This window comes from Armigeres subalbatus, chromosome 1, assembly GCF_024139115.2.
Source record: "Armigeres subalbatus isolate Guangzhou_Male chromosome 1, GZ_Asu_2, whole genome shotgun sequence".
NCBI classification, from domain to species: domain Eukaryota; kingdom Metazoa; phylum Arthropoda; class Insecta; order Diptera; family Culicidae; genus Armigeres; species Armigeres subalbatus.
This window is the reverse complement of record NC_085139.1, coordinates 180586204-180641318: the sequence shown is the minus strand read 5'-3', so window position 1 is coordinate 180641318 and position 55115 is coordinate 180586204. Positions and strand designations below refer to the sequence as shown.

Genomic DNA, 55115 nt, shown 5'->3' with positions numbered 1-55115 from the left:
AGGCTAAAGTGAGGATCATCTGAGGTTGAATTTCTCCAAATTCCTGATTAATTTCTGGACAATGATCGTGATCCTGATCGTTTGGAGGGGTAAATCCCAAAAATTTCTTCCCAAGGAATTCTTGTAGGGTGACATTCCCCGATTTCCCAGACAGATAATTCTCCAAAAATTCCAAAGCAAGAATGTTTCACAATTTTTGTATAACCACTTTTTGGTTTCTAAGCTTCTTCCGAGCAAGTAAAATAATAAACTCATCGGATCGTTCTCCAGTTTTCACGAATTATTAGGAAAGACTCTTCCCTACCGATATAGAAAAATGGATATTCCTTCATCATTTATTGCAGCTAGCTCTTTTAAATCGTTGATGCTTATTGCGGTCCATAGAATTGAATTAGATGAGCGTTCAACATTTTTTCCATTTAGGATCATCCAAGAATTCCCTGGAGTTTAGGCCTGCGCGCGTATCCAAACGGCTGTATCTGTTTTTTAAAATGGATAATGCGCCTTGTAATCTATAGAACCAAATTCGTTTTGGTATAGGAAATTGTCACTGTCTGTACTCTCAGCGCCATTTAGTTGTTACTCGAAGTACTACTTCCACCTTTCGATCACCACACGTTCGTCAATCAAGACGCTCTCGTCAAAATTGAGTGAAATTTTATAATATTCCAATCAATTGAAATAAGCCAGCAGATTACATAGAAACAAAATTTCAAGAAAGTGTATACACTCCCGGCCAATACTTGGGTTCACCCTCGAAAAATATAGGTAAAAGATTTTGGTCGTATTTTCGCCGTCTTACATCCGATTTCGGGTATTGATAGCTCGATACAAAAAATATGAGTAGATCTTGCATCGTAGGTATTTTAAACTAACAATTTTCAGTTTTTTATGTACTTAAATATTACATTAAGATACTCATTTTTCTAATATTTATGTTGTAAAAATATGTTGATTTTTCTCAAAATTGAGCCCACAAAATTTCGAAATGAAAAGTGAAATGGAACCCAATTTTAATCATCTTTGATGGGCATTGATGATTTTTTGGCGGAAATTTTTTGGTTTATTTTAAAAAATCAATTTTTTTTACTCAACTGCATAGTTTGCATCGTTTGGGTTCACCCACTATATGATGAACCGGCCATAAATTTGGTTTCACTCTCCTGATAAGGAATTTTATTAAATTTTAGCCGAATATTGTGTGAAGTACAGTTCTTGATGTTTTGTTTGGAAACTCACTTTCTTCAATGTATATTTTGCCTGAATTTATACTGTAAAAAAGGGTGAACCCAAACTTTTGGCCAATGCATACTTTCGGGTTGGAAACATTCTCGACTCCCTGGGCATAGTGCATCCATTGTACTTGCCACACAAGATACATACTCATGCAATGGCGGGCATAGAAAAGCTTTCAATTAATAACTGTGGAAATGCTTATAGAATATTAAGTTGAAAAGCCGGCCAAGTTCCAGTTGGAATGTAGAGCCATTGAAGAAGTAGAAGATGTCTGAAAATACAATCGACTTTAGGTGTGTACCTGCTGGGTCGCTTAATAGATATTTTACTGAATAAACGCCGGGTGGCTCACTTGCCCCTAAGGCACACTTACTTCAAACTCCGCCACTATGTAACCATCCACGTGAGATTTCCCAGTCCAGAAATCATGGCGTCAGGAAGTCCTTGTGGCTGCGTCCACAACCTCGACTCAAAAACTATAAATGATAACAAACTGTCAATAGTTGAGTTGAGCGCCGCCCTCTAGATTGACTTCAGTGATCGTTTTCTCCACAAGACATCAAAGACAAGCATTTATTATTTATGATTATCCGCCTTTCTCAATAAATCTTTCTGCGCATCTCAAGGCGAATCAAGAAAATCGTGCGAATCGATCAATCCGTTCGTGAGTTATATTACCTCAAATAAAATGCTAACTAATTTTTAAATATAGAAACTAGTGTTGGATAACATGATTTATCAAGTATTTCACGTGCACTACAAAATTAAAACTGTGTATACTCAAATCCCGCAAATTACTCATATTTCGGCACGTTCTTTTTTAAACACTAATCCTAAAAATTGTAGTTGGAGTGACAAAAATTGACTTCTAACAAGATTTTGTTAAGGCTGCATACCGCAGTTTTCCGGAACGGGATTTGAAAACTGGAAGTTTCACGTGGAAAAGTTTTTGAAGTCTGTTGGTTTATTGCAGCGGTTCTCAACCATTTTCTGGAGAGGTACCCCTTCGAGCTTTTACATTCATTGAGGTACCCCCATCCTACGGGATATATTGTACTCCAAAAAGTTGTTTTTGCTGTTCCGTGAAGCTTTCCAATTCAAATTAGGTTTATACATACTTTGAGGACTTTTGGAAGCTTCCGAGGCTCTTAAAAGGAGGCCTCCGAGCCTTTTGAAAGTAGGCTTCGGATGCTCTTGACATAATGCTTCTCTTGAAGGGAGGCTTCCGAGTCTTTTGAAAGAAGGTTTCCGAGGCTCTTGGAAAGAGGTTTCCGAACCTTTTGGAAGGAGGCTTCTGACTATTTTGCAAGGACGCTTCTCAGCCTCTTAAAAGGAGGCTTTCAAGCCTATTGAAAGAAGGCTTGCGAGCCTTTCAAAAGAGGTTCGGAGCCACTTGGAAGGAGGCTTCCGAGTTTCTTGAAAGGAGAGTTCTGACTCTTGTCCCTTGAAAGGATACTTGTGACTCTTGAAAGGAGGCTTCCAAATCTCTTGAAAGGAGACTTCCGAACCTCATGAAAGGAGACTTACGAACCTAATGAAAAGAGGCTTCCAAGCCTCTACCAATTCCCTTGAAAGTAGGCTTCCGATTCAGAGTCTCTTGGAAGAAGGTTTCCGAACCTCTTGGAAGGGGGTTTCCGAGCCTCTTGGAAGGAGGCTTCCGAGCCTCTTGGAAGGAGGCTTCCGAGCCTCTTGGAAGGAGGCTTCCGAGCCTCTTGGAAGGAGGCTTCCGAACCTCTTGGAAGGAGGCTTCCGAGCCTCTTGGAAGGAGGCTTCCGAGCCTCTTGGAAGGAGGCTTCCGAGCCTCTTGGAAGGAGGCTTCCGAGCCTCTTGGAAGGAGGCTTCCGAGCCTCTTGGAAGGAGGCTTCCGACCCTCTTGGAAGGAGGCTTCCGAGCCTCTTGGAAGGAGGCTTCCGAGCCTCTTGAAAGGAGGCTTCCGAGCCTCTTGGAAAGAGGCTTCCGAGGCTATGGAAGGAGGCTTCCGAGCCTCTGGAAGGAGGCTTCCGAGCCTCTTGGAAGGAGGCTTCCGAGCCTCTTGGAAGGAGGCTTCCGAGCCTTTTGGAAGGAGGCTTCCAAGCCTCTTAGAAGAAGACATCCAAGTTTTTTGAAAGGAGGTCTTCGAGTTTCTTGAAATGAGGTTTACGAGCCTCTTGAAAGGAAGCTTCCGCTTTTTTTTTAAAAGAGGCTTCCAAGCCTCTTAGAAGGAGACATCCAATTTTTTTGAAAGGAGGTTTTCGAGTTTCTTGAAATGAGGTTTACGAGCCTCTTGAAAGGAAGCTTCCGCTTTAGCTTTTTGAAAAAAGTCGTCATGCCTCTTAAATTAAAAACCAACAATCAATACCGACAAAAGGCCTCTTAAATTATGGAATATGTTTACATGTATACCATTTACACAAAATATGATAATTGATGAATGGGTATTGGCATTGAAAGTTGTCCGGCGTAGGAGGATCCTCCCTAATAGGTTTTCGTTTACTAATCGCCATTCATATCATGTACAATCCAAAGTTTTGGAATGAAAACCATTGGAGAGCTTTTAACGAACTGATCCGGCAGTTGAAATCGGCTGGCGCCAAACTGGAAGAGTCGGACTTGGTATCGCAATTGTTTGTCACTGTACCTGAATCCTTTGGTGACTGCCTTAGAGAACCTTGAAGAAGATAAGCTGACCCTGTATAAAGATGACTAGAAGCTTCTTGCCATCTTTGCCCTGTATGTAGTGCGTGAGCGTCTATTGGCTGAAGAGCTGGAAAAAATGATAGATTGCAGACACTAGTGAAGAAATACATGCAGCAGCATATGTTGGATCGAAGAAGAAGCACGGGCATTTCAACGGCAAGCGCAATAGATGTATGAAGCAAGGACATATGGCGCAAGACTGTAGGGAGACAGAAGACGACGTAGAATCAGAAATAACGGGCGGAGAACAAGTTGTGTTTTTGACCAATTGTGAAGCTTACAGCAACTGTGAAAAAGCGATTACGTTCAAGCTATATTCTGGAGCAACAGACCATCTTGTGAACACGATGGATTGTTTTGCAAGCTTGAGGAAAATAACGAAGCCGGTCAAAATTTGTGTTGCCAAAAATTAACAGTCAGTTGTTGTTTGGCACAGAGAATCAATTATTGGAAAACATCGGCATGGAACCAGAATAATCATAGATAATGTATTATTTGTACCAGACATCAGAGAGAACCTCTTGTCAGTTAGGCGAATTTTTGTTGTTACCTTCAAGAAATCATCAGCAGAAATGCGTTTCCGAAGCAAGGTGGATTGTCCTTTGCGGAAAGATTTCTATTAATTGGAGGTAAGGTTTCAAGTATATTCACAGATAATGTAAGCCATAAGGAGTCTGAGGCGGAATTTAATGCGAAGGAAGAAAAGACAGTGAATTATGTTGAAGTTTAAGAAGGTGAGAACGTACTGAGAGAAGATATGGTTGGATGGAAGCATGACAGGCATAAGCGTGAGGGATCTAGACTGGCAAGCATAAGTGCGACGGATAGCAATATGGAAAGGTGTGACTCAAAGTAATCGACGTAATCGTATTCAAAGTAATCGACGTCTCAAATTTATTCCTGACAGAAATACGTAGCAACCAACTTTGTTACCGATGTGCTGAAACAGTCGTATGTTTTTCACTCCTGTACTAGCCACGAATCAATCAAGACGTTATTTAATAAATTCTCGCGCTTAGTTTCATAGGAGCGTAACTGTATTGATCGATTTCTATTAATCGATTTTATATTTTGTTTCAATTGTTTCAAAAGCTACAACCGTGATTATTGATTCTGGTGAAAGATACAATCATCCTTTATCACACCAAACCATGAAATCGTCGACAAACTAGCGCAATTCGGTTTCTTAGCCGTGCGGTAAGACGCGTGGCTACAAAGCAAGACCATGCTGAGGGTGGCTGGGTTCGATTCCCGGTGCCGGTCTAGACAGTTTTCGGATTGGAAATTGTCTCGACTTCCCTGGGCATAAAAGTATCATCGTGTTAGCCTCATGATATACGAATGCAAAAATGGTAACTTGGCTTAGAAACGTCGCAGTTAATAACTGTGGAAGTGCTTAATGAACACTAAGCTGTGAGGCGGCTCTGTCCCAGAGTGGGGATGTAATGCCAATAAGAAGAAAAATAAAAAGAAAACATCGACGAAGAGAAATCGGTCAATACAGTTACGTCCCTATGAAACTAAGCGCGAGAATTAGTTCCTTTTCGTTAAACTTGAGGCCATTCCGTTTTTCAATTACCTAGCTAAAGAGGTCGTACACTCCGTGTTGTCCGGAGCAAAACCGAATGTAATGTCTTGTTCCAGGTCACTCGTTCTCGGGCCGCCAGTCAGTCGCCAGTGTCCCTGCATGTCAGCCGCAAGTGCATCTTCCTCGATTGCCGGAGCCGACGTCCTCTTCCTGGTTCTCTGCTAAACATGGCTTTTACTGGTCTCTTTTCCAGCATACGCTCTACATGTCCAGCACACTGTAATCTGCACTTGAAGAACTTGTTTAGGATTTTAAAATGCCTAATTCATTCCTAGTTCAATAATCGAATTACAAAGCTGTGAATAATATTCAAAATGATCAGAATATTCAAAAAATCACGACGTTTCTTATAAGAATCTCCAAAGTTTATGTACTTTCTAATGTCCAGATTACTATCAAAATACCGTGGGCCGCCGATAGAACTCTACCTCATTCATATTAGCGGGGTTCATTTTTTTTAACTTCTGGTTACTCTATAAGCATAAGAAAAATTACTGCTGTCTCTCTGATCCTGCGGTTCGATTATTCCGGGGTCTACGGTATAATTTGGAAAATTCTCAAGTTTTCATCGAATCGGATGTCGGGAGGCCATTCATTTTCTTATGGTCCTTACTATAGGGACACACATTCGCCGCATTCACGCAGTGTTGAATAACGCTATATAGCGTACATACGTAGTCATCTAGCTTGAAGTGGCTATGACATGAGCGACGCCGCTGATAGGTTGTTAGAATGTATTTTATTTACTCTTATAAAATCCATATAAGATTGTAAGAATATCTATAATAATTGTATTTTTTTTAAATGAAATTATCAAAACTCTAACGGATTCTTATTCGTTTGTAAGCATAAACAATCAACAGTTTGCATAATTTGTTTAGAATTCATCTAACTTTTACGGTATAATCTCCAAGAAAATACTGTTTCCGGAAAACTTATAACGTGATAGATACGAATTAGAAAAAAGTATTGAATATTATTATCCATAATAATTTCGCTTGTTTATACCAATTTGGGAACACGACAAAAGCAAAAATAGAACACTGAAGCGCAAACTACCAGATCGACATCAGTAGCTATGGTTAATAACGAAAAATAAATCAGAATATTTAACAAATATGACAACAAATTGTGATTAGTTTTCTAGTTAGTAGTCAACAAATACAAATAATGGCATAATGGAACCTATTGTTTGGATCGCATCGCGTATCAATTAGCAAAAAAACAGTCTAATTGATGTCTTTCACTTCATTTAATATGTTTGAGATAAAGAAAAAATGAATGATAAAAATACAGAAAAAAAATCTTTGAATGATAATGCATTTTTAGTAACAAAGTTGAAAATTGCTTTGACGAAAAAATCAACGCTAAAACGAAAATAGGAATGATCCAAGATACAAACAGTATGGCAAGTAATGAAAAGGAAAATGTACGGTACAAACTTTGCAGAATAAAATTAGATAATACGGTGAAACGCAGATATTTTAGACATTTATATGCGAATGGGTTACAATCATGGACACGTCGACGTCGTGTTAGAGAAGCGCAGTAACAACAACTCAGTGAAAAAGCTAAATGTGACAAAGGAAATGCAACAACGTAATAATCTGTATTTGCTTATTACATTAATTTATAATTATTGTAACTCTTGGATAATAAAAAAGCAAAAACAAATCGTATATATTAATAAAAACATAAACCAATTAATACACGCTGAGTTTTGTTTGATGTTAGTTCTATATATCGCAGCCCTGTCGCGTTGCTTAGCAACGTTGAAGCTAACAAAACATGTGCGTGGTCGTGTTCAAACAACCCGAATGAGCACATGGTCCACGAAGATCGGTTCATGAGCACCGCAAGGGTGGAGCTCGGACCAATAATAGATTCATTTGGTTCATCTCTCTTTAAATCTAAATTGTATTATGGAAGTTCTTTAATGCTTTTTTCCTTTAAATATTGTTATAATACCTACCTCGCACTTCATAAAGTGGTATTTGAACAACTATGCTCAGTCCACAGTCTGATCGACTCAATCTGTGCTATACTACAGGCTATTCTGATGTCAATATATTTTATTTTTCAGAGAGTAACATATATACCAAACGGCTGTATTCCTACTGATAAAGAACCATTATAAACATAATTCCGTTCCGTAAAGTGGTCCTGAGACATGAATGAACATTCAGTTTGTTGCAGATCGCGGGTTGAAGAACATCTTCGAGAAAGCAGTCGAGTGAAGCGAGAACAGTGCGTACGCTTACTAGTGGAAGCTTGCTTAGCCAGCGATAGTAGATAGCCATTCAAGTGATCTCACATAGTGGAACGACCGGAAACGAACACAGGTTCTTATCAGTGAGCCTGGTTAGCATTGCAATTAATTCGTAGTATTTATTGTATAGCTTCTCAGTTTTGTAACCTTTTTTTGGTTTTCTCAATAGAAATTGGTGATGATATGGAAATGCTAATATCATCTTCCAAACGTCGCAACGTACATGTTCATGATAGCATTAGAGGCAAAGGTATAGAATTGATAGTTCCGTTAGGATACGGCAGGCATGAGAAAACAGAACTGTTTTTATAGAAGTCGATTTGAAAGCGAGCGGATGTCATATTAGAAATTTGTGATAGCACAGTACTCGCGACCTTCGATAGCAAAGCTCCCGTATGAAGGGGAGGAAGAATATGAGTGTGGAAGCTGATATATCTCCACTGGCAAAAGGAAGGTGGTTTGACTGATATTCTCATATGCCATCGCGTGCGGAAGGAAGGTCTATCGATATGTGCGCTATCACAAATTTCTAATATGACATCAGCATTTAGTCAAATCGACTTTTATTGCACAGTTCTGTTTTCTCATTGCGTCCGTCTCGTCGCAACCAACGGAACTATCAATTTATACCTTCGCCTCTAATGCTATCATGAACATGTACGTCCAAGTTTGGAAGATGATATTAGCATTTCCATATCATTGTAAATCGTTTAACTTCACGTAGAAGTAACACACACGAAATCATTAATTTAGAAATTTGTGATTTAACATGTATGTAATTTAGTAGCACTTTACATCATTTTGTTTGGCGCGGAAGTAAGTGACAAAAATTAACAGATTCGAGATAATAAAAATGTATCCACTTTTGTTTGTCTCAAACTAGGTGTGAGGAAGTGAAACACTTAATTGCAGTAACGGAATTGCCAATTTCATCTACCGAATTTACATTCTTCAGGTATGTAGCATCAAACAACGCGCTAAGACCGTTTTAGAACTAACTGTTAGGAACCTATCGAGCAAAAATCTCGTCCTTCTGGTTAAAAATTTGGAATGGTTTGCTGGGTTTGCTCAATGAACCAAAAGCAGTGACTGCCAGTGTTGGGAAAAACTCAATATCTCAAAACTCATAAACGATTCAAATCACTCGTGAGTTGAAACGCACCCAACTCAGCACCTAAAAAAATCATGGCTGAGTTGAATCATCCATTTGAATCATCGTAGATTCGTAGATTTGTTCTCCTTCGCTAAATAACAGTAAATTAACGTTCAACACATATAACAATGGATACTCTTGCGTGTGTAAACAATTAATTGCCCCCAAATTAAATATAAACACTTTTTAGAGCGAAATGATTTCTTAAAGAAATTAGTGAAATGATCCGTTTTTACATGAAAACCTAAAGCGTGATGCATTATTTTGAAATCGCAAACAAGTTAGTTCGCGCGTTAGTTGATAACCTAATTTAGAACAAGCGCCCTAATAGCTTCTTGGTCAGAGTGTAGGCAACGAACACTGAACCTTTTTTTACACTCACCGCTCTGGTGAACGCCGTTTTCTTCCCTGCCAGACGATGGACCTCAGATGTTTTTATCCTGGGTGGGGTGATCATGATCATCCGCAGGAATTTGTTTTGTACCCGTTGCAGTTTGAGATGGTGGGTTTTGGCGCAAACATCCCAGACTATTTAGCATGCCGTGATCCAGTGGTTCTCAACCTTTTTCTCCAGTGGTACCCCTTCAGATATATGCATAGCTTGAGGTACCCTCTGTTTTTTTTAGAAAATTTATCTGTAGGCATATATCAAGGCATATATCGTGGGCCCTCCTTAGCCGTGCGGTAAGACGCGCGGCTACAAAGCAAGACCATGCTGAGGGTGGCTGGGTTCGATTCCCGGTGCCGGTCTAGACAATTTTCGGATTGGAAATTGTCTCGACTTCCCTGGGCATAAAAGTATAATCGTGCTAGCCTCATGATATACGAATGCAAAAATGGTAACCTGGCTTAGAAACCTCGCAGATAATAACTGTGGAAGTGCTTAATGAACACTAAGCTGCGAGGCGGCTCTGTCCCAGTGTGGGGATGTAATGCCAATAAGAAGAAGAAGAAGAAGCATATATCAAAACGATTGAATATTCAAAAAATAATTTTGGGCTTCCGACGAATTAACGTTCGAGAATTTACATACCTTGACTTAGCAATTTTTTACTTTGGTAACATTGATAACTGCTATATTAAAGTTATTTATAACACAAATGCGTTACAAATACTCCCTGAGAAACGGTAAAAATGGAGATGTTTGATGTTTTCGAAAAATAAAATAGTTCCCTAAACATGAAGTTTTACTGATGCAAGACCATGGGTTCGACTTCCGCTCCAGTCTTGGTTTTCTTTTTGATTTCCCAGAGCATAAGAGTTTCATCGTTCTAGAAATGAAAATATAACAATTTGACTTTGAAACATCGTCAACGAAGGAAAAGAACTTTAAAATTTCCAAGAGGATTTTGAAATAATGAACCTTTTTTTAAGTTCAAGATTTTTTTTTTCAAGTTTGGGATCCTCATTAAAAATTTGCAATTCGAATCGAGATTCCAGGAATGAAAGGATATGTGTCAGTTTCTGAGAAATTTGATTTCCTGTTCTCAGAAATATGATAGAAGTTTTGGCAGAACTTTTGAGAATTGAGAATCTGAAAAGTACATTATAGGTATGTATTATAATGCTGCGATGTGCATCCAGGCCTTCTATAGCTCAGCAAAAATATGCATTGCTACAAAGCAGATCATGCTGAAGGTGACTGATTTCGAGACGAAACCCGGTCTGGGCTAGTATTTTTTATGACTAGAGAAGTCAAGTATCTACAGTACAGGAGTAAAAGATAGAGATAGGCAACAATTTGACGAAATTCAAAGAAATCTAATTTTGCTTTAAATAATCAGTTTTTGATGAAGCCAGAACCATCGAACGTAGAAATCTCTCTAGTTTTAAGTCCTGTTCCGGGTTTTTTCAAAGGTATGTGAATAATGCAATTTTGTTTGCCATTATTTGTGATGATTTTTTACCCAGAAACTAGAACTAATTTCCCGGCTAATGATGGATACAGGTCGAGAATCCTTTCTCGAAAATGTTTCTGTAATCAATCGCCCTCTCGTAAAGCCGCGAAGTTTGATACCCATATTCGCACTAGAAGAATTTCAGCGTCCGATGGTTCCGGCTTTATTATAATCGGATTATTTTCAGCATAGTTATGCTAATTTGTATTTCGTCAACTAAATGCCTATCTCGAACTTCTTGCATTGTATATCTATTGCTTTTGTTTTTTTATTTACAAATTGTTGTGGCTAGAAATCCTAAAAATTCTGAAACTGGAGCTATAAAATAATGGTTTACAATGGTTCAACAATTTCGTCCCAATTGGTTGAGTGGAAAGCATACCTGCTTACCAGTCTGCCTGGGCTCAATCTCAGTCAGTGCCGTTAGTATTTTCTAAGTCGTAAATGCCTTCGGAAAGGAACAACAATGGATCACAATCGTATAACTCAGAATATGCCTTATTTTTATCCCGATGCTTAATTCTAATTACTTCGGGATTTTTTCGTCGGACAACGTCTACCGGGTCGACTAGTATGGTGATATTACACCCAGGTTTTTTTTTTACGCGGTTGGAATTCATTAATTTCTTGGTTAACCTGAACTTTTTGGTGGGGTTAACTCATTGCTTCATTGACCCTGAAGGTCTTAAACGACCAAAACCAAACCGTGTAAAAAAAAAACCTGGGTGTATTTTATGGTAAATGACCATTTTATGGTTACATTATAAGGACATGATAGATTTTGACCTTAGGCTTTTGATTGGAGAATCTCACCAGGACCCAAACCCTAGCATTGTACTCTTAATTCAGGTCAACAAATTTCTTCAATAGACAAAAAGATTCGGTACTATCCGGTACTCTGAAGAAGGCAATACAATATACAGCAATATACATGAAATTATAATAAAACATCCGCCATCAGGCATTTTTGTCTCAGGTCCCCAGAGACCAGCAAAGGTACCCCAGGATTACATGTCCCCAGATTGAGAACCGCTGAATCGATCACAGGGAGAATGATTTGCTTGTAGACAACAAGTTTATTTTGAAAAATGACAAGCAATTTAAACAGAACGTTGCATTATGATACCTTTCCCTGAAAATAAGCTTGCTGTCTAGGGTCAAGCCTAAGTAGAAAGCCTCCTTGGCCCATTCCGAGGTCGTGCCACTGAGGATGATTTTGAGGTCCTTAGTCGGAAAAAGCCTGTGTGATTTGGAGTGGGAGTAAATGTTCTAGGTCTTATATAATTATATAAATAATCTGTCAGGACATCCAGGCCTCGTCGAAGTTTTGCCACGAGCGCTCGAATGAATTGTCCCCTGTAGATGATAGAGGTGACATCAGCGAACAGTGACAAAGTGCCGCCTTCTTAAGGTTCTGGCATGTCGGAGGTGAACAGGTTGAACAGCAGGGTCCCTTGTGTGAAAGACATGCTTGTTCCGTCTGAGGACGTTGGTTACTCGGGTCAGTTGGTGTACGGTTGATCGACCACGTCGGAAACTGTACTGCTTCTCACGCAAGAAAAATCGAAAAATCCCGTGGATGACGCAGTGTCTTCGTTCATTAAAAAAGACTAAAAAATCTGCTTTAAAACGATTGACAAAATTCTGTACTCTACCACTAAAACGCCACTATGTTTCAACGTTATCAAAAAGACATACAGAGACGACTAAAAACCAATCCGAAATCGTTCTGGAGCTATGTGAATGAGCAACGTTATGAAGTAGGCTTGCCATCATCGATGACACTCAATGGGGAATGTGTTAAAACACCTCAGGAGATTTGCAATTTATTTGCTACTAAATTTGCCAGCGTGTTCGAAGACGAGAGACTTCCAGCCGAGTCTATCTTCGCCGCGACCAGTAATGTTCTAATGGCCAACCAAACACTCGGCGTCATCGACGTTAGCGCGGAGTCAATCACATCTGCCGCATCGCTTTGCTTCTAGAGCTGCTCCACTCGAGTAGTAGTAGCAGTAAAATTCTTCTTTATTCATATTTTTTTCTTTGTTTGACAAGCGATTTTTACATTTTGAGTGTTTAACCCTAGGTTCTTCAGCTTTTCAAATTTGATTTTTTACAATGTATTGTGAAATGTTTGGAAAACTAATTTACATATCATGCCATATGGCGTTTGGTGTGGGTTTTAATTAATTAATTGTAATAATCCTACCTAACTTAAATCTAAACAACCAGCCTGAGTAGCTAGTATTTACTTCAATTGGTGCCATATTAACATCCGTTTTCAATCACGAACATTCCCAATGTGAGAATTTGATCGAAGCGAGTTTTGCAGCTTCGCAATCGAGCTGCCAGCTGAGTAAAGATGGGAGCCAGTTGCTCCGGCGTGTAAAGTGGAGCCGTACTCTCCGATAGTGGCGACTCACCTTCGTTTTGATGCCGAAATCCTGGAGGAGGCAGCGGTGGCCATAGTTGATTGGCTGGATGAACCTGTGTAGATGTTGTCTCAGGCGCTTGATGTTGTCGAGGAATGAGCTTGGGAAAATTCTGTTCATTGAGTTTCGGAGGTTGTCTTCTCGCCGGCTGATTCTTGCTACTGGCCTTTTTACGGATCTCAACGAATTCCGTTCGTTTAGTGCACTCTTTAGCGATGGCTTCATGGTTCCCGCCACAGTTGGCGCATTTGACGTCAAGCTGATGCATGTCAGGGTTTTTTGCAATAATATACCAGAGGCATTTTTCTGATTGATGAGCGTCGCCACACTTGATGCAGCGAGGAGCCAAATGACAATTCCTGGTGCCATGACCAAAGTTGCAACAATTCATGCATTGTGTTACGTCACGATGTACCGGCTTGTACCGCTGCCACTCAACAACGGTGCTGTCGATCGCTTTAATCATCCTAAGTTCCTTTAGGGTGATAGATCCACGTTTCAGGTGTACCAGATAGAGCTGGTCACGGTACTTCCGGGACTTGTCTTTCCTAGCAATCTTGTGAATGTTGATGGGTGTCAGTCCAGATTCACCCAGTAGCTTTTCGAGTTCCTCGATGTTCCTATCATCGAGGCCACGTAACACCATCTTTAGTGGCTTGTCGCTGGGGACGTCGTGAGTAAAATACTCCAGTTTCTCCTTCTTCAGTAGTTCCAGTACTCTGTAGTATTGGGGCTTTGTCCCAGACAACAGGCCAACAAGACCATTACTAGGAACTTTTTTCAAATGGGAGTAATTGATTCTGACCTTGATTTTTGGAATGGCGATTGTGCTCTTAATTCAAACTATTTTGGTCAACTGATAAAACAACAACAGAAAGAATAAATAGCGATCTATCAGGCAGTAGCGTTAGATGAACGAAAAATGCTGAATAGAAATAGTAAGAGTCGTTTCAAAAGGTCAAATACAGTTACGCCTATTTGAAAAAAGTTCCTAGATTAGAGCACAACTTGATTATGCATCTCAATGTGCCCTTTGATATTCGGTCCCGTAGCTCGATACGCAGACTTGAAGGGTCTTCCCTGACGAAAATTGGCGGGTACTTCTCCTTCCGCTCTGATTGATTGCTTTGCTGCTGCAGCTTCTGTTTCTTATTTACCAGCGGATTACCGGCATCGTCGTCCTCCAGCTAGGAGTAGGAGCAAATTCATGCCTTTGCCAACTGGTGTGGCATGTGTGGTGTGGTTGAATGGTGGTCAATCCGGCCAAATGCTCGATAATTACCTTCTTTAGGCGATAATTACAGGCGATATAATACGATTATCGAGCGAGTACACTGCGTGAAAGATTTGAGTGTTCTACTGGATTCACAATTAACCTATAGAAACCATCTAACTTATGTAATTGACAAAGCATCAAGTGCTCTCGGATATGTCGTTCGACAGACTCGAGTAGACGGTGGTAAATTGCTTTTTCAAACAGCTTGGATAACCCTGAGAGAAGGCTGATGGGACGATGGCATTTAGAGAGGAAGGATCCTTCCCAGGCTTCCGGATGGGAATGACTTTCGTAGACTTTCGATGGGAAATAGCTGAGTCGTAGACACTGATTGAAGATCACAGAAAGGTGCTCAAAGAATGGAGCACTCATGTATTTGAGCTCGAGATTTAGGATGCTGTCGAAGCTTGGCGCCTTAATGTTTTTTTTTAAGATTTGATACAGGCCGTCAATTTGTCAGCTGTGATCTCCAACTCCTCCGAGAAGTCGTTTGGAGTCAGATGGATGTTGTTCTCAAGCTCGCCTGACGACTGCTTCATGTGGACTGATGATGCTCTGTTCAAGATTGTGTGAGCTGACGAAATGGCGACCTATTTCGGCTGCCTTCTCTGCATGAGTTATCAAGCGATCCTTAGAGCCATTGTTGTCTAGTGGGATCAAAGGTGGAAAAAGCCGTGGCTTGGATTTTAGAGTTTTGGTTAGCTTCCAGAATGGATTATCATATTCTGAGAGAGCGTGGATCTTATTGGAAAAATCGTTATATCGCCACCGTTCTGGCATGGATAATTTTGGTCATGCGATTGCACTGGGTCTGAAGCGCAGGCAGCCCAGTACGTTGGTACTGCCTGCGAGTGACATTTCACAGACGGATTAAATCTTTGGTGAGTGTATCAATGGTTAGCGTGGTGCTTACCTGACGTGCCTTTGGTACATGCTGCTCACGGGCTAGGGATAACGCCTTCTGGATGACTTACAGCTGCTCGACGTCTGCGGATGACACCGGATGCCGCTGGTAGTCGATGTTCTCGTCCACGCACTGTTGAAATCGACCCCAGTCGGCTTTGTAATAGTTACGCCGGGTTAGCTCGCTCCGATTCACCGAAGTTCCAACTTCAGCCACCACCGGATAGTGGTCCAAGCTGAGCACTTGGAGACGACCGGCTGGGAGACGTGATCGTTTATGTATGTGATGAAGATGTCGAGCGTTGAATGGGACCCGGACCGTGTCAACTGGGTAGGGCTGTCAGGGCTCAGGATGATGTAGTGCGCTCCAGCTCGTCGTTGGACCAGACGATTCCGTTCCGGTTTGAGACGGTGCTGCCACACGGTTGGTGCTTTGCGTTCAGGTCTCCGGCGATGATGAACTGCCCCTGCCGCCGAGTTAGCTTGACAATATCCCTTCGTAGTTCGGCCGACGTGCCGTTGTCGACTTTTACTTGTGTTGGACAGTAAGCCACGATGAACGTGACGACTCCGACGGAGGTGGTGATTTCCACTCCAACGGCTTCTATGATTTTTAGCTTGAAGTCCGGCAGCAAGCGGCAGGCGATGTTGCTCCGCAAAGTGATTGCCACTTCTCTCCCTCTGGAGCTTGTTTGATCGAACATCACCAGCCTAAAACCCGAAATTGTTGCACTTACCTTACCAGTGGGTTTTGTTGATGAAAGCCACGTCTATCTCCTTCTCCTGAAGTAAATCGCTGAGTTCGACGAGCGATCCAGTTTACTAGACTCAATCTAGAAGCCATTTTCAATGGCGAAAAGGGATTTGCAGCTTCGAAGCCGAGCTGCAAGTTGGCTGAATATTGGAACCAGCTGCTCCGGAGTGTAGAGCGGAGCGGAATCCTCGGGAGTAGAGGATCATCATCTTCTTGCCGGCGGAACCCAGGAAGAGGGAGCGGGGGTCATTCGCTAGAGGATGGAGCTTGAACCAACGTTGGAAGGATTGGAATTGCTCGACGGGGAGCCGCCTCGTTCACCTCGTTGAGTACAGGAACACGGTTCTTCTTCGGTAGGTATCTGGTTGAAGCCTTTTCCGGATTTTTAGGAACTCGGCTCGCTTTGGGCAGCCCTTTCTGGTGGCCCGATGTTTGTCGCCGCAGTTGGCTCACTTGGGATCGGCCACCCCCATCTTGTCGCACTCGTCAGTCGTTATGTGATTGAAAGTTTTTCTTTGCCCGCCATTGCATGAGTATGTATCTTGTGTGGCACTGGCAAGTACAATGTCCAGGGTATCGAGAATGCTTCCACCCGAATACATGCTAGACCGGCTCGAGAATCGAACTCATCATCTCCGGATTGGCAATTTTACCCCTTTGAACACACGCTAAGTGGAGACCACGTTCTATGGACACTATAGACTAATTCAAATTTTGAATTTATTGCTCCTCTATGCCATCGTTTAATATGGCATTTACAACTTCAATATTCGTCCTACATTTTGAGCTGATTTTGTAGTATTTTTACAGTTTCCACGGCATTTTATATTTGAGTGAAAGTTACTTTTACCCTGCTAAATGAACGAATGAACTCATAAAAGTTATCAATCAATGAATATGTTATACCAATAAAAAAAATCGGTTTTATTTTTTCAACAGTGAATACCATCATAATAACGATAACAACTCGACGCGACGTGTTGAGCAGCGCAGAAATTCAAGTGTGGGGCATGCGTGTTTCCGCATTACGCCAGGCGCCATGCTGTCTGGCGCTGTGCATCATCTTACTCAACTTTGCCGTTGTATATACAGAGGATGGCGAGCCCCCATTATCGTCATCTGTTTCGCCGTCCACCATAGACGAGTACCAGGAGTACGATGAACCAATGCCGGCTGGCGCCGTAGAATCTCCGTTTCAGGAACCGCCAGTGAGCAGTATTCGAGATATGTTATCGTTTCGTAATTTTGCGGTTGACAGCAATGGTTCACAGGAGGGGCTTACTATGAGCAACGAAATAATCAAGAACGAGAACTCGGTTATCAAAGGCAAGGTCGACCGTTTGAGTGGGACATTCAAGAAGAGCGTAGAGAAAATCAAAACAAAACATAAACGAGTTGACATAGTGTTTCTTATTGATGCCAGTTCCAGCGTGGGCAAAGCAAATTTCTACAGCGAGATCAAATTTGTGAAAAAACTGCTGTCCGATTTCAATGTCAGCTACAACTACACGCGAGTTGCGGTCATCACGTTTAGCTCGCAGATGAAAATTGTGAGTAATCGTTTGAATCATTTACACAGAGCGGTTCCTTTTGAATTTGATGATCGATTTATTTTTGTATTTATTTTATTTGCCTGAAATTTTGCATATGTTTTTTTATGCCTACAAACATAATTTGCATAACCTTTTTGATTCTATCCTAAATTTGAGAAGGGCCTAAGCTAAAACGCTTTGAAAATTTCACAAAATGTGAGTTAAAAACGGTTTGTCCCGTATTTTTGGCTTCTTGGTAATTGTTGAGGTAATAAATGGAGTTATGTGAAAACAATATATACTGCACAAAAAGGTTGTTCAGTTTAATACACCGAAAATGCAAAATTTTAGGCTTACAAAAAAGAACACACAAATAAAATCAATTGAAACAAAAGAACCAATTTATTGTAAAATATTGTTAAAGATATATCATATTAAACATTTTCAATTTAAAGTATAATGCTTCCATATATGCACGCATATTGTAAATTAAATTATATTTTTTTTAGTTTCGTCATATTGATCAGATATCAACCTCTGTAGAAGACAACGATAAATGCCTTCTATTGAACTATCAAATACCGAAAATAGATTTCAGTGGCGGAGGCACTTACACGTACGGCGCTCTGAAAGAAGCGGAAGAAATATTTCAAAATGCACGAACGGACAGTAAGAAGATAATATTTCTCATCACCGATGGTTTCTCGAATGGTCGCGATCCAATTCCGTTAGCAGAGTCTCTAAAGCGTAACAATGTGACGATTTATTCAATAGGAATACAGAGTGGAAACTATGCGGAGCTGTATAACATGTCTAGCTCACCTGGTGATACCCACAGCTTTCTTCTTGACAGTTTTGATCATTTTGAAACGTTGGCCCGAAAAGCATTTCACAGCGATTATAAAACTGGGGAAAACATAAGCGTCAACTCTACACTTTGTGATGTGCTTTGCTTGGACAATGAGAAGTTGGTCAATAGTACCTGTTGCGATAAAAACGCCACATGTAGCTGTAGCACTAGTTCAGGTCACTATTCATGCGTCTGCCAACCGGGATACTCTGGCTCTGGACTGCGTGACAAATGTCAACCATGTGCCAATGGAACCTACTGGGATGACGCCGGGAAGTGTCGGCAATGCCCTGATGTCAATCACATTACGCTGGTTATTCCAGCTATGAGCGTCAGTGATTGCGTTTGTAAAGGTGGATACAAACCAGGTGACTCTGGGAGATGTGAGGTAATTACTTGCCCTGAATTAGCACCCCCTGATAATGGATACTTTGTGAAGCAACCGAATGCATGCAGCCAAGTTCTCAATGCGGCATGCGGAACTAGATGTCAACCAGGGTACCAGTTAGTTGGAGACAGTATTCGACTGTGCCAGGAGAATGGTGTATGGTCTGGTAATGATCCAAAGTGCGTCCGTAAGTATTGAGTGTTTTGTTACCTTCAGTATGCTAATAATTGAAATGTCGATCTATACATTCCTATTCGTAAAAATAAAACACGACCAGATTTGTATGCGAATATTGCCCTTAGAAATATGACCACGAGGTTCAAGGAAATCTTGTTCATTATTTAACTTTCATTTTAGTTAAGACATGTCCACCGCTAAAAATCCCATATTACGGACTCGCTGTTTGCAAAAATCCAGACTTGAATCTGCATTTCGATTATTCGCCGAGGAACAAATCTTTTTTCTTGAACTACAGTGCATCGTTGGAGCGCTCTACTGAACCCATGCCAATCGATACCGATTGCTCTTTTAAATGTGGACATGGTTTTTATCTCGCTGGCTCCAGCAGCAGGAACTGTTTGCCTCTATCCAAGTGGGATGGCCTACAAACTTCGTGTAAACGTAATATAAAATGTGTACAATATTGTACTTTACTGGATTTTTGATCATTCATTTTTCTTTCCAGAAATTCTATGTTCACCTCTACCAGTGATTCCATTTGGTGAATATGATCCAACGGATTGTGCCGAGCAAAAATCAGCTCACGGTTCGAACTGCACATTGGTTTGTAATTTTGGATTTGAACTCAAAGGCGGGCCCTCGACAAAATCTTGCGGAGGAAAGCGGAATGGTGTGTGGACTCAAAAGACAAAGACACCTCGCTGCGTAGATGTTACACCGCCGCATCTTTTGTGCCCAAACAACTACACCTTGCCAATGCACGATGACTTCAGCTTTGCCCTCGTTAAGCAGCTGAACCGGCCATACGTTTTCGACAACGGTGGCGATAATTTCACATTTTGGACAAAACCAGCAATCAAAGCCACTGGAACAAAGCTGCACAATGGTACTCATTTGTTTACGTACGTAGCAGTTGATTCATTCAAAAATAAGGCCAAATGTAACTTTACAGTTACCGTGATAGATCAGACAGCTCCTGTGATTGAAAACTGTAACGACCCATCCCCGTTTTACATATCTTCACAAGAAAACAATAACGAGACATTGATTAGTTGGGATGAGCCTATCATATTTGATAATTCTGAAGACAATGTTACAGTAACTCGTAGTATGGACTTCGGGTATTTCAATGTTGGGTATTACCAAGTAATTTATAGAGCAGAAGATACCTCGGGCAATGCTGCTGAATGCCTACTCAACATTACCGTTAAAGAGTATAAATGCGAGAACCTTCCTTCACCTCCAAATGGCCAAACGGTATGCGCGAAAAATTCTTCTCATACGTGGTGTGAAGTTTCATGTTTCTTTGACCACACATTCCATGACCGAGAAGACAATTCAGCTATCTTATTTTGTGACAACCGTAATCCCAAATGGCTGAACGATACAATTCCTGAATGCACGGCGATCGAAAAACCTACTGCTGTGGAAGAAGTTATAACAATCAGTCTTGGTACGGATACAGACGAACTGTGTGGCGATGGGGATGCTCAAGATGAGCTGGAGGATGTTTTCACCAACAGTATGAGGGAGCACTTATGTGGATCGCAGGAAGACTGTATAATAACCACAGAGCTGCCTGCGTGTGCTGACAATGCACCACAGCCCGATGAAAAATCAAAGTATCATATTGTGAAACGAGAGGCCAGTGGAGAGAGCCGCACTAAAGGGCGAAGGCAGAACGTTAAACGAGACGATCGAGCTACTATAAAAATTAATGTGTATACAAAGCTGTCCAAAAGACTTGGATTGTGGAAGCAGGATGGGAAGAAATCCGATAACATCAAGGTATGAAAATGGAAAATCCACTATTGCAACGAAACATATTTCACTTCGATTTTCAATAGCAATGCAGAAGGGACATTTAGGCAGCACCACCTATTCCCGTCCGCAAAGTTTATAACTCGGGCCCGTTCCAACCACTTGACTTGATTTTTTGTTCATCGCAAGAAATCTACAGATGCTAGTCATGTACCAAAAACCAAGTAATTTAGTTGTAGCTTGCCCATGTATTAAACGTTAGGGACGGGGGTAGGAGGCGCTGCTCAAAAGGTCCAATATCATATGAGGAGGTTAGAAGCAGAGTGCAAATTCACAGAATTTTTTTTTAACCTTCGTACAATTTGTATGAACCGAAAAAATATTGAAAAACTTTGTACCCACTTTTCTCTAAACTAACTTTTTGTCACTTACACCCCTTTGCGTTTGATCCCCTCATATATAAATATCATTTTGTTAATAGTTACAACACAATAATTACAAAGCAATTTGTTAAAAGGTTCAATGGTAAAATTGTTGTTTTAGAAGGGTGTGTCGAAGCGCAACAGCTCATTGGAATTTTCCGTGTCGATTTCTCATAATTCATATTCTTGTTTACATTCGAATGTTCTTTTGGAAACTTAGTTTCTTCTTCTACTTCTATCCTCTATCTACTATCTTCTTATTCATCTTTTCTCTTTCTTCTTCTGATTCATTTTCTTCAATATATTCTTCTTATTCAGAATCATATTTTTATTTTTCCTTTGGGAATTTGAGGCAAATAGATGATATATTATGGAATTTTTGGGTGGCAAGCACTGATTCTTTCTAGCGCCAACGGGCTTCTAGATGGAGCAGTTCTTTCTGCTAACTTACACGCGCGTTTTCTTTCTAATGCTTGGGGCGATCTGCTTGACGGCAGCTTTTCGCCTACATCTATTGGTGCCAGTGCTCGGAATCTTCTTCGCTGCTGCAGTAGATGGGTTCTGCTAGGAAACTTTCTTCGGCTCGTTTCTATTGCTTACTGGCTGTCTGCCAGAGTAAACGCGCAAAACCCGTGAAGGAGTAACAACTGTTATTAATTATTATTTATTTATTCGGACTATGGCCGAAATGGCCTGTGCGGTATATGAGAGTCTTCTTCATTCGGCTCGGTCCATGGCTACACGTCGCCAACCACGCAGTCTACGAAGGGTCCGCAAGTCATCTTCCACCTGATCGATCCACCTTGCCCGCTGCGCACCTCGCCTTCTTGTGCCCGTCGGATCGTTGTCGAGAACCATTTTCACCGGGTTACTGTCCGACATTCTGGCTACGTGCCCGGCCCATCGCAGTCGTCGATTTTCGCGGTGTGAACGATGGATGGTTCTCCCAACAGCTGATGCAATTCGTGGTTCATTCGCCTCCTCCACGTACCGTCCGCCATCTGCACCCCACCATAGATGGTACGCAGCACTTTCCTTTCGAAAACTCCAAGTGCGCGTTGGTCCTCCACGAGCATCGTCCAGGTCTCGTGTCCGTAGAGGACTACCGGTCTAATTAGCGTTTTGTAGATTGTCAGTTTGGTACGGCGGCGAACTCTATTCGATCGGAGCGTCTTGCGGAGTCCAAAGTACGTACGATTTCCAGCCACTATGCGTCTCCGGATTTCTCTGCTGGTGTCATTTTCGGCAGTCACCAGTGAGCCCAAGTACACAAATTCTTCTACCACCTCGATTTCGTCACTACCGATGCAAACTCGCGGTGGGTGGCTCACATTGTCTTCTCTTGAACCTCTGCCTATCATGTACTTCGTCTTCGACGTGTTGATGACTAGTCCGATCCGCTTAGCTTCCCTCTTCAGTCTGATGTAGGCTTCCTCCATCTTCTCAAAGTTACGTGCCATAATATCTATGTCGTCGGCGAAACCAAATAGCTGGACGGACTTATTGAAAATTGTACCACTCGTGTTAATCCCTGCTCTTCGTATTACCCTTCCAAAGCGATGTTGAATAGCAAACACGAAAGATTATCACCTTGCCGTAACCCTCTGCGGGTTTCGAAGGACTCGAGAATGCCCCTGAAACTCGAACTACGCACATCACCCGATCCATCGTCGCTTTGATCAACCGTGTCAGTTTATCCGGAAAACCGTGTTCGTGCATTAGCTGCCATAGCTGGTCCCGATCGATTGTATCATATGCGGCTTTGAAGTCGATGAATAGATGATGTGGGCACGTTGTATTCGCGGCATTTCTGCAGTACTTGGCGAATGGCGAACACCTGGTCCGTGGTGGAGCGTTCGCCCATAAAACCCGCCTGGTACTGCCCCACGAACTCCCTTGCAGTTGGTGCTAGTCGACGGCATAAAATTTGGGAGAGTACCTTGTAGGCGGCGTTCAGCAATGTGATTGCGCGGTAGTTGCTACAATCCAGCTTATCGCCCTTTTGTAGATGGGACACACGACACCTTCCATCCACTCCTGCGGCAAAACTTCCTCCTCCCAAATCTTGGTAATGACCCAGTGCAGCGCTCTAGCCAGTGCCTCACCACCGTGTTTAAATAGCTCTCCTGGTAGTTGGTCAACCCCAGGGGCTTTGTTGTTCTTCAGCCGGCCAATCTCCTCCTGGATTTCCTGGAGATCCGGAGCCGGTAGAATTATGTCCTGCGCGCGTTCTCCCAGGTCCATCACCATACCGCCATCTTCGTCTGCCACATCGCCATTCAGGTGTTCTTCGTAGTGCTGCCGCCACCTTTGGATCACCTCACGCTCGTTCGTAAGAAAGGTTCCCGTTTATGTCCTTACACATATCAGGCTGTGGCACGTGGCCCTTACGTGAACGGTTTAACTTCTCATAGAACTTTCGTGTGTTGTTAGCGCGGTACAGTTGCTCCGTTTCTTCACGGTCTCGATCTTCCTGCTGGCGCTTTTTCCTCCGGAAAATCGAGTTTTGTCTGTTCCGCGCTTGTTTATATCGTGCCTCGTTCGCCCTCGTGCGGTGTTGCAGCAATCTCGCCCATGCTGCATTCTTCTCTTCCACTAACTGCTCACATTCGCCGTCATACCAGTCGTTTCTTCTGATCCGGGGCACCGTGCCTAGTGCAGCGGTTGCGGTGCTACCAATGGCGGATCGAATATCTCTCCAGCCATCTTCAAGAGACGCTGCGCCTAGCTGCTCTTCCGTTGGAAGTGCCACTTCCAGCTGCTGCGCGTATTCTTGGGCTAGTCTACCATCTTGTAGCCGCCCAATGTTAAGCCGCGGCGTCCGACTTCGACGCGTGTTGTACACCGTCGAGAGTTTTGAGCGCAGGCATACTGCAACGAGGTAGTGGTCGGATTCAATATTCGCACTGCGGTAAGTGCGGACATTCGTGATGTCGGAGAAGAATTTACCGTCGATTAGAACGTGGTCGATTTGGTTTTCCGTTTCTTGGTTAGGTGATCTCCATGTGGCCTTGTGGATATTTTTGCGGGGAAAGAAGGTGCTTCGGACTACCATTCCGCGGGAGGCTGCGAAGTTTATGCATCGTTGGCCGTTGTCATTCGATACGGTGTGCAGACTATCCGGTCCGATGACCGGTTTATACATTTCCTCCCTTCCTACCTGTGCGTTCATGTCACCGATGACGATTTTAACGTCCCGCAGTGGGCATCCATCGTATGTCTGCTCCAGCTGTGCGTAGAACGCTTCTTTCTCGTCGTCGGGTCTCCCTTCGTGTGGGCAGTGCACGTTGATGATGCTATAGTTGAAGAAACGGCCTTTAATCCTCAGCTTGCACATCCTTGCGTTGATTGGGTTTTAATAACAACTGTTATTAAAGAACTTTCAAATTTCAGGCTGAAACACATAAGTCTGAGTACTCATAAGGCTGAACTCAAAAGGCTGAAAGCCTCACAAGGCTGAAAGTTTCAAAAGGTTGTAATGTATCAAAAGGCTGAAATTTGAGTGGTTGAATAGTGAATGGTGAAAGAAACGAAAATAAATAATAAGGTTGTAATGTAATGAAAGGCTGAAAGTTGAGTGGTTGAATAGTGAATGGTGAAAGAAACGAAAATAAATAATAAGGAATTGAAAACAAAAAACAAAGAATTAACAAGAAATTATAAATAATTAAGAATGAAAAATCAAGAATGAAGAAGAAAGCAGGAAGAGAAAATAAGAGAAAGAAAGTAATAGAAACAAGAAAGAAGAATTAAGGCAGAAAAAAAGAAAGAAAAAGGAAGAGGAGGTGTCGTTGGTTGAAAAATCTTAATGTATTTGACGTCATATTTCAGTCGGCCTTGAGAATTATTGGCCTAATTTTCAAAATCTTCGTGTACATTTATTAGACAAAGGCACGCAAAATCGATGTGTGACACACAACTCGTATTATTGAACATTTACGCGTAAAACTTCAGCTGTAATGGTGGATCGCTGCGTTTCAACAGTTATCCCAATAAGAAAATTATTTTGAGCTTTTTAGTGGAATGTCTTCACTTGTCATAAGACGATTTTGTACAATCCCATTTAATTCCACCACTTAATTGTACCTTGACAAATACGTATTTCGACCTCAACCGTGAGGTCATCCTCAGTGTCTCGTACTTGACTTGACTGCATGTATGTATGATGTGTGTCACACTAAGGCGAAACCGAACGATTTAATCGAGAAAGGCATCGTCACCGCTAGGTGGATTAATTTGGGTTTTTTGTATAAAATTTATTTCTTTGAACGTGTTGGTCAACATTTTCGTTTTGGTATTCAATTTGACAGAACCATGTTGAGAGTCGGTCAATTAAAACATCATTAGTTCTTAAGTTTAGTCTTGTGAATGTAAAAACAAGGCTGCGACTGGAAGATGTTGAAAATATCGATAATTTTTGCGCTGTTTGGGTCGTGTGAAAGTAATGGCTACAAAGCAAGACCATGCTGAGGGTGGCTGGGTTCGATTCCCGGTGCCGGTCTAGGCAGTTTTCGGATTGGAAATTGTCTCGACTTCCCTGGGCATAAAAGTATCATCGTGCTAGCCTCATGAAATACGAATGCAGAAATGGTAACCTGGCTTAGAAACCTCGCAGTTAATAACTGTGGAAGTGCTTAATGAACACTAAGCTGCGAGGCGGCTCTGTCCCAGTGTGGGGATGTAATGCCAATAAGAAGAAGAAGAAGAAAGTAATGAGAGCTGGTTTCTTTTTTTTTGAGGTTTAGTGGCGGGACTAGAGTAGAAACCTCTGCGCCAGGCCTTTGATGATCTCGTTGCATAATTCCTTTCAAAGCACTTTGCCAGCCGTACACGGAACATGTCGTCCAAGAAGACGCTGTTGCAACTGAATCGGAGGGAAGTACGTTCATGGTAATTAGTCAGTAAGGCTATTCGTATCGAACTTCGTAAGATTTCTTAAGTCAGTTTTGTCATTTTATTGTCAACATGCTGTCAAGTTTTTATGTAATGTAGATGTCTATTGTTATTATGGGTGGTCAAAATCTGCACGATGTCATCTTGTCATTTTATTTCATTAGATATAGGTGAATGGAGTTGTCTGTTTTAGTCAGTTAATGTTTTCTACGTAATTACATTCACGTATTTCATCAACCGTACAGGGATCATGTTGTCCACTGAGATACTGTTATACTGATTCGAAAGGTGTTATGTTTAGTTTTCAATATCCCTTAGTAATAATTATGCAGAATGATTCGTACAATGTCACTTCGTCTTACTTATTATTTTGTTCTTTGTTCTTCCATTTATTTGTCCAATACTAAACTTAAAGTCGTCCAATTGCACTAATATTTCACAAGCTAAATTTCAATTACCGATAACGAAGAAATTTCCAAGTCGAGATAGTATATTAAAGTTTGCCTATTCCACCATATACTGATCCCTATCAATTTGTGGGAAGCTATCAATAATGAAACCGTTTTAAAATTATCTCGTATGGTTGTTAAAAGTTTGGTGTTGCTTTCCAACTTTCAACTTTCCCAGGCGCCACTTTGCCCATATAAAACTTGTATTCGGTGGGTCATCCCGACATACCGATGAGTTTAAATACATGGTTTGAAACATATGCTTTTGAAAAAAGAACAAAATTTTCTTACCTTGACGATAGTAGTGTATTCGGTGCCTACTCACTAATAAATAACCTGTGTTGTTTCTCAGAATTTACGATTAATTTTTACCAGTTTTAGTCCAAGGCACATGGGAGTGGAAAATGTTGATGAAAATCCATTTAATTGTTGTGGACCGCCTCCGAGTTATTAAATATTTGATTTATGAAAATAGAAAAAAGAAATCATGGATTAGTGGTATTTCGAAGGTGATATTCTCACGACGGCTGTTCAGAATATGGTTCGACGGGTGCAGATAAGATCATCAGAGTACGCGAGTAAGATTTATAATTTGTAAAATTCATAAAAATTCGTTTTAAACTACATATTATGCTGTTAATAAATTTCTTTTACATACAATAAATTATAGGCGAATGATCTTTCATCCCACCTTCTAGCGATCCTCACCAGCTTTATATTTCATTCAGGCACTTTTGAACGTCCATATCAAGCTTGTTCTCAGGCAGGGAATTTTTGCGCTCGTGGGTCGTGTGACTATTATTACTATTATTATTATTACTAATGTTGAAGGCGCGTATTGTATGATAGGTTAGATTGCCAAATCTTCTCATCATTTTTCAGAGCGTCGTCCTACAGTGACAAAAGTAATCCATTCCCAAGGTAGAAGAACGTGTGTGTGCGGCACTGCGATTAGGAGGGTGGTCATTCAACAACGGAGGTCGTGAAGAGACTCGGTAGTGTTGACACCTTTGGCAGTTCTTATTTATTCATTTCTCAGACTAACGCCGGAGCGGACAATGCAGTAAATAAAAGTATTCTCCATTCAACTCGATCCATGGCGGCACGTCCGCATGCACACAGTCTGCGGAGGGTCCGCAAATCGTCTTCCACCTGATCGATCCACCTTGCTCGCTGCGCAACTCTCCTTCTTGTGCCCGTCGGATCGTTGTCGAGAACCATTTTCAACGGGTTATTGTCCGACATTTTGGTTACGTGCCCGGCCCACCCCACGTCCCAGTCTTCCGATTTACGCGATTTGAACGAAGGATGGTTCTCCTAACAGCTGCTGGAAATCGTGGTTCATTCGCCTCTTCCATGTGCCGTCTTCCATCTGCACCCCGCCATATATAGTACGATAGATTCTACGAAAAGTCCAAGTGCGCGTTGATTCTCAACGAGCATTGTTCAGGACTATTGAGCGTTTTGTAGATAATCAGTTTGGCATGACGGCGAACTCAATTCGATCGGAGCGTTTTGCGGAGTCCAAAGTACGTACGATTCCCTTCCATGATGCGTCACCAGTGAGCTCAAGTACACGAATTCTTCAACCACGTCGATTTTGTCACCGCCTATGTAAACTCTTGGTGGGTTACATTGTCCTCTCTTCAGCCTTTTCCTATCATATACCTTGTCTTCGCCGTGTTGATAACTAATCCAAGCTGTTTAGCTTCCCTTTTCAGTCTGATGTAGGCTTCCTCCATCTTCTCCAAGTTACGTGCCATGATATCAATGTCGTCGGCGAAACCAAATAACTGAACGGACATCGTGAAAATCCGGTCAATCCCTGCCCTTCGTATTACTCCTTTTGTGCATTAGCTGCCATAGCTGGTCCCAATCGATTGTATCATATGCGGCTTTGAAGTCGATGAATAGATGATGTGTGGGCACGTTGTATTCGCGGCATTTCTGCAATATCTGGCGTACGGCGAATACCTGGTCTGTGGTAGAGTTGTTTTTCAGCCAGCCGATCTGCAGTGGGTGCGGACGTTCGTGATGTCGGAGAAGAATTTACCATCAATTAGGACATGGTCGATTCGGTTTTCTGTTTTTGGATTGGATAGGTGATCTCCATGTGGCCTTGTAGATATTTTTGCGGAGGAAGAAAGTGCTTCGGACTGCCATTCCGTGGGATGCTGCAAAGTTCGATTACCGGTTTATTCATTTCCTCCCTTCCTACCTGAGATTCTACACGGTTAGAAAAAAGTACCTAATATTAGGTACTTTTCACTCAAATCGGGGGTTCAGTGTGGGAACCCAAAATTAAGTAATTTTTTCTTGAAATTAAGTAAAATTCACTTAATATTAAGTAAAATATACTTAATTTTAATTAGAAACTAACCAAAAGTTAGGTAAATTTCACTCAACTTTTGTTAACATAAGATTACTCAACGTTGGGTTCCCACACTTTAATGCCCTTGTTGAGTGGTTTTGCTCTTCATTTTATGACAACAAAAGGAAGGGAGGGAGATGCAAGAAAAAAAGTACCTAAAATTAGGTACTTTTTTCTAACCGTGTAGTGTCTTGCTTTTTAGGCGTAACATTAGGCATAAACGAAAGCGAAGGCCGCTTTGTTAAAAAATCCACACATTTGATTGGAATGGAAAAACTAAATATCGAATAGAAGAGGGGCCAATCTTCTTTTCCTCCTTGGGTATGGGAGTAGCGACGGGTGCGTTACTGGAGGGTTCACGAACGAAAAGCTTCGTTCTACCGGTTCGTACCTCGTTCATACGCCTTATTGTGTAGTATCATTGTAGCAGTTTTCAAGTGAAAAGAGTTTTGTCTTACTAAAATAAAGATGAAATGATTTGCTTAGAACAATTTTAAAAACAAATGTTGGACACACATAAATGAAGAAACAGTTGCAAGTGCCCGACCAATCAAGAAGCTAGCCAGTCTAGTGATATAGTCTGATACAACATATTCGTCTGCTTATAACAAGCTCTAATGCCTTTATTATGTTTCTACAGAGGTTGAAGACCGAATTACAAAATATCAACAACAACGACAAACTCAGGAAACGCCTTGGTGAACTAAACATGGATCTAAGCGTTTTAAAACTCGATGAATCGATACGCTGTCCCGACGGCAGTGTGGCTAAGAAATTGGTTTGTGGTGCGTATGCATACTTTATTGTCAATAATCAATCTTTTAATATCGTATTCAATTTCAGTACAGTGTCCCCGAGGATCATATCACAATCTAACAACGAATACATGTATTTCCTGCGCCATTGGGAGCTATAATGAGCTAACAGGTCAGACCAGCTGTATCCAATGCCCATTGAATTATTCAACCAGAAAGCTCAATAGCAAGCATTCCTCAGAATGTAAGCCTCAATGTCCTCCTGGCACCATTGCGAAGCTGAAGCTCATGAAAAAGGAAAAACTACAAAAGTACCACAAAAGCTTGATGCCGTTCTGTCGAAAGTGCGATCCCGGAGAGTACCAAGGGCTGTACAACCGAATAAACTGTGATAAATGCCCACAGGATCATACTTCTCAAAGAGGTTCAACTTCGATAAAGGATTGCTTCCCGAAGTACTCGAAACCATGTTCGACTGAGTTCTCCGTTTGTGGAACACATGGGAAATGCATGCCGGAGCCTTCGAATAATGAACTGTATAGTTGTCTGTGCGAAGAAGGATTCGTTGGATCTCACTGCGAAAAGCAATTGAGCGCTTGTGCTTCAGCACCATGCTACAACTCGGGTTCATGTGTTGCACTCAATGCAACCTCATTCGAATGTAACTGCACTGGTCCCTACAGCGGTCCATTATGCGAGCGGTTCGAAGATCCCTGCCGGCAAGACACGTGTTTGAATGGTGGATCGTGCGTTGAAATTGGTGGAGTATCAATTTGCGAATGTGCCCCGGATTTCGAAGGTAGTCGATGTGAAATCAAGAGAAATTTTTGTATTCCCAATCCCTGCGAGTACGATGGAGTATGTTCAAGCGTCGGAGTAGGCTTCAACTGTTCATGTTCACCTGGTAGAATGGGTAAACGTTGCCATTTGAGACCTTGTGATTACATGCCATGTCCGATAAATGCAATTTGCGTAAATGTTGATAACGTAAGAGCAGATAAGGGAAGCTATCAATGCGTTTGTCCAAAGGGATTGAAAGGTAATCTTTGCAATGAAGTGGATAACCCCTGTGATCGAAACCCTTGCAGAAACAACGGATACTGCAAGCCTGTTAAGCTTCGCAATCCTAAGGTTACAACACAAAAAACATATTTGGAGAACGACGAAGTTTATATGAACGTAATTTGTGAGTGTCCGCCTTACTTCTATGGAGAAAGATGCGAAATTCTGACAACACCGGACTTTGTTATGTCGTTCGAAAAATCTGGCATAAATAATTATGTGGAAATTGCGGGCCCTATGCACAACTTAACTGAAATTACGCTGTGCTCTTGGATACAAACTAGTGATGATTTCAATTATGGATCAGTAATATCTTATGCTACACCCAGTATGGATAATGCCTTCACCTTCACTGATTACAGCGGTTTTGTTCTGTACGTGGCTGGAGAACACGTGATCACCAATGTACACATAAACGATGGGAAATGGCATTTTATATGCCTTACTTGGTCTAGCAGTAGAGGATTGTACGAAATATTTCTCGATGGAAAACTTCACACTACTGGATATGGATTGAGCAGTGACAAAACGATAGAAGCACATGGTTTGTTCGTTATAGGCCAAGAGCAAGATTCAGTTGGGGGAGACTTCAGCGAGACGGAATCATTCGTTGGCAACCTTGCCTATTTAGACATGTGGAGCCGAGCGCTTACTGGATATGAAATGAAAGAATATTATTACAGTTGTGAACCATATCAGGGAGATCTGGTGAAGTGGACTGATTTAAAATCTAGAATCGTTGGATCCGTAAAAGTTTCAAGGTCGGAGTTCTGTCGAGAGTGCGAAAGAAATCTAACACTTCCTAATGGTTATGTGGACTATGCCGATAATCGGGCATATTTACGGTGTGAAGAAGGATACAAATTACACGGACCTTCAGAAATTGTATGTTTGCGGACGTCATGCTGGAGTGATACAACCAGTTTTTGTAAATGTAAGTTTTTGATAGTAATGTAAACTTATTTAAACATGATGAAGTTTGCGTTTCTCATATTCGTGTGTACTTGATAATAATTGAGATAATTTTCCAACTGTTTTGGTCCTCATGTATTTTAAATGGGACGGTATTTTTAATTATCAATGTCGAATTCCCGTTATCTTAAACTTTTTAAAACATTTGAGAATAAACCGTAGACAAGATTGCCAAAGTATGATGCTGTCTTTATCCAGCTCTCAACAGTTTTGTTTTCAAAACTTCATTTCGGACCGATAGGTGCGGAACAAACCATCAAGTAGTATTCGATCAATCTTGCGCACGAAAAACTCGTAGATAAAAATCCGAAGACAGCCGAGAATGGCCGAATATAACAAACCATCTAACACCATTAGCACATGTAACGAGTGTCCCAATATGTGTGTCCAATATGGATTCGTCGACAACCTCAAATCGCATCCCATCCATTTCCACCTCGGGATGAACACCGTTTGGACTATCCCGTTCTCTGTCAGCCACCACGTACTTAGTTGTGAGACATGAGAGTTCATGATCGGCCCCATTCTCCCAGTCTTCCGGCATAAAAGCCTCTTCCACTGCTCTGCAATCTACACCGATGATGTCGATGTCATCCACAAAACCAAGGCTTATGATGGCTCCATTTCATTGCACACCAGATCTTGTAATCCGCGATTGTCCTGCATGGATAATGGCAGCATCATACCTCGGCAAACTTGTCTACGGTTTATTCTCATGTGTTTTAAAAAGTTTAAGTTAACGGGAATTTGACATTGCTAATGAAAAATACTGTCCCATTTAAAATACATAAGGACCAAAATTATCTCAAGTATTATCAAGTCATCCACATCAAGTACCTTAAAGAGTTATGTTGAATAGCACATTAGAGAGCGCATCGTACTGCTTCAATCCATCTAACGTCACGAACGAATCGGACGTCTCACCAGGTATTCTGATGCTTGATTTGAATCCAGCCTAATAAGCTCTGCCAGAAAGCCATGTTCTAGCATTATATGCTACAATTCGTTCCGTTTCACTGAGTCGTACGCTGCCTTAAAGTCCACAGATTACGAGTCCGCTAGTTGTATTCTCGAAATTTATCAAGGAGTTGTCGCAAAGTAAACATCTGGTCCGTTGTTGATCGCCCATCTTATCTTGAAAACCGCTTTGATTTTCTCCAGCAAAGGTCTCCCCAAACGGGCGCAGTCTACTAAACAGAATTACGGAGATTACCTTGTAGGCGTAGGGTAAAGAGGAGTGTTATACGTCGTAGTTAGCACAATCGAGTCTGGGCCCGTTCCAATGCCAAGCCAGGTCAAAGGCGTTTTTCCCTCCCACATCATTCCAATCACTTGCTGATTTTTTCGTTCAGCCGTTCACACCCAACTTTTAGAAGCTAGGCCGGGTGTCTAAGCGTTCTTCGTCTAGCGCTGGTGGCGCCACTGCTTGTCCATCATCCTTAATCCTGATTCCGTTTGTGCTCTGTCCGATTGTTCATTCAACAATAACTCAAAGTCACCTCTGCTCGGTCGATCACCAGATATCCGGTGCTGTTATTGATCATGTAGAACTTTCGCGCGTCGTTTCTGGCAGCTTTCCTCTGCTTTCGAGAGTACAACTTCGTCGCCCCAGCGTTACTTACGCCGGTGGAGTTTTTTTTTTCAGTTGCCCTTATTTATTTATATCGCTCACTATTTTAGCGTGTAGTCGCTACGGGCATGCGGACCTGTTGTATTGACATCCTCGTGGACTTGTTGCTACACTGCATTTAAATATTCTGCAGTTGTGTGTCCTTCGATTTGTTCATCGAGCTTATGAGCGAATTGCTCCGCAACGCCCTTGCTTGACAGTCGCTGTTCAGCCGCATGGTTTTCCTACGCCTAGAACCGGTGATGCTGGAGCCTTTCACGAACTTTACATACCACCGGATAGTGGCCAGAGTCAATATTTGGCCCTTGAAAGGTCCTCACATCTATGACATCTGAGAAACGCCGACCCTCCGCTGAAACATGATCAATTCGAGAACACGTATCGCCATTTCGATTCGACACTACTGCTTACCAAGCACTACGAAAACAACTCCATCCTCAGCCTTCTTACCACTACTATAGTAGATGTGAAACTCGAATGAGGCACCTGAAATTGGATCCACGTGAATCCCACACGTTTTCCTGTTCCTCGCCATCAGACCTTCTGAAGTACTCCAACTTCCACCTTCACCTTTCAAGCAAGGAGGACTACTCGTGCAGGTTCCAGGGTCCTAACGCTCCAAGTACCGTATTTCCAATCAGTTTCCCCTGTCATAAGAAGAGTACTGAACTGTTCCATTTAGTTCCAGCCCGTTGTCATTTTTACAGATACGTATTTTGACCTCAGCTGTAGATGAGGCCCTCTTCAGTGTCTCGTTTGAGTGTTTGAGCGTGTATAGAATCGTTTAACGAGTTTTCCAACTAGGTGAACAGTTTTTTTTTCACGGTCAAAAGCTGAACCAACCAGTCTATTTTACTGGGCGCGGAGTCAATGTTTGACCAACAGGTTTGACCAGGTGTATGTCTACCTTGGTTTGGGGTCGCAAAAACGCTCTAACTTGTTGTACAACACTGACTCCGCTCCGTTCAACAGTCATACAACTTTCCCACAGACGCTCCTAGTTTACTCCGACCAAACCGATTTCAGCTCATTTAGCAAAATCAATTTGATCTAGGTTTGAGTAGACGAGGCCGGGCCAAAGTTGCCAAAACGTGCTTGAGCGTTTATAGCTCCCATTTTTTTATTGATGGTGCATCAGTTGGTACTTGGGTCGTTCGTGTGCGATACTGTTGGTCGTATAATTTGAGTGTTTGCGGCTTAGCGGCTTAGCCTCCGGGTGGTCATATACCCTTTACGTGGGGCTTCCACATAAGAATGAACACGAAAGGCTGAAAAGTAAATTTTTTACATAAGGCTGGAATACCAAAGGTGGAAACTCGAAAGGCTGATGGGATCATAAAACGGAAATAAACCGAAATCTTCTCGCGACTTGTTTTCTTTCAATTTTGAATCAGATTTTTTTTGGTCCGTACTGCACAAGAAATTTGGAGGTAGCACAGAATAGAACAAGGCTTTGTTTATTGTGCTTGGTTCTTGCATATACTTTTTAATTCTTGGTAAGATTACTTTATTCTTTTTTCCTTCTTTATTCTTCTTGCATCCGTCTTCGTTTTCCCTTTTTCCTTCTTCCCTTTTCTTTCTTCCTACTTCCTTGTTCCTTATTTGCTCCTTCATCGTTCGTTTCTCTTTCTTCTATCTTCTTCCTTCTTTTTTCTTCTTTCTATCTTCTCCCATCTTCCTGCTTTATTTTTCCTTCTTCTTTCTTTTTTCTTCCTTCTTTCATTCTTCTTTATCCTTTCTTACTACTTCCTTCTTCTTTCTTCCATCTTCCTTCTTTTAGCTTTCTTCTTCTTTCTTCCTTCTTGCTTTTTAATTCTTCCTTTCTCGTTCTTCCTTCTTTTTTGTCTTCCTTCCTTCTTCTTTCTTCCCTCTTCCTCCTTTCAACCTCCTTCCTTCTTTATTCCTTCACCCTTATTTCTTCCTGTTTTCTACTTTCTTCTTTCTTTCTTCCTGTTTTCTACTTCTTTCTTTTTCATTTCTTCATTCTTCCTTCTTTCTTCTTCTTTTTACTTTTCCGTTCTTTCTTGTTCCTTCTTCAATTTTTCGTCATCCTTCTTTCTTCTTATTCCTTCCTTGTTCCTGTTTTCTTCTTCCTTCATTTTCTTTCTTCTTTTTTCTTCCTTCCTCCTTTTTCTTTTTCTTTCTTCCTCCTTTTTCTGTTTCTTTCTTCCTTCTTCCTTCTATTTATTCCTTCATTCTAGTTCCTTCTTCGTTCTTCAAATTTTCTTTTTCCTTCTTCCGTCTTCGAACTACATTATTCATTCTTCCTTATTACATTTTCTTTCTTCTTTTCTATTTTTCTTCTTCTTTCTTCCATCTTCCAACTATATTCCTCATTCTTCCTTATTACTTTTATTTCTTCTTTATTCATTATTCTTTCTCCCACTTTCTTCTTCCTTCTTCCATCTTCGTTTTTTTCTCTTTCCCTGTTCCTTCTTTTTTCTTGCTTATTTTTTCCTCCATCTTTCTTCCTCCTTTCTCCCTTTTTATTTCTTATATCTTTCTTCTTCCTTGTTCCTATTATTTTCTTCATTCTTTCTTACTTTATCATTTTTCCTCCATCATCCGTCTTTCTTCTTCATTATTTCTTCCTACTATTTCTTTCTTCCTTCTTAATTTTTCTTTTTTCATTCGTCAATATTTTTTTTTGTTCTTTATTTTTATTTTCAATTCCTTATTCCTTATTCTTTATTATCTACTCATTATTCACTATTCAACCACTCAACTTGTGCTCCATCATACGCTTGGGATTCATTGCATCCCACATCCCACCAAATCCAGTCTTTCGGTACATTTCAGTCTTCTGATAGTTTACAGCCTTTCGAGATTTCAACTTTATAGTATTCAGCCTTTCGTAGGACACCTTCTTCACGTATACTTAGTATACGAGAAAGGCAAAAATAAACATAATCACGAAAAATATAGCTATACTGCCGCTAACCGCAAGTCGAGCACATCTGTATATGGAGGCCCATATACAGATGTGCTCGACTTGCGATTAGCGGCAGTATATGTAATTGCCCAAAAGTCAAAGTAATTGTGATCTATGACATGGTTTCCCAAACTGTGGGTCCCGACCCCCAGGGGGGTCGCGAGCGGATTGTTGGTGGGTCGCGTAGAACAAATTTTAATTGCAGCTCGGATGCCGAACCTTTTAATCATTTTTGTCAGGAACATAATTCCAAGTTCAAACCGCATTTTATTTTAAATATTCATCACCATGCTATCTAAGAAAACATTTATCCCCTTAATGAAGTAAAATAAAAACGCGAACATTTTGACAAACAATATCATGTTCGTCATTGTTTGCATTTGTACATGTAACATAAATATTTTTCATGTGGAAAAAGCCGAAACAGATGACATTCTGTTTCAATAAATGCTAAATACTACTTGATAAAATGCATTTTTCATAGGTGGGTCGCGAGACATATAGAATTTTGCTAGGTGGGTCGCATACCCAACAGTTTGGGAAGCTCTGATCTATGAAACAAATAAAACCGAACAACCTTCCATCACCTATTGCGTAACATAATACACTGAGGTCGTTTTTTACACGACTATATTTCCTGGTTTATCAGATTACGGTGTTTTGTTTTCCGGCTTTTCACAGTTTTTTTTATAGAGCCTAACTTTATTGTTTCAACAAGACTCATTCATGTAAGAAAGATAAATTTGTAAGCTTGTATTCTTGTTGTTTTCTAGTGATTCGATGTGGCTCCTTGACTTCCATATTGAATGGCCGAGTGATTATGTCCAAATCAAGTTACAGAGGAATAGCTCGATTCGTGTGCGATGAAGGATTTCATCTTTCAGGAACAGATATGGCACGTTGTACTATCCATGGAAACTGGTCTGCACCGTTACCGGAATGTATAAGTATGGTGAAATGTCCAGCATTGTCTGCCTTTGATGGAGCCTACATAATCTATGCAACCGAAAGCGGTGTACTCAATCAACTTCACGACAACTATGCAGTAGGAACTCTAGCTGAAGTACAATGCAATGAAGGGTATTCTATGAATGGGGAAAACTTGTTAACGTGCTTGGACACTGGTTTTTGGGACCTGGTTGTTCCAGAATGTACCGTCGATGGTGTGGACATCACAACGGAAATAATAACGACACCAAACGAGATTATGCCTAAAACCCCAAACATTATAAAATTCAACAGAAAACCAGATATTCGTTTTTGGAAACAGTTAAGGGATTATCTATTCTATGGTTGCATGCCCTTAGATTCAAGGAAAATATCAGCGTTTTGTCAAAAACCAAACGCATCGCAAGCCAATTTGACCGATTTATCCACGTTTGATTTACCCGTGTCGCAAGATTATCAGAATATGGACGTTAAATTACTGGAAAGGCTTGCAAAGACAACAAAACCTGATGCAGATTTGAGATTAGAGAATCTGATGGACTACATTTTATACGGCACGAAAGTACCGGATTCAAAATTCCTGAGACTTACAAAAGAAACAGAAAATGCCTACCGTTTTGTGACATGTCTATTTATCGATATCATTATGATGGATCGAGAAGTAACTTTCGACGATGAAATATTTCTTGATATAAATTCGAGAGAGAACACTAACGATAAAATCAAAAGCTTGCTCAAGAATGTGGTTCAACCGATATATGAAACGCTCCAGAAAGAACAAGACGAAATTCGGCAACAGGAAATGGAAAACCAACGAAACGCTCTAAAAAAGATTATAGCTCTTGCCGAAGCAGAGCGAATTCTTTCTCAACGATGTAGATTGAGCTCGGTACCAGAACCACCAATCGACAGTAAAATAGTGGCCATTGAGTCGATTTCCATTGAAACGGGAATGATCGATTTACGCATCGAGAAACTACGGAAACGTTCCGATACGCTCGAGGTAGGAGCTAAAATCAAGTACGTTTGTAATTCTGGATTCACCATGAAAGGTGACGGTTATGTAGAATGTTCTAAAGAGGGCTATTGGAGCCTTTCCAACAGTTTCTGCGAAGGAGTTATTTGCGAACAACCCCCAGTACCACAGGGTATGATAATTGCCGCCAGTTCTATCGATTCGCAATATTATTATGATGATGAAATAGAGTATCGCTGCCAGGAAGGCTATGCCATGCAGGGTCATCCTATTATAAAATGTGCAATCGATGGCAAATGGTCGCCCATTGTGGCGAGGTGCACTAGTAAGAGTATGAATGACAAATATTTATACATGAATGTAAAACAAATTTATGTTTTCCAGAAATATCATGTGGAAGACCAAAAACATCGAGTACCGCAAAAATTATTTCAGGAAGTTCATACCAATTCGGAGAACAGTTGACGATACTTTGCGAAGACAAAAGCATCGTCGATACCGAGTGTCAAGCCAATGGAAAATGGACAACATTTATTGATTGCTGAATTGTTTAGATATTTGAAAATAAAAAGTTATATTTACACTAAAGAAAACTAAAAAAAAAAATCAAATTGCTTTATTTGTATATTCATTCAAAAGTATTTAACTATACACTTAAAATAAATCGCAGATTTCTGTGAAATTTCACAGAAATCTCAACAGCAGAACTGTTCGGTGAATAATTTTACAGATTTTCGGTGGTTTTGACAGTTGAACAAAGGAAAAATCGCAGAAAATTCGGTGAAATAATTACCGAACAGTTCTACTATTAGATTTCAGTGAATTGAAGCAAAATTCACCGAAATCTGTGAAATGATTTAAGTGTGATGATTTCGAAATGATGATGTGATATCTTCTTCTTCTTATTGGCATTACATCCCCCCTGGGTTATTGCCGCCTGAATACTGCTATTCATTAAGAACTTCCACATTTATTAACTGCGAGGTTTCTAAAACAAATTAATACCATTTTTGCATTCGTATATCATGAGGTTAACACGATGATACTTTTATGCCCAGGGAAGTCGAGACAATTGTCAATCCGAAAATTTCCTAGATCGGACCGGGAATCGAACCCAGTTACCCTCAACATGGTCAAAATTATCATACAAAGTACTGAGACGTTGAGCTAAAAATGATTGAACTGAAAAAAAAAGTCGGTTTTTACTCAAGGGATACGTTCCATGTAAATCAAAACCACGTGAATTCCAAAAACCACAAAAACTCTAAAATCCGCGTGAAATAAAAACCGCGTAAAAATGACTTCATCAAGAATCAATTTTTCACGGTTTTTATGGGGTTTTCGATCTTTTTTAAAAATCGCTCTAAGAAAACTTTTATGAAAATTCGCGTAAAAAATGCGTAAGTCGTGACCTCAGTGTAAATAAAATGGTTTCGTTGGACCAAGTTGTCACCACGGAGAACATCAAAACTCTTCCTAGAAGAAATAAGTGATGCTCAGCTGGTAGACGAATTACGAAGAATGATGATGCCTTGGTACAAAAGGTGAAATTTATAACGACTGAAAGGAATGTATCGGGACTGTCGATTATACACAACTTTAGTGGTCAATTTATTTTATAAATTCAATGTTCAATGCGATGTTTGAATGGTTTGGTGAAGACTAACTTATTCGTTATTTTTCGAATCTTAAACATTCACTCACTCACAGTATCACACATTCACATATTCGCTTAATCTTCTTTTCTCATCTACTCACAAACTGATTATCTTATACATTCACTTATATAACCTCTAACTCTTTCACTTTTTCATTCATTCACTCAGTCACTAACTTACACACATATTGGCCCGTTATCTCATTAGTTAACTCCCTTGCCCACTATTATACTTTTGCATTTGCTCACTCACCCACTGAATCACTTATTTACCTACCCACTCACAATCTCGCATACTCACTTTGTCACTAACGCAATCACTTTCTCACCTATTGATTAATTCGTTTGTTTTTTTATTCTTACTCAAATAATCATTAATTTGTTCTCTCGTGGAAGTGAAGTGAGTAATCTCACTCATTCACTCACTTACTCACGTATTCATTTGCTCACTCAACCAATGAGTCCCTCATGCATTCACACGCTTACTACCTTACTTATTAATTAACTTGTCCTTTTATTAGCTCAATCATTCCTTTCAATCGTTCATTTTTTTTTTTGCACTCAAAAGCTTTCCTTATCATCTGTCTTGGTCTGTCTTGGTACAGTGATCATCACGTCACTATCCAAGCCGTTCCTGGGTGGACGTTAGGCAGAATAACAGCGATTTCAACTATGTTTGTTCTCTCATATGGCCCTCTGCTAATCCTCAGTTTCTATTCATTTCACACTCGCCGCTCGCTTGCGGTGTCAATCGAATCTGTATCTTCATTACTTTCATCTACTCCCTTTCGTTTTGAGTAGTATAATTATCACCGAAAAAAGCCAATAAATTAATTTCGACAAAGCCCATTGAGCCGAATGGCCATTACGCCGAACGAGAACTGGGGAGAGGGAAGTGAGTAGTGCAAAGGAGAACGGAAGAAGAAAAAAGGAAAAAGGAAGAAGAAGTAAGAAGGAAAAACGAAGAAGGAAGAAGAAAGAAAGATGAAGGAAGAAGGAACAAGAAAGAAGAAGGAAGAAGGAAGAAGAAAGAAAGATGAAAAATGAAGGAAGACGGGAGAAAGAAGGAAGAAAATGGATGAAAGGAGAAAGAAGAAGGAAAAAAAATAAGGTAGAAGGAAGAGGGAAAAAGAAAGAAGGAAGAAAGAAGAAGGAAGAAGGAAAAAGAAAGAAGGAAGCAGAAAGAAGAAAAAAGGATAAAGGAAGAAGGAAAAACAAAGTAGGAAGAAGGAGGAAGAAAAAAGGAAGGAAGAAGAAAAAAGGAAGAAGGAACAAGGAAGAAGAAAAAGAATGAAGGAAGACGGGAGAAAGAAGGAAGAAAATGGAAGAAAGAAGAAGGAATAAGAAATAAGGTAGAAGGAAGAGGGAAAAAGGAAGAAGGAAGAAGGAAAAAGAAAGAAGAAAAAAAGAAAAAGAAAGAAAAAAGAAGACAGAAAAAAGGAGGAAGAAGGAAGAAGAAAGAAAGAATACGGGGAAATTAAGAAAACGGAAGAAAGAAGAAAGAAGAAGGAAGAAATAAGAAGGAGGGAGAAAGGAAGAAGGAAGAAATATGAAAGAAGAAAGATGAAAGAAGACAGAAGAAAGAAATAATCAGGAAATGAGAAGAAGAAGCAGGAATAATGAGGAAGGAAGAAGACAGATAGAAGAAAGAAGATGCAAGAAGGAAGAAGGGGTGTGATGAAGAAAGAACTTCCCATTTTTCAATTTTGCTAATTTGCTAATTCGGCCTAACTGCCATTCGGCCTACTGACCATTCGGCCAAATGTCCTTCGGCCTAATGGCCTGACACCTTATGTGTACTGGGGTCGCTTTTTACGCGAAGTTCAAAAAGCAACTCGCCATCCAATCCAACAGAAAGCCAGAAAGCAGCCTACATGAAGACTTGAGTTCATTAATCCTATTTTTTGTCGAACTGCCGGTCGATTACTGACGTTTTTTTTTTTCAACCAAAGATTCTGGCCATCGGCATTCTTCATGGGGAAGGAATATTTGACCTACCCAGTTCGAGTACGATAGTAATTTTGATAATCTATTCTGTTTTCATTAGTATTAAAAATCCAGGCATTATGAAGGGATATGAAGCATTCGAATAACTTGGGGGTTTCAAATAATATGGGAGTATTAAAAATTGTATGATCTGCGGAATCAGAAGTATCTGAAGAAGTTTTAAAAAGACTAGTTCGTGACACTGACCTGAATCGGAAGGATCTAGGTGAGCACAGGAAACTGAAAAAAATAAATTCCAGGGAATCCTTTGAATGATAATTTCACCGTCTCTATTTGTTCCTATAAAACAGCGTAATTAGAATCTACCAGGTGTTCAGGGTTGATAGAGAAAAAAAAACACTTGAGAAACGGTTTGATAAGCATTTATACCGTTTTGACTCAAATCCCGAACATATTCCGAACACCGACGTTAAAGCACACTTAAACTGAAATTCCCAACAGTTTTACGTATGGGGAATCTAGATAACAAACGAATTCAATATCCTGTGAAAAGAAATACACGAATAAAGTTAAAATGGCCATTTATAAACGAGTGTTCGGAATATGCGTCATGTTCGGGATTTGAGTCGAAACGGTATATAATGCATAAGTTGTCCCGGATTGATCCAAGAATAATCTGGTCACTTTATTTTATGACTTTTTGCAAATTAACCCGAATGACTCGCGAAGCTTCACGAACATTTTTCGGGGTTCGTTTTTTTTTTGTTTTCTCTGCGAGGCAAAAAAAATGTTCGCGAGTATTTGACATTGCCTACTTCTCGTTTTGTGAGTAAGGGGCACGCCAGAGTAAACGCGACGAGCGATGCGACGCGACTCACGTAAAAGAATAACAATAATTATCAACAGGCTGTCAAATTGCACTGTCGCGTCGCATCGCTCGTCGCGTTTACTCTGGCTTGCCCCATTTTCACCACTGCTTGCTGGTAGTTTAGTAAGCGAATATACATTTACTCAACTTGCAGTGAGGTATAATTTGCTGGAAATGATCCAGCATTTTGTATTGCTGGGAGGCAAGGGGGCCTCCTTAGTCGTGGGGTAAGATGCGCGACTGCAAAGCTGACCATGCTGAGAGTGGCTGGGTTTGATTCCAGGTATGGGCTAGGAAATTTTCTTGACTTCCCATGAAAGTATTAGCCTTATGATATCCAGCTTTCCACCCTTGGTAATGGCGGCTTTTCGGTGTGTAAAATCAATCGATCACTGTACTGTTTGACACTAGCTGGAGGAAAGCCCACTGGTGTTCCTGGGGGGAAGGGAAAAAGGAAAAGATATTTTAGTTACTAGATAAAGATTGTCGCTGTCGTCGCTGTCCGGAACATCTTTTGCTGGCGAGGATAGGGGAGCTAAATGTCAAAGAAGGAAAATCCATACGATTTGACAGGTATGTACCACACATGTTTCGGACAGCAGAACAAAGGGAACCGAAGCGACAATCTTTATCTAGTAACTAAAATATCTTTGAAAAAGGCCTTTTCGCCAGTGAGTTTTCCTCCAGCTAGTGTCAAACAGTACAGTGATCGATTGATTTTTACATACCGATAAGCCGCCTTTACCGAGCGTGGAAAGCTGGATACAAATGAAAAAATAGTACCCTGACTTAGGAACCTCGCAGTAAATAACTGTGGAAGAGCCTCATTAACACTAAGCGGCAATGTCCCAGTGAGGGATGTAATGCCAATGAAGAAAAGAAGAGAGGGAGGCCAAATAGAAATTCGGTGAGTTCGAATTCTGAAAACTCATATGTGAAAATGTACATTATGATATCGATATCTATTTGAAAATTGTAGGTAACCACTTTCCCTTCGATGGGACTCGAACACACGACCCTCAGTACGCTTGACTGGTGCTTTAACCAACTACGCTAGAAAAACCTCCGTCGGCCTTCGCAACTTAGCGGCTACTGAATGAGCTCGAGATTCGCAAATTGGACGCATAGTCGAATTACTCACAATCCATTTGTCAAGCCGACACTTCCACATGTGTATAATACACGTTCACTTTAGAGGAGCGTGAGTATTCAGAACGTCAAGTGTATTAGTATTCTCGAATAGGTTTTTGCCATAACTTATAAGGTTTTTTCGTTGCGTTTATCTACATGGTACACACTTAGATTAATTTTCTGAGTTCGGTAAACAAAAATACCGAAAAAATCCTGTAAATATTATTTTTACAGACTTTTCGGTAAGTTAGCATTATTTTACCGAAGATCAGTAAATATTACCGAAGTTGCGGTTCTGACAGTGTCAATATCGAAATTGCTGTCAGAAAATCACCGAAACATCAGCAAATACCCCGAATTCTGTAATGACGGATACCGGACGGAGTGAACAAGGCATTAATTACCGAGAATTCTGTAAACTAGCACGCCGTCCGGCACGCTTGGACGTGGAAAGTCCAAGCTGCGAAAAACAGTTTCAACTTTTGTTCTGTGCTGTATGCTGAAACAATTCCACATTGCACGCATTGAGTCAATTCAGGTAATTAAAAATCTTCCCTGTATATGGTGCGAGTATGAATTGTTTATTATTTTGCAGGCATTATTTGCATCAGTATAACAGCACGGTTGACACATGTAATCCAACATTGCTGGAAAATGTCTTCTACGGAAGTTTTTGACTTTGTGGTCTGGATGCATCTACCCGGACGGTTCGAGAATACCAACCGAAACTTCTTCGACTTCGAAAGTTTTTCCCGATTTGTATATCCGTTTTGTGAAAATAAATGAATTTATCTCTTATGTTTTTGTTTTCATTACCAACAAAATATCTAACCAAAACAGAAATGAACAAAATATTCATCATAACCGACCATTTCGGTAACGATGAAAAATTTACCGAACTGCTCGGTAATTTTGACATATCATGGGATGAACCAGGTTACCGATCGTTCTGTAGTTTCGTTATTTACCGAACAAGTTACCGAACGTTCAGCTGTTGAGAATTCGGTAAACGAATTACCGAAGTCGGTAATTTATTCTAAGTGTGTACTGTTATAAAGTTATGGGTATACTGTACTACTGGTTGTAGTTTTCCGTGTGGAGAGATGTGTTCATGGTTAAAAGGAGATGAGAAATGATTTTTATTTTATGTGTGTTGTCCAATTGGAATATCTTCTAAGGGCATCTTTACTAATGTTACAGTTCTAGTTACACTATCTCCTTGATTTACAAATTTTAAAATTATCAAAAATATAAAACGGGGAATGTAATCTTCAGTAGCAGTTACAAACCTACACACTCAGTTTTCATTTCTGCAGCTCGGCAAAAATCCGCACAGCCGTGCGCCAGCAAAATAAAAAACTGATATTCCGGCAAAAAAGTCATTTGTTAGCTGATTTTCGGCAAATTATTTGCTGACTTTCAGCAACTTTGACAGAAATCTCGGCAAAAAACATGTTTGCTGGGGCACGGCTGTGCGAATTTCGGTAAAAGTTGACCATTTTGCTGAGATCCCGGTAAAAAAAATTAAGTGTGTACATATGTGTTATACTGAAAAACGAAAATATGACCTTCCGATGCTAATTCAAATGTCAAACTGTTGTGATGTTAATGAAACTAATTTTTTTGAAGCTGATGGAATGATCTACTTTTGTTTTGAACAAAATATAACTCTAGTAAATTCTTTTTGCAAATTCGTGCAGTATTCCAGTTAAAAATTTTCTATCGAGACTGTTCGAATTTTTAAAACTACAACTTCTGTTGAAGATAGAATTTTCACAGTTTCAGTTTCATTTCCTAACTCTCATACAGTTTATAACTCCACTAAAGATGCCCTAATCCACCAAAAATACTTTGACGCAGTCATTGGTGTTGTTTGTTTAGACTATGGTGAATGATATCTGAGTTGTATGGTCCATTCGGAAAGTGACTTTCAAGCGCGGCGGTAGTTACCGTTATTGTTGGTTGAAAAACTTGCGGTTCGATAAATCAAAATCAAATTTTTCGTATTAAATCGGATAGTGAGAAGAATAAAATAGTAGAGCAAAAGAAAACCAGTGCGGTGTAATAATTTAGTGAAAGGTTTAACCCGCGTGCAGTTAAAACCGGACGCCATATTGGTGAAAAAAGTGAAGTGAGGTTATGGAGGGAAAGAAGATCCTCCGGATCCCGGAGGTGACGCTGCAAGAATAAAAATGGAGCCAAACAACGAATGAAGTTCGAATACGCAATTAGTGATGAAGCGCCATATCGGGTGTACTTCGAAATGCGAGGAGGAGCGCAAGCAGGAAGAATAAACAAATTTTCACTAGGATCGAAGCTACGGGCGGCGCAAAGGTACAAGAACCACATAATCGACATGAAGCAGATTGGACGTAACAAAATCATGGTAATCTTCAACAGTTACATCAGAGCAAATTCTATCGTCGAAGATATTAACAACGAGAACGGCATGTACACAGCGTACATTCCAAAACACGTTGTTAGCATATCAGGAGTCATCACAGGAATCCCGACAGATATCTCCACGGAAGAAATATTCATGGACCTGGAAAGTGAGACACCCGTTCTGGAGGTTTACAGGCTGACCTGTTATGTTAATGGGGAGAAAATACCGTCGAACAGAGTATCCGTTACATTTCGGTCAAAAAGACTGCCGGATAGGGTACGACTATTCTATTGTCAGACCAAAGTACTATCGTTCGTGCAGAAGGTGGTTTTCTGTGGCAAGTGTTTAAGATACAACCACAAAGCGGAAAATTGTAAGAGTTTCAGGAGATGTCAGACGTGTGGTGATCGTCACGATGACGAGAACTATGACAATTGTCAAGAACGCAATAAGTGTCTACACTGCAAAAAACACACCCCACCGGCAGCTTGGACTGCCCAGAGCGAATGCGACAGGAACAAATAAAATCGATAATGGCGAAGAAAAACTACACGTACGTTGAAGCAAGAGAGATGGTGTCCTTCACCTCGAATAACATCTTTGAACCTCTGAACTCACTTCAAGATATGCCTACACTCGCGGAAACACTAGCAGAAGGCAGCAACCTGCAGTCGGAATGGCAGCAAACAAACAAACCAAGAGTACCTATTACACCGGCGGTAAAGCTGTACGCTGAAAAAAAGAAAAAAACTCAAAACAAACGGAAGCGATCAACGAACGCGGAGTTACCAGAAAATGAAGCACAACCAGAATCGTCGAGTGGGACACAGATGGATGGAGTAGCATTACAAAATCCATACAAAGTACACGAGATGGAGAGATGGAAGAACAAAATGCAACAGGAAGCCAACAAGATGATTGAATCAAGTGTAACAAACAAATACCAACACAAAGCAATGAGCTGGTCAGTGATGGAAACTTAAGCAGTGAAATAAAAGAAAAAGTGAAACAAGCGGTGCAAAAACATTTTAAACTGAATCAAACGATTATATAAAGTGACAAAAAAGAAGTAAAAAGTGAAAATGAGATCAACCAGTGAAAACGAAAACAAACAAAAAGCAACAGTGGAAGGAAATATAAAAATAATACAGTGTAATATCCAAAGTTTAAGTAAACATAAAGAAGAATTACAAAGAGTGTTGGTCGGAGAAAAATATTCAGTAGCAATATTAACAGAAACGTGGTCTCAGGAATTGTACGAGGAGACGGCTCGATACAGGATTTCCGGATACCATAACGTTTTACAATCAAGAGAAAACAACTATGGAGGAACAGCTGTTTATCTGAAAAACAATTTCAACTACAGTAGAGTTCCAATTGAGAACTTGACGGAATGCACCCAAGCGGTAGCAGTTGCCATCCCGAGTAAGGATCTCGTAGTGGCAGCGGTTTACATCACACCAGCAGCAACGAGTCAGGATTTTGAAGAAGACGTAATCAAAGTGTTCGAGGCTCTCAAGGATTTCAAAAACGTAATCATCGGCGGAGATTGGAACGCGCACCACGTGACGTGGGGAACGATTGCAGCGATAGAAAGGGGCACATTTTCGTAGAGCTGGTCAACCAATATGACCTGCTAATTCTTAACGACGGACAAAAACATTTGTGCCAATACAACTAAACAAAAGGAGTACAGCAATAGATGTATCGTTGTGCACCAGTAATTTGTATGGAGAGTTCGATTGGAAAGTGCTGGATTTCGGAATTGGCAGTCATCATATGGCAATACAAATCACTGATAAAGAAAAGCAGTCAAAGGAAGAAAAATGGATTTATAACAGGAAAAAAATAAACTCAAAACTCGCAATGCTAGGAAATGACAAAATACACTCATGGGAGGAATTAACCGAAGAAATGAAGAAGATCTATAAAACAGCAAAACAACGGGACACTAAAACGCCTAAGTACTGGTGGTCCACAGAAGTGGAAGATGGAAACGAAAACAGAAGCAAGGAGGAGTTCAACAAAATAGGTAGTGTAAGAAACTTAATCGAATTTAAAAAGCAGCAGCAAAGTTCCAAAGGCGGAAAAAGATTGAAAAAGAAACCAAGTGGAAGGAATTCATCGATGAAATAAACCCAATGAATAGCTCCAAACAGCTTTGGCAAAGTATCGGCAGACTAACAGGTAAAACTTTTAGGAGAAAAGAAAATAATCCCCTTTTGGACGATAAGAAGATAGCAGAAAAATTCTTGGATCTACATTTTGGAAGGAACAGCCCTGTGGACATGATTGACTTCGGTGGATCATTTGCAAGTTACGATATTCTTGATCAAGAAAAATGGAATAGGATAGTAGGGGATAAAAAACCGAACTCGGCACCTGGCGTGGATAGAATTACCTACGGAATGCTGAAGCAGTTGCAACCCGGTGTTGTGCAGCAACTATTGAAGGATTTTAACGGACAATGGCGTAGGAGTTTCCCTGGAGATTCGCTGAAAACGATAAAGGTGGTCGCAATACCTAAAGCCGGGAAGGATCAAAGTAAACTGGAAGGTAAACGTCCGATTTCACTGGTTCCAACTTGTACCAAAGTTGTGAATACAGCCGTATTGGAAAAATTAAAAGAAGCCTTGGAGGCAGGCAATCTTCCCACAAGAACGTTCGGTTTCAGAAAAGAACTATCCACGAATACGTGTGTGATTTATGTAGTCGACAAAATAATGGCGAATAAAAGGGAAGGATACATATCGAGCATAATATATGTGGATCTAAGTAACGCCTTTTGCAACGTAAAAGTAGATACTTTGAAGCAAGCATTGTCAGATAAAAGAATACCACCACAGAGTTGATTTGCTGGATCATAAATTTCCTAACTATGCAAAAAATAGTTCTTCTACAAATAAGGAAAAACTTGTAAGAGTCGTCAGTGAAGGTCTTCCACAAGGGGATGTTCTATCCCCCACTCTCTTCAACGTATATACTGCTCCTTTGCATGAAATCCAGATCGATGACGTAGAGCTGGTGCAATATGCCGACGACTTCGGCATCATAGTCACAGCGAAAACAGTAGAAAGGCTGCGAATAATCGGACAAGACTATCTGGACCATTTCGTAGAATCAGCAGCGAAGCTCAACTTGTCAATAAACCCAGCAAAAACTAAATCCATACTATTTCAAGCCAGTAATAAAACACTGGACTATAAGATAGAGGGAACAAACATAGAAACTGTTAGGTCACATGACTATCTGGGCATGGCACTAGATAGATCTTTAAACTTTGGGAGACACACTAAGGAATTAAAAGGAAAGGTCAATGAGAGGCTCAACATGATCAAGGTCATCAGCGGAGTAAAGACTGGAGGGCACCCGGAGACAATGCTGAACGTACACAAAGCGCTTGTTCGAGGAACGCTGGAATACGGCTCTACGGTGTACAGCAATGCTGCAAAAACAAACCTAAATAAGCTAGCTGTTATCAACAATCAGAGTCTACGAAAAGCCACAGGATGTACCAAAAGTACTCCCTTAAATACTCTGTTAGCAATATCTGGCTTAGAATCCATGCCAATAAGACAGGAATATATAACAGGAAAAGAGATCGCACGTAACATCGCACAAAGAACGGCGGTAGGAGAACAGCTAATCGGAACAACCATAGATAACAGATCGGACACGAAAAGATAAGTTACATGGAAACAGTTTTTCTTAACCACTTTGAAGTATTCGATGCTATAATGACAATCAGGAAGAACTGCGTGAAGTACCCGGATATAATAATCCGACCGACATTGGATGGACTGGTCAAATCCAAAGGAAACACGAACCCAAAACACCTAAAACAACTAGTTCTGTTTGCATTTAACGGCACCTACAAAGGACGCAGAAGAGTCTTCACGGACGCCTCGAAGACAGGGCATTTATGTGGAGTTGGAGTTTTTATTGAAGGATCAAATAAAAGAGTCTCCGTTCGACTTGCTAATGAAATTAGCATCACAGGAGCAGAGCTTGCAGCAATTAAAATAGCTATGGAAATTATTTCTAAAGAACAATTGACGGGTTCTGTAATATACACGGACTCGCGATCGGCTTGCGAACTTCTGGAAGCAGCGAGAGACCAACAGGAACGAGAAGAATTATTAGATGAAGTGTTAACAATGGCAGCAGAGTGGGAGTTTCGATGCAGTGGATACCGAGCCACATAGGAGTGAATGGTAACGATATCGCAGATCAACTGGCAAAGGAAGGTATTACGAACGATCAGCCAATACTAGATAATATAATATCATACAAGGATGTATACTGTATACTGAAACGCCGAAAGTCACTGAAAATCGACGAATGGTACAAGGACTATGCTATTGAAAAGGGACAAAAATTCTTCCAAATTCAACCAGATTTCAGATCTAAACCATGGTTTGTTGGTCTGAAGCTAGACGGGAAACAAGTTCGATTACTAAATCGACTGATGGCCGGTCATGACTGGTCAAAAGTCTGGAGACACAAAATGAAATTAATAGACAACCCAACCTGCGAAACATGCAATCAGATTGAAACAGCAGAACACTTAATTCTGCACTGTGAAAAATACCGGAACGTACGCGTAAGATACTCATTACAACAATACAACAACCTGATAGAAATATTTAAAACGAACAGTGTAAACGAATATCAGAAAATCTTGGATTTTGTAAAGGATGCAGCTTTGGATTTATAAGAACCCTCAGCTGTGGTCAGGCGACCGAAGACAAGCAACAGGGCATATAGTCTTGGCAACTGGCCCTTATTACTGGCAAGTAAAACTTGCCTCCCAGAATGAAGAAGAAGAAGAAGAAGAGTTGTATGGTCCTACAAAATGTAACATGAACAAAAGAACATAATTTTAAATTAAATACTGGAATTATGGAACCGATATCAGAGAATTACAACGGCCTACGATGTCGTTTATGTTTCCATACCGGAACGAATGCACAGCTCATCGAAGTGTTCAATAAAAGTAACGACTTATCCAAACGGGTCATCAGTGCTCTTGGAGTAAAGGTATAAATATCTTTTAAATGTAAGTTCAAAACTATAATCAATTGCTATATTTTTAGATAAATCGAAGTGAAAAGTTAGCTCGAATATGCACAGTATGCGAAACTTTAATCGATATAATACAAAGCTTTCAGGCTGTCTGCAAGCAGACTAATCAATTACACCACAGTCATGCAGATTTTCTACTGTATGATGTCTTTTGGGACAATGAAGAACAGGATGCTGTTAGAGTGACAGAGAAGATGATTCTTACCCATAGATCGGAGGTAGATAAGATTTTAGGCAAAGCAACAATAGCTCCGTTAAAAACAGAGCTTGGAGCAATACCACAGATTATAACATCACCAGCCGAGTCATCTATCGTAGCAGTAGCAGCTAGAGAGGAACCATTGATTGATATCCCTCCAATCACTGAAATTGTTTTTACCGACCCAGCAATCAAAAATGAACCGCATTGCGATTCTGAAATAAAAATTCAGTCCGAATCAGAAGATATGATAACGAGCGAAAATGAGAGTGATGTTCATTCAGAAATAGATAACATTTTCCCAGAAAACGAGAAGAAAAAGGTATGTTATTGTAATAATTATTGTACCCTAATCCGGGGGAACTTTGATCGCCGCGGTAACAATGATCAGGGTAACCATTATCAAGGAATGAATAAATGATTATTTTCTGTTATTACAGTTAGTTATCTTAATCTTGACTAAATTTGCTGCTGAATGATGATGAATTAGCATTAATTTTTCGCCAAAATTTAAAAAATAAAATCGATGATAATTTTTGAATTCACAGTAAGCTGCCAAAAAAGCACTTAAAACAAATATAATAGCAAAAAAATAAGATTGTACCTTTTAGTGTGCGATAAGTAATCTTATTTTCTTGGTTCTTATTTTTTTAAATTTATTTTTATTATAATAATTCCACTAGCAGTGATGATGCCTTTCTCGAAACTATCGAGGCACATCGCCTTAGGATTCGAAATACCAAAATACTCGATTAAAAAAGATTTTTTAAATAGTAATAAACTAATGTAAATAATTATCATTTTCCCACATGTTATGTTAGCACAGAAAACGAGGAAAACAATCTAAGATATCCAAACCCACTAATCATGAAAACAGAAATAAAAGAAAGGTATATCTGTGGCAGTATTTTTTAGCCAAGATATAATTGAATAATAATACTTCTTTTAGGTATCCATGCGGAAAGTCAGAAAAAGTATCGAACCCATTGATGACGACCAGAGTGCAAGCGAATATGAACCTAAAATCCCCGGCAAACGTGGGCCAAGACGCAAGAAGATCCGAAAATCGGATCCCAGTGTATGTGATATTTGCGGACAGACGGTGGCACATTTTATAAAGGAATCACACCATAATCAGCATCTTGGGGTGCGTCCGTACAAATGTGATCACGAAGGATGCGGTCGTACCTATTATTCGCAGAATGATTTAAGAACGCACAGTAAACGACACCAAATTACCTATCATGTGTGTGAAATATGTGGACGCAATATTAAAGGAGTTGAATGGTTTCGAAGACACGTTAAGACTCATACCGAAGGTCCTCAGTTTACCTGTGAGGTATGTGGCAGTAAATTTCGAAGAAAAGCTCAACTGCAAACGCACATGGTTACTCATACAGGTAAGGTAAACCTGACAAGGTAATACCGCAGACAAACAGACTCTTTGTTGGCACCATCGTACTAAACGTTATTTCGTGCATCATGCAAGAAAGATGATTATAAGGCAAGTTGGATCTTTCACGAAATTTTTCTAGCTGTTTTTTCTGTTCTGTTTGTCTGCGGTAATACGAAGACCTAAAAGTGTCAATTAGAAAATCTTTGACTCGACAAATTTGCTTTTGATTACATTTGATTGATGATTGTGTATAAATACCTTTCGGATGTGCAATATCTCGGTTAAATGTGTCGAGATTCTCTAGTCCAACGTATATTTGATTTTCTTTTAATTCTTTATAGAAATCTACCAAAAACTGTATAAAAACATGACATGTACAATATTCCTTTATTATTAACATATCAATTTCTGGATACTCGGGTACTTTTCTCGGATTTTCACGTTGTAAAAATCATGCCCAAATCAATGCCCATCCCCATACAGGTATTCGAATACTTTGTCGGGCGCATAATGGTTAAAAAGCACAACAATTATAATGACCGGGATGTTGATTTTCGGACTTCAAAACTTACATATTTATATACCTACTAATGAAATCAAATCTATTTTTAGGTTTAACTCCACATGAGTGCGAAATATGTGGTAAAAGATTCGCACTAAAGTACAATTTGGAAGCACACGTCAAACGCCATAAAAAGAAGGAAACACCAGGACAAGAAGCACAAACAGTCCAGAAAGATGCATCGGAAAAGCGGACCTGGAAGAACTATGTGCGTTCGGAGAACTCCGATACGAAGCATCATGTCACTTGCGAAACCTGCGGAAAATCTATCCACAAGCGAGAAATTGAAGGTCACGTAAATAAACACATGGACCGGCGTCCGTATTCGTGCGATTTTCCCGGTTGCACGTTGGCTTTCTACGGACTCAGGGGTATTAAAGAACACAAAATGGTTGTTCATTCGGACAAAGTTTTACGGTACGACTGCAGCATCTGCAATCGGTCAATCAAGGGTGCAGGCACCTTCAAGAGACATGTCATGATGCACAATTCGGATATGAAAGTAGAATGCCAACATTGTGGAAAAAAATTTACTTCGAAGTAAGTATATTCAGGTGGTCAAAAAACCGTATATCGAAACCAAATAACACAATGCCATTTTTAATCAACAGAAGTTATCTAAAAGCTCACGAACAAAAACATTCCGGCGAACGTCCTTATGTGTGCGATCTGTGTGGACGCTCGTTTGCCATGAAGCCATGCTGGAAGATGCACATGAAAACCGTACATAATGAAGATCATCGTGAACCTACACGTGTTCGGAAACGACAAACGGAAAACTTATCTGACCCGCCTAAAATAGTTGATAGTGAAAGGCCGAACGAAAAATCTACATCTGCAGCTACAGTGTCGTTGGAAACTCAAAGTGTACATGATCAACAATACCCTTGCCAGCAGCCACTAACGGAACCACAACTAAAGGAACTTCCAGTAACACTACGAGTGCCATTGATTGTAACACATATTTCAAATTATCAAACACCAGAAACGGTACGAGAAGACTACTCATTTTGAACAGCTGCTGTGTGAAAAGTTTAACTTTGAGAAAATAAAGTAGTTAAGTAGTGAGTTGAGACTAGAACTATTTATATTTATAAATAAATGTTACACAAACGTATCGATCCGCCTAGTTTGAATACAGCCTTCGTTGTCCCAAACAATATCTTTTGAGTGTAATGACCGATCAGTGTATGAAAAATGTTTAACATTTAAAAGTATACACATGCTGCGCATACTGATTGGCTGTACGAACTGTAGACTATAATAAGAATTGAAAAAAATGAATCCGAATCTAATAGAAAGACCGAACTAGTTCGACATTGAATTGTTTAAACACATTTAATATGACGTTTTTTATTAATCTTGCGTTTATTTGGAAGACTCATTTGCCGTGAGGCGTTACGGAGCCGAAATCAAGATTAATACAGTTCTTGATTCCATTTAATATGACGATAAATGGGTTACATTGAAATACCTAGCCTTACAATGAAATGGAAACGCTAATATCATCTTCCAAACCTAGACGTACATGTTCATGATAGATTTAGAGGCGGAAGTATCGATTTGATAGTTCCGTTA

At 40.4% G+C, this 55115-nt stretch overlaps 2 protein-coding genes across 4 annotated transcripts; both read left to right on the top strand.

Annotated features, from left to right (window-relative positions):
• The first annotated feature begins 7604 nt into the window (after nucleotides 1–7604).
• Nucleotides 7605–38889, top strand: LOC134205570 (sushi, von Willebrand factor type A, EGF and pentraxin domain-containing protein 1-like). Of its 2 annotated transcripts, none has more exons than XM_062680918.1 (9): nucleotides 7605–7842; nucleotides 17125–17735; nucleotides 18227–19142; nucleotides 19313–19576; nucleotides 19641–20923; nucleotides 29672–29816; nucleotides 29875–31782; nucleotides 37156–38631; nucleotides 38691–38889. In XM_062680918.1, the coding sequence occupies exons 2-9, from the start codon at nucleotides 17196–17198 to the stop codon at nucleotides 38849–38851; spliced, it is 6693 nt and encodes a 2230-aa protein (XP_062536902.1). In that variant the 5' UTR covers nucleotides 7605–7842; nucleotides 17125–17195; the 3' UTR covers nucleotides 38852–38889. The 2 variants fall into 2 exon arrangements, with proteins under 2 accessions (XP_062536902.1, XP_062536901.1); XM_062680917.1 differs by having other exon boundaries at nucleotides 7605–7861.
• A 6861-nt stretch (nucleotides 38890–45750) lies between these two features.
• LOC134208834 (zinc finger protein 57-like) lies at nucleotides 45751–54575 on the top strand. Of its 2 annotated transcripts, XM_062684780.1 has the most exons (7): nucleotides 45751–45823; nucleotides 51145–51335; nucleotides 51392–51901; nucleotides 52401–52469; nucleotides 52529–52979; nucleotides 53588–54077; nucleotides 54149–54575. In XM_062684780.1, exons 2-7 carry the CDS (start codon nucleotides 51198–51200, stop codon nucleotides 54549–54551), a joined length of 2061 nt encoding a protein of 686 aa, XP_062540764.1. In that variant the 5' UTR covers nucleotides 45751–45823; nucleotides 51145–51197; the 3' UTR covers nucleotides 54552–54575. The 2 variants fall into 2 exon arrangements, with proteins under 2 accessions (XP_062540764.1, XP_062540769.1); XM_062684785.1 differs by lacking the exons at nucleotides 45751–45823; nucleotides 52401–52469 and having other exon boundaries at nucleotides 51134–51335.
• The last annotated feature ends 540 nt before the right edge of the window (nucleotides 54576–55115 follow it).

What these genes read in the sequence shown, in the direction of transcription:
- LOC134205570 (XM_062680918.1), top strand. Translation starts at nt 17,196, where the DNA reads ATGCGTGTTTCCGCATTACGCCAGGCGCCATGCTGTCTGGCGCTGTGC. An exon ending in CCTACAAACTTCGTGTAAAC is followed by an intron (nt 19,577 to 19,640) that starts GTAATATAAAAT and finishes TTTTCTTTCCAG; the next exon opens with AAATTCTATGTTCACCTCTA. An exon ending in CATTGTGGCGAGGTGCACTA is followed by an intron (nt 38,632 to 38,690) that starts GTAAGAGTATGA and finishes TATGTTTTCCAG; the next exon opens with AAATATCATGTGGAAGACCA.
- LOC134208834 (XM_062684780.1), top strand. Translation starts at nt 51,198, where the DNA reads ATGGAACCGATATCAGAGAATTACAACGGCCTACGATGTCGTTTATGT. An exon ending in TCAGTGCTCTTGGAGTAAAG is followed by an intron (nt 51,336 to 51,391) that starts GTATAAATATCT and finishes CTATATTTTTAG; the next exon opens with ATAAATCGAAGTGAAAAGTT. An exon ending in GCACATGGTTACTCATACAG is followed by an intron (nt 52,980 to 53,587) that starts GTAAGGTAAACC and finishes ATCTATTTTTAG; the next exon opens with GTTTAACTCCACATGAGTGC.